The sequence below is a fragment of the Eumetopias jubatus genome, unplaced genomic scaffold (assembly GCF_037043125.1).
Source record: "Eumetopias jubatus isolate StellerSeaLion01/CBP00866 unplaced genomic scaffold, mEumJub1_p1.0 scaffold_12, whole genome shotgun sequence".
Lineage (NCBI taxonomy): Eukaryota > Metazoa > Chordata > Mammalia > Carnivora > Otariidae > Eumetopias > Eumetopias jubatus.
The window spans coordinates 38750170-38822258 of record NW_028274818.1 but is presented as its reverse complement, the minus strand read 5'-3'; positions in this window follow the sequence as shown (position 1 = coordinate 38822258).

The window sequence follows — 72089 nt, the reverse complement described above, 5'->3', positions numbered from 1 at the left end:
AAAATAGTAAATGTCATTTTTTGCTTATCACAGCAACAATGAAACAAACATTAAAATGCTCACTGCGAACAGGGTATGGTTTTTAAAACAAGGTATGGCCAGCGAGAATGGAAAACCTTCCTGGAAGATACTTCACAAAATCCTAATGAAAGTGTTCATGTATGGACGTTTAGTAACCTGGAAATAAGTTCACAACATCTCTGGTTTTTAAAGATGATCATAAAATAGCTCATACAGAATAATGCCATGTGTGGGTGTGGGTGTAGAAAAGTGTCTAAAAGGATAAATTCCCAACATTTATTTCTGATTTTCTTTGGAGCTATACCGCCCATAGGCCTGGAGTCGTGGCTGAGACAAGAAAGGAGGTGGCCAGGGCCTGCGGTCTGCTCTCCCCATGCTACCAAACTCTGGCTCAGCACTTCAAGGAGTCCCAGAATTCTGAATTTGGACCTGAACTTTCAGATTGTCACAAAAGTAAGGATAGGACATATTTCATTTAATAGTCAGGTGGATTTATAACTTCTAAATATTTAGATCACTTACACTCTTGCTGCAGACCACAAAAATGTTAGGGATGGACCTGCTTTGGATAGAATTAAGGATAATTTTATCTCTTTCTCTCCCCCCCTTTTCTGTTCCCCTTCCTCTTTCTCTCCTTCTGCACTCTCCCCCTATCACTTTTAATCTCTCCCCATGTTTTTTTTTCCTTTTACCATATACTAACAAATTGATGTTCTTTGTTTTAATAGTTCCAGGCCTCTAAATCTAATCTTAAAAAAAAGAGATTAGAAATGTTGACAAACATCTGTGCACCTAGAAATGAAGAGAACCTAAATGCTAGACAATGGGGAAACAGTCAAATGAATTATGGTATATCCATACCATGTGGATAAACATTTTAAAATTGTATTAGTGAAACCATTTTACATTAATAAAAAAATTTAATGAAAAAATGCTCAATACAGTATTAATCGAAAAGCAAGGTGCAAGATTACATAATGTAGTATAAATATACATTAAAAATATAAACATATGAGATTACATATAGTAGAAAACCATGAAGATATTAACTGTGTGTATGTTTGATGAAATTTTAAGAAATATTTTTGGCTTTTTTCCTACAATGATTAGGGATTACATTTATAATCAGGAAAAACATGTTTAAAAGTCTAAACACGTCTGTGCCTTTGTCCAGGTTTGTGTTTCCATGAGGAAGCCGTACCCTGGTGGCCTTTGACGTAATCCACACGTGGACCCTCTGTCCTGTCGCCACTGTGGAATCCTGATTTCCAACTGTTATTTCCCTTCGGGACCTTCTGACATTGGGTTCCTAGAGCAGCCGTGGAGGCCTCATGCTAATGGTGAAGCTGTCTCCTCACTGGGCCACCAGGAGGGGTTTCTACAGGGAAGCAACACAGATGCTCTTACAGAAGCCAAGGAGACCCACCTGCCTTCTCCCTGAGGGTCCCCAACCTCTGTGAGTGGTGAGGACCTCGCTGCATTCACCCAGATCCCCACCCACGGTCATCAGCGCCCCCTGGCCACGCTCCATGCTGCAGGGACTTTCATTATGTCTCACTTTCCACAAGATCTGTTCAATTACACCCCACAAACACTTAACCTTCTAACAGTCTTCATTTTTAACAGGGAGATGACAAACTCAGCCCAGGGAGCATGTCTGGCACATGACTTCCGAATGTAGAAGATATTTGGGGACAGCAGCAGGAAGCAAGCTTTCTGGGGTCCTGGTCAATTACCTTCTTTCAGGAAAGCCCACCAAGACCAGAGGATGGAAGGATTGAGAAAAACCTTCCTTAAGCAACAGAAAATGCAAACCAGAAAGAAAGCCAGATGAGTCCAGACATCTCTTAACTCACATGAGACATAAAGCATGCAGATTGAAATGGGAAACTGCCATGAACTGCCAACCCTCAACATGCAACCACCATTTCTACAAGTTGAGAGAAGAAAGCTATTTGTTATTGCTATTACATTATTCTCAAAACTCATCCAGTAGCAGACTGCCACCTTGAACGTCTTCCCCTGGTGTGGGCTCTCTCCTGCTTGTGTCCCTCCCCGCCCCGTCCCACACAGAGCTTTCGCTGAGGGTGGTGGGAGAGGGCTCCGTTGGTCCCATGTTCTCCAGTGCTAGGCAGGGAGCAGGGAGTCACACATTAGTTTGGAAGTTCATTTTACATGCTGGACTATAGACCACTAGAGACAGGTCTCTACAAAAAACTATGCGACAACCATATGACCCTTAATTTAAAAAAAGGGTGAGGAAGGAGATTATACTAAATTTCCAAATCTTTTATTCCTCTAAGACTATATAGTTCTATGCACTTATATCCCCCCTTTTTTTTCTAAAATCTGATAGATTTTTCCAATGTGTAATAATATTGCCACACCCCCAAACTTTGCTGAAATTGTACTTCTTTCCAGCTTGGCTTGCAGAGGACTGCACACCTTATTCTTCTTCACATGGCCTCTTCAATGCTGAAAACACAGCTCAGCACACAATACAGGTTTGGGAAGACTAACTGGACCAACTGGACGGTCTCTGCATCGCTTCCCAGCGAAAAGCAAGGCTCTGCAAACAAGCTGGCCTGGGGCGAAGCCCACTCTGTCTTCTCCTCTGTACTTGGAGGTCACAGCAGCCCCCTGCTCTATGGGTTCATGAGCTTTAAATGAGATTATACACAAAGTGTTTATGGCAATGCCTGGCACAGAATCAGGGCTTGGTAATGTCAGCTCTTCTGTTGTATTCTCCTTGTGAGAATTTCTTGTCTCTCCTGGAAGTACGGAGTTGAAAACCATCACCCCCACGATGAGAAAAACAGTTGGTGTCCAATACGCCTCTGATAGTTGGGGCGTCTCTGGGAGGCCCCCCTTCTTGGTCCGGATTCCACCTCAGCGCGGCAGCCGGGGCTCCTTCAGCGTTGGCGCAGCTTGGCTCATTGCCTTGAAACTTATTGGCACAATAAGAGATAATGATTTCCCTGTACACACTCCCTCAGAGCGTTATTGTTCAAGTATTTCCCTTATTCCTCCTTTGCCGGAAAACAATACCTTATAGAAATCAGCTGAGGAAGACACTATTAACAACTTCAAAAGTGCAGCTTTCTCACTGCCCTGACTTGGCAAGGAAGCCTGTTTGGAGCCGTTCACCTCAGACCCAGGAACAGAATGTGACAAAATGAGTCCCTGAGGACTGATGTGGGCACCAAACACTTGGCAGCTTTGGGGCCAGCAGGGCCAGTGATAAGAGATTGGTTTCCTCAATTGATGTCCCATTTGGACCGTTTGCCAGCCCCAGAAGGTCAGAGCCATGTTATGAAAATAAGGGTTTTTTCTTTTTTCCACTCACCCTCCATACCTTCCATGATATTTCTTCTGTGTCCCTTGGGAAATTTGTGTCTTTATGGGATCTGTCCTCTGCCCTTGTTTTGTGAGCATACCAAGGCAAAGATCCATTTAATTTTCAGAAACTGTGTCCGTCAATAAATTGCCTTTGCTCTGTCTTGGAGGGGATGCTGCCACTGTCCTCCCTGAGCGGTCATTCCTTATGTACGGGAAGCATTTCTCATTATCTGTCTTGACCCCTTGTGCAATCTTCTTTTCATCCTCTCCTTGAGCTTTTCTTATTGTGGCTCGCACTCCCTCAACCTCATTCTGTAATCAGCAGCATCCTTCTTAGCACCTGGCGCCAGATCCCTTGCATGCATCCTCCGTTATAACCTTGATTATTTCCCCTCCTCATCCACTGGAGCCTCTCCAGTTGGGAGCGCTGTCCTTGATCTCACCAAACCCAGCACCTCAGCTATGTTGCTTCCGAATCCCCCAGCCTTGCCTCATAAAGGATATCAGAGATCAGGCATGAGAAATTGGTGGACTCTCTTTCTCCATTCCAGCGTTTTATTGATTGAGTGCCTCGTATGTGCCATGCACTGTTGTCTATGAATGAGACAGATATGTTCCCGTTGTCATGGGGTTCACAATGAAGTGAACAGGAAAGAGTAAACAGACATTGCTGGGTGGGGAGCCCGAGGAAGTCCAGACCATCATGACCAACTCAAGGGGGCTCTGTGGGATGTTTGAGGTCTGAGGGTCACAGCAATTCTCAGCATCTGTCGGAAACAGCACGAACTACTGACTTGAGGTGGTATATAGGTCCACATTAGATCACAGTGCATTCATCTCCATGGTGTAGCTACCGGGCTGGATTTTCTGCAGTTGCTGTGTAAAAATCAATGCAGTGTCTTATCTGATTGTAAAGTTTAAGAAAGTAGACAGTGTCCAACAGCTCTGTGCATCCCAAGAGTAGTAACTGTGGGATTTAAGAATGAATTTTAAATACTGCATTTCCTTCCATTTTAAATACTGTATTTCCTTCAGTTATTCTTCAAATGGCTACTAAGTTCTTAGGGTATAAATACTACATTGTTCAGACCTAACTACTTAATCAAGTAGCTGTTTGGGGGTTTCTCTGGGCCCCGAAGCTCCATGAAAAGTTAGAGACACTAAGAACACCGTGTGAAAATCTGAAAATCTTGGATCTAAGCTGAGACCCAAAGGACGAGGGTTTGTTAGGCGGGCTGAAGGGAAGGGAAAGAACTCTCCAGGCCAAGTAACACAATATCCAAGGTCCAACAGGGTGAGTTGGGGAACTGTAAATTGTCTCGTATGTGCTGGCTTCCTGCCCACCCCCTGAGATGAGCTCCCCCGCCCCCCCAGCCCCTCCTCCACATACGCCTACTCCCCCACACTCTTGCACACCCCTTCCCTTCCTCAAGCCTCTGCCCCTCCTGTTCTCGGGCCTCCAAGGCCTGGGCTCACACCCGAACAGGGAAATGAAGACCTCAAGACTTGACAAGCCTGCTGGGGTGGGGCCAGGTACACGGTTGCCAGCAGTGTCCGGTAGTGGGCGATAGGGGCAGTGTCATCAGCCCGCATGGCAGGGCTGGCAGCAGGTGACAGAGAGCCAGCCAAGGAGAGACTGGATTTCAGAGACAGGACTCCAGTCCCTGGAAGGAACTGAGGCCCTAAGCAGGAAACCAAGCAGGGACACAGTTCCCAGAAATGGGGCACAGGGCGGAGGTTCAATGACAAAGAACAAAGTAGGAGCCCAGTTACAAAAACAGGCCCCAGAACTGAGAGGGACCAGTGGAGAGGAAGTGGTCTATTTATAACAGGGGAAAATTAGAAACAGCTTTAACGTCCAAAGTAGGGGATTAATAAATAAATTACAGTAAAACTACACTGTGGAATAATACTGCGTGGTATGGAAAAAAAAAAAACAAAAAACCATGTTCTATAAGGACCACAGACAACAGGGGGAATATCAGGCAGATGAAGCTGGGACATTCATTTGCCACCTAATTTGTAAAACAAAATGCCTAGGTAGTGTATACAGTTGGAAACAGTAGGGAGGAGAGAAGAAATGGAACAATGACTAGAAGGAGATATAGCCGAATGGGCAGAGTGCAGCTGATTTCAGTTTTTCTCTTTTCTACCTCTCTGTACTTTCCGAATTTTCTCAAGTGAAAAACCACACTATCATCTTGATTTCTTCTAATGAAAAAGAAACCAAAGCAAAAGCTGCTTGGAGTAATGAATGACCTTTCCATTGCAGACCAAAGCCGTTGGAGAAACCGGTGTCTCCAAATGGGTTGGTTCTCTGCACAAACAAGGAAAATCAATAATTAGAAGGTACAAGGTGGGGCTACCAGGGACTTGACACGATGCCCAGGCCAGCTTTGGAATTAGGAAGGATAAAAAGTAGAAAACCAACAAACTGGTAAGCCACCCGCTGCTACTTCTTTCCATAAGTTCCTTTTCCTTCACTTCTTCTCATGGCCAGGTATTATAACTTTTCCCAGGGGCAGCTATTGCTCAAGCTACTTCCAAAGCCCTCAGAGTCTGATGAGAGGAACCAGGAGGTGAGGTCCAAAGTTACTGGGGGAACCGTCAGGACAGCCTTGCCCGGGCAGGTGACCTAGCGTGGCATCCGGGGGAGCAGCCCTAGCTCTGAACCCTCATTATGTCTTATGTAGCTATGTGACTTGGGACAAGTCATGTCTGAGTCCATTTCTTCCTCTATCAAGTAGGGAGAAGTGATAATATTGACCCGACTGACTGGGTTCTTGAGGCTTAAATGAGATGAATCTGCTCGGCTGTGCTTTGGGAACTACAAAGTGTCCGGCACATATCAGGTTTACTGTTCCTAACTGCTAGTTGGAGGGTGTACTGACACTGCAAAGACACATTTCTGGAAAGTGGCAGAGACCTCATAAACCCAATAAAACACATCATCTTTACACACTGTGGTGAAGCCTCGGTGCTTGCAAGAAATCTCATCCAGACAGACCCTGTGGCGCTGATCTTCATGGGGAAAATGCAAATGAGTACCTCTCTGTCTCCATGAGGGAAATTCCATAAAATAAAGCCCCTAGCCTAGAAGCTACAAGGGAGCTAGAGGAAAACTAATGAGAAAAATCTTTGTCATTTTTGCTCAGCATCTAATATTTCTAGCCAGGACATCAACACGTCTCTGCTTTCCAGTGACCCTAATCTTGATCTGAGCCTCAGGTCATGACCTAGGAAGTAGAGAGCCTCAGAATATTATGGAAAAATCAAGTCTAATATAACCTCTTCTCTCAGAGATCCCAAGAAACCTCAAAGAAGGCCCTAAAATATTATTCTCTCATTGAATTCAGAGATTTTATGTTGAAAGCTGAAGGATGGATAAATGAATGATGACTAAGTGGAGACTTGAAGTTTTATTGGGAGGAATGAGACTTATTCTCCAGCTCCTCAGGAAAAAAATATATATAGCATTAAAAGGATATGGCCATTTCAACAACCAAAGAACCATAGAGAAAAGACAGAATCCAATATGGAGATGTGGAGTTCTGAGAATGCTTTCAGAGAAACCACCACGTTCTCAGAAACCATTAAGTTTCCCATCCGAGGAGCTCCACCTACAGGGAGCACCATGAGGAATGGAATAAAACTGTCACCGACCCAACAGACCAGAGACCCCCCTCTCTCGTCCCACCTCACCCTGCCCTTCCTTCCCTGAAGACCCCCAATACCAGTCGCTTTCTTCAAACTGCAACCTATCAGATTTTGGCTATCTTCTAAGCCAGCTTCTCCATTCCCACCTATACTGCACACTGAGTCACCGCCTGAGCAGGGTACCATGTGCCACCAGCCCCGAGCCCTGTCCTGACACCCCAACCCCAAGCCAGGCAAGCAGCACAATCTCAGAAAACCCTGCACCTGGAAGGAAGGGTGGCTTCCTCCTCAATGCTGGCTCCTAAGTTGCGAGGAGTCAAGGTCCTGGGACCTGTGGCTATCTCCTCAGTCCTTGACTATCAGAGACCTTTTCATGTGTCTTAAGGACTTTTTTTTTTTTTCACAAACATATTCAAGTCAAATAAAGATAAATATGAACCGCTGCCTCGAATTTAATTCATTCAGACTGAACCAGACTTTTGTTTTAGAAAAAGAAAATCAACTCATTTTATGGAATTTTTCACCTGTTTCTAAAAACCCTGAATCTGGCCGCGTGCCAGGATGCAAGGGATCAGGACACAGCCGTCTTCTTGGTTTCTTTGTTTCTGCCTCTTGATTTCCTTCCAGCTCGCAAAGCACTGCTTCCCCTCGGAGTGCCCCCCATGCAAGTCACGATGCCCCATCCACCCTCCAGCCTGGGAGGCCACGAACCTTTCTTCCACTTCCCACAAAATCAGCCAGTATTTGGGGCCACATAATGTCCTACTACTTATTCATCCATTCCTTTAACAAATACTACTGAGGGGCGCCCGGGTGACTCAGTCTTTAAGCGTCTGCCTTCGGCTCAGGTCATGATCCCAGGGTCCTGGGATCGAGCCCCGCATCGGGCTCCCTGCTCGTGGGAAGCCTGCTTCTCCCTCTCTCACTCCCCCTGCTTGTGTTCCCTCTCTCGCTGTGTCTCTCTCTGTCAAATAAATAAATAAAATCTTTAAAAAAAAAATACTACTGAGTAAGTGGTACGTACCAGCTATTATGGTTGAGATTATCTCATCAAGTAACTTGATCAAAAAGGAACCCATTATGATGGCTTATTTTTAATGTATAAACATTTCAAGACAAAGTTCTGGGGAGTCTCTTTGTTAATGGGGAGAAGTTGGGGGTGGTGGGGATTGAGGGCTGGTTCCCGATGATCTTAAGGTGCAGATGGAGAGGGAAAGTTCTTGCTTAGACATCTCCCAAAACAGACATCTCCCTCATCACTTTGGGCTCCGCAGGGAAGGAAAGGCAAAGACGAAGAGGAGAGTTCTGGGGGGAGGGGTTCAAAGAAGGGATGTGAGTGCACGCTACTTCTGCCCCCAACATTAACCATAGACCTGAATAGAAACACAAGTGATGTTCCCCAGGAGAATCACTGAAATGATAATGACACCTCATGGCTCTCTGTTCCTTTCCAAAAGTGACTATCACCAAGGTAAAGGGGGTGGAGAGGAGCCTGCTAGGTATTTCTGTGGTGTCTGGGCTGTCATGAGCCTTCTGCCCCAAACAGACAGGAGCTTCCGAGATGCACCGCCACCACTAGAGTCCCGAGCACCTGCGCCCGTGACAGGCATCCCCAGACTCTGCTGTGAAGAGGGGGCAATGAGGAGAGAAGAAGCCGAAAATTCTGATCTGTTTCCTGAGTCACGGCCACTTTCTTTACCATGCCCTTCAGATCCACGTGTGAGTCAAGAAACACCACAACTGATGCAGACGAGACATTTGAGGAAAAAAGTAATAATGCAAAACCGCCAGCTAGAACAGATTTTCCTGTGTTTGAAGATGGCAATAATAAGACAAAAGACAGATTTTTGCCTTCAAGAAACTCTCTCTTCATTGCAGCCAAAGCAATACAAAATTCAAGGCAAACATTCCATTATTTTCCCCCCACTGTTTGGAAATATGGAAAAAGAAAATCTTGCCATGATTTTTCCCCCCTAGTTCTACCAGAAGTGACACTTTGGTTTTTTGTTTTTGTTTTTTGTTTTTTTTCTAGCGTTAACAAATGGCTACGTCTGATTCTTCTGGTGCTTGGAAGGAGGACAGACCCAGCAAAGAACAGAGCCTGGATCAGAGACAGTCTGCAGGAAATCATGAAGCTGCTAAGAAAACAGAGCCCCCTCCACAGGCTGTCTTCACAACATTAGTCTTTTTGAATATTATCTGCCTTATGATGAAAATATTATCTGCCTTATTGATCACCAACTCCCTAAATAGAACAGAGTTGTTTACAATAAATGCAACCAGCAATCATAAATGTGCAAAACAATAACATGCTACCCTTATATCTTAGCTTCATACCCACTTGCCAAGCACCAAGCAGGGCGAGTGAAACTCCCATGCATTTTGTTCACATGAAATTTGGGGAACCACAAGAATCTAAAAATGTCACAAGATTAGTAAATGTAAGATAAAGTCTGCTTTGAAGGATTGCAATACTAAGTCTCAAAATTAGTTTTTTCCTGGAGAGTTCTGATTTTTCCTCATCTTTTGACTTCCCTCATTGTGGATTGCTAAAGTTGAATAGCGACAACTGGCGATCATTTCGTTCAACCTACCCATTTTATAGCTGGGAAAACTGAGGTCCCAAAGAGAGGAAGTAACTTTCCCAAGGTCACATAGTTACCCAATAGCAGAGCTGCTATTAGAATTTAGGTATACCTCTAAAAAATTCAACCCCTTGGTTAGGTGAGTTAAAAGCTATTTCAATTTTTGGATGGGCTGAATGGCTTTGCAGAGTTCTCTTTGTTAACACGAGATTGTGTGCCCTTTAAGCTAGCTGGTGACTTCCCACAATTGTGCCATTGGATTGTGTGATGTCCTCAGCACCTTCTCTCAGATTCCCGTCCATTTCTAGGGAACACAGAAGATGGGTCATAACAATATCTCCAGCTCTGAGGGCACAGATACACTTCCTCTCATGGATCTTCTCCCGGCACTGGATTTTCATAGATTGTGTTTCTAGAAGTTTTGTTTTGTTTTGTGTTGTGTTGTTATGCTTCTTGGGACAAGTTATCACTCTATGCTACTTCTGTTTTTGTTTTTTTTTAACAGCCCTAACATTGATAGGTGACTTCTTAAAGCCCAAATTCCTTTTGGAATTGGGAATTTGGGCTTTAAGAAGTCCAAAACTTCCTTTTGGAATTGGACTTATAGTCATTACATTTCCAACCATCTATGTGCTTCGCAGGGTGGGCATTAAGGAGATGCTCACTCTCAGGGTCCTGCAAGTGTCTCTTTCAATGCACCCCCACAGGCTCTCCTGACCCTTGTCCCAGCTCTGACCTTTAGTCTTTACATTGTTTATTTCCTGCATTGTTCTATTGGTGTCTTTCCTAATTAACAACAAAGTAACAGGGTCCTTCAGTCAGAGCTGCTCTGGGTTTTTCGTATTCAGGAGGTCCCAGAGAAACAGACCAGCGAGCACCTAAAGCCTTTAGAAAAAAACGTCAGAGCTGCCTCAGTCACCCACTGTCAGTCCCAGACGGCAGCTGACCCTTTGAGTAACTCACTCCTGGAGACGCTGTGACCTTCAGGTTCCCCTTCCCACATCATCCCAAGTGGATTGCCCTGCAAACTTGGTGTGGGCTTTGTCCCTCTTTTGTCAAACCCCTCACTGGGGTTTCCATGAGCTCTCTCCCTGGGTCTTCTTGCCCAGCCTGTCTCCATTTTCTTCTTTGAGCCATCTTCCTCTTGATGCCTTGAAAGATACCCTCTCTCAGCTGTGGCCTCGGCTCTGCCTCCCTCACCCCTACACTGGTTGATGGGGCCCCAACCTGAGAATCTGCACTTGCTTTGCATCTGAGCACCAACCTGCATCTCTCCTTGTCTTTGGAAGGGTCTCCCCTGGATATTCCAATATCAGTTTTACATTTTTTTTGGCTGCAAGAAAACATAGGTGAATATTTATCTGTTTTCTAACTGTATGGATGGAAAATAACTTTCTCAACCTAAAAGCAGTAGCAGAAATCACAAAGGAAAATAGACTTAATTATAAAAAATGCTTAAACATCTATATGTTAAAGAAAAAAGTATCTAACATGCTTTCTTTCCCTCGTTCAGATATACCATCCTCTTTGGCCCCCAGTGTGTGCAGCCTCTAATCAGTACCCTGGTTTTGAACTGTCTATCCTGACCCTGGCTTTGGTTCTCCTTTGAGCAATGCCCCTGCCCAGCCCCCATCCCTGCCATCTATCCATGTGGCCACCCTGGCGGCCAGGGGCAGGGTGTGGAACACAAGTGTGGAACACTTAAAGTAATCATCTTCCTTGATATTTCTCTCATTGTTTTACTCATTATGTATGTCAATATTTGATTTTGCAGGGGCAAAAGCTGTGTCTTCTGTTCTTGGCATAGAGCTAGATTTGAGAACAATTTGCCAAATAATTGCAAGAACAAGAGAATGAAAATCTTAAATCCTAGTGAGAGGAAGTTAAAGATTTGCATTCTTCAGAAGTAAGGTTTTATAATCAGCTGTCAATTTTCAATGCTAAGCAATGATCAGCCAAAATAATTTAGAAGATCAAACTGTGAATGATGGAATTCCCACCCAAAGGTCCCTCTCCTGACAAAGGGGACCCATGTTGATACATTGTGCATCATAGCCAAGCCCACATAAAACCAGTTCCTTCGGTGGTTGGCTTTACTCTGGTCCCTTCCTCAACTAGACCTCGTTTGCAAGGCTGGTGGAGAAAGCCCTTTAAAGATGGGAAGACACCACCCCTCACTGGACTACTGGAGCCAGAAACTTGTGCAGCCATAGAGCCACCAGGCAGAAAGCCACACTCACACTGAGTCCCATCAGCCCATGGGACAGCCCCCAAGGTGTTATCCCCAAGCATGACCGAAGACGAACAGAGAATTCTTTATTCCTTTTTACTAAGTGGCCCTAACCTTTTTATATTCCCTCTTCATACTTTATCTGAACTGGCAAGGCTTTCTAGTTTACTTTGTGATACTCTGCGATACTTCATCCTTAATCAAGCCAATCTTTGCCAATTCTTACCATTTTCGTAACTCAGTATTAAACTATCTGGCATTCAAAATTAATTTACCTCTTATGATTATTTTTCCATGTCCCCTTCTCTCTAACCAAAACCAAACCAAACAAAAACCCTTCAATAGGACAAAATTCTTGGGGAACTGGGCATTTTGCCATGTCATTCAGGGATCACTGCAAAACGTGGAAGTTCCCACTAGGCTAAGGCACACACAATTTCAGACATTCTTAGGTTAAAAAAAAAAAAAAATTACCATTTTGATAGATCACAAATGGTTGAATATTGAGACTGTCCCATGGTTCAACGTCATATGATAAACACTCTGTTCAACTTTGGCTTCACTATGATTCCCCAGATAAAGGCTTTGGGCACATCCAGCAAAAAGTCAGCAGACTATTCGGTGTCCTGAGCAAGGCCCACCTTGAGGGGCTAGCAGGAGAAAGCCACTGGCTTCTGAAAGCAGCTGAGGAGAACATGGAGGGTTCATGGTCTGTGTCCTGGCCATTCCTGTTCAGGAAGGGGACACCTGTGTCCCTCCCGGTCTACACCCTTCTCCTGCCTGCCCTTTGTAAAGGAAATGCAATTGTAATGTATTCTCACCACAACAAAGAGACAGAGAAAGACAAGAGGCTGTTTCATCACCTTTTCCTCTGCCCTGACGCCCCATGGGGCACTGGAGAGCAAGTATCAACTGTGTTTTGGAGGTTGCAAGAGGAAGTCACTGTCATTAACCCAAAACGGGTCACTCCATCTGGGGGACAATGGTTGGAGGTGGAAATTTTAGCAGGAAAGCAAGAGAAATTCTTTGACCCACATGCGGCGTCTGGGTCCATGTGTGAGGCCGCGTGCCACATTCGTGTCACTGTATGTGATACAGATCACAGTGGAGCTTTACCCTGAAAGTGAAGACAAAGAAGAGGAAGGGTCTGGGACCTGGTGTGGGTGGTGTCATTGCAGCCCCAGAATGCAGTCCAACTGTGTTTTCATAAACAGGAAATTTCTCTTTTCACAGCTCAATATGGGAAATAAAGAAGTATTGTTCTGGAACGCCTCTCTTCCTTCTTCTATTTGATGTTTCTAATGTATCACCCTACCCCCTCATCCTCAAGGCCAAGAGAGCCAAAAATTTTTTTCAGTAAAATCTAGCTTCAAGCCACTTTTCCAAGAGGAATGGGCTTCACTTGGACATCTTCCCTCCCCTCCACTCACTTCCTGTGCCAGCACTTCTCTCCTCCTAGCACCTTGCCCCTGGCCCAGCATGGCCCTGCCCACCAGGAGTCAGTCCTCCCATTCGACCAACCACACCAAAGGATCCGTGCCTCAGTGGGTCTCTGTGTTGTGTGTGGATTAAATGCACACATATCTCTATGTATAGATATGGAGAATACTTGGAACAGCACTATATAAGTAAGACTACATAAATGTTAACTAACAGTATTGTAGGAGGTGGTTAATTAATGGATCATTATTGTTTTAAAGATCAGGGTGGTGTAAGCAAGCAATCACTACTTGAGGACCTTGACTGAAAGTCAACTCTAAATTATCAGCTTCTGCTGAGATATCCCACTACCTCCCACCTCTACTGTAAGAGGCCAGACGAGGGCCTCCCCTCCAGTAGAAGTAGGCATTTAATATTTTCTGGATGATCTTCAGAGACATGGTTTTCTCAGGCTCCCTGGGCTCCCTTATTCCAACGTTTGAACAACTTAAAGATCAGGAATTTCTACTGTATAGCCAATCAGAGTCTAGGGTACTCTACCTTACACCCATTTTATTCATTTATTCTTTTATTTACCAAACACTCCAATGCCTACAATGGCCAAACATTAGGTTAGCCCACTTCTTTTGCAGAGTTATCAGCCGTCATGGTTGACAGCGGCTCTTTGTCTACCTCCTGAAAACCCACCATTTTCTTGAAGGCATATTTGTGCCTCTTGTCCTGCTCCATCTCTCATCTTTCATATCTTCCCAGTGTTTAGGAAGACCAACAAGAGGCCACAACACATTGGATGCTATCCTTGATATTTAGAGCAGGAACCCAGGGCTGCCTACCTTCCTCCCTACCTCCACCCTATTGTGGAATATTGACTTATTTTCCTTTGAGTACTTGCACTCAATAAATAGTGGATATAAATTAAAAACAAAAACAAAAACAAAAAGCCTGCTCCTCACACAACTTCCGTGCCTGCTTGGGGCACTGTTAATCCCTGGGAAGGTCCCAGGAAACACAAAGGCAAAAGGTGATCCTTAACATCAAACATCGCAGACAATAAATGGGAGAAAGGTGTGGGATACGTGAATTATTGCGGAAGGTTTCCAGGGATACGGAGGAGTGCCCAAGAGCTTCAGCTTGGAAGTGAGTCACCCCCAAAGGGCTTGGGGGACGGAGGGTACACGTCCAGATAGCTGAGAACAAGAAAAGCTGGCACACGCCTTCCACCCTCCGCGGTCGCAAACTGTGGGAATGTTGACTGGGTCAACAAGGCCAGTGTGGGAAACCCCCTGGGAGCTGAGAACCAGACCACGTGACCTCTCAAAGCCATCACCAGGACGCTCTCACACTGTCACTTAGCACCCAAGTCCCTGGGCTCTGTATCATCTACTTCCTTGTTTTGAGGCCCAAGGAGGCGGCAGGGAAGAAAGAGCCACAAAGCCAGAGGAGAAAGAGCCACAGCCTTAGAAGGATGGTGGCCCTTCCCCTCATCTGTCTCACTCTTTTAAGTTGGAGTCTCTTCCTTCACTTTGCTAATAATGTAAAGTATCAGCTAAAAATTGCAATGCATGCATTTCATTTGAGTTTTATTGCCCTAACAGACAGCATTAGATTACAAAAGAGGACATTTTTCTTCTCAGTTTTAGCTTATTCTGATGATTTATGATTAGATACAGCAAGAGTTCATAAACTTCCCTGACCTGCTGACAGTTTTTACAGGCTCCCAGATTTATTTCCATCTCAAACTTAACAGCTTTCATGTGACTGATATTCCCAGCGTCGCGGCGTGGCTGAGCCAGGGGCTGAGAGAGAGCCTCTAATCTCCATGTTACTAATTTAAATGAAGTCTTGGTCTGTTGTTTAAAAAAGACATCAGTCATCCCGGGGAGGTTTACAGATCCTCTTGTAATGTAATGTCAGCCCCTTCTGAGATATGAGGTTTATAAAGCCTCACGATGTTGAGTGTTGGCAGACATGCCAAGGTCACTGTGTATGGCAAAGGCGGGGGGTGGGGGCAGGGGAATGCACTTCAGAGCAGGAGCAAAGAATTCCAAAGGAAAATTGTTCTCCTGGAGAGACAGGATGGGACCGGCAAGAAAGAAACCTTAGGGTTGATGTCTGTAGGGAACAGGAGAGAGGAAGATAAGAGTCCCATTCAGATGTGAGACCCTTTGCCCTCAATTCAGCAGGCCCCAACTCCACCAGAGGTTGGGAAGCCCCAAGAAAACACAGCCACGGTCCCCTAATCTGAAGACAGTCGTGGACACACACTCTTGATTCCAGTGGACCCTCTGCAAAGGACAAGTTGAGCTGTGCCACAGGTCCGAGCGGAGAGACCCAGACAAGTGTGCTCTTGCCTCCACCTGCAGACACTCTCCCATGGCTGAGAGTCCTCCAGAGGGGAGACACATTCACCCAGCCATCGAGGTCTCCCGGGAGTGGCCAGAGAGGGGCAGGATTCCATCCAGGGAGTGCAGCCCAGGTGGGAGAAGACAGACTCCTTGCACCAGCCTGCGCTGTTCTCACACACTCCCACGCCCGCCTCGGTGTCTGAAGGTCACTTGCAATCAGACCTTCACCAAGCAGGAGTTGCCTTTGTGTTATTTGGAGATCAGATAAGAAGTGACAAGTAGCACTAAGCTCTGGCTCATTAGGGAAATGGGCTGAGGCCCTCAGGGCTGAGGGCTGGGGGGAGGGGAGACTTTTCATTCCCCTGGGAGAAGAGGAAGGTGTGGATTAAATGCATCACCCAAGCACCCCCTTGCGAAGGGGAGAAAGGCCAAGGCCGTGTGGCTCTGAAGGCTCAGGTTCTGCAGAGGGAGAGTCTATGATGAGGATTCCCTGCTTACAACCCCAGACTGGTATGGGCCAGGGGAATGAGAGCACGAGGTACTCCTGTTCCTACTGACATCCACTGAGCGCTAAGTGTATGTTAGGCTCCAAACAGGAGCTCAATTGGCCTTCATGGCCATTGAAAATAAAGGAGGGTGAATGAAGTGGTTATTATTATTGCCAATTGACAGATGAGGCACCTGAGGCTTAGGATCCCACAGATCTAGCCCAGGATCACACAGCTAGTAAGCAGTGGAGTTGAAGCTCAAGTTCAAGTCTGATTCTAAAGCCCAGTTTCTTACCCACCGCATCCTAACCCAACTAAGAAGACTACAAAATAAAATATATATATGTGTGTGTGTGTGTGTGTGTATAGGTATATATATATATATATACACCCAGCTTCTGTTCATTTGTCTATCACCCTGTGGAACCCAGACAGTTGACCATTTCTTCTTGCCCTGGAGAGAGACTCAAAAACTGGTTTATTTTAGTGTTTCTCAAAGTGAGGTTCATGGCCCACCACAATCCGCAGCTGTGACTGGGATGTTAACCAAATGCAGTTTCCTGGTGGGAGCCCTTCCAAAATCTGCATATTAGCATGAGCCCTAGGAGATTCTTATGCATATAACATTTGAGAGCCACATATCTTTACAAAGCCTGTAGTTGGTGTCCGGCAGGACTTAAGCAGCAAGGGGAATTATACGGGTTCCCAGGAATTCCTGACTGCTCTCCCCCAATTGCAGCCTCTTTGTTTGACATGAATTCCTAGAGCATAATATTAGAAAAAGTAAGCATAAGCATACATTTCAAAGTCACTTCGGAAAGACTTGGAAATTATCCACCATTCGGTGTCATTTATCTCTTTATCTAGAGCATCCATAGATAATGGTGATACAGAAACAGCTGGATGAGCCAGATGTTGGCATTTGTTAACTGCAGCCATTTCCCTCTTAGTATACCAGATGTCCCTGTTTGGGGAGATTTTTTTTTTTTTTTCCTCTGGAAAATCCAGTGAACCACCCAGCATGGTTTCTCAAAGAGTGGTCTATCGACCACCAGCGCCCAAACCTTCTGGGGTACTTGTTAAAAATGCAAATTCCCAAGCTCTACTCCAGGACTACTGAATTAGATACTCTGAGCATTTGGGTCCTGGAATCTGTATTTTTAAGAGCCCCTGCACGATTCACATGTACACTCCGGATCTGGAAATAAACATGATATATACATGACAGAGAAGACCAGAGCATCACAATCAGATGGACCTCAACTCAGAACTTGAACACACTGCCGTTTTGAATGCAAAATGGCCCAATCACCTGGAAAAGCAATTGGACAGTTTCTTATAAAATTAAACATACACTTACTATACAACCCAGCAACTCTACTCGGGGGTATTTACCCAAGAGAAATGAAAATGTGTTCACACAAATGTTCAGAGCAGCTTAATTCCCAAGTAGCCTCAAATTTGGAAATAGCCCAAAGCCCATTACCTGGTGAATGAATGAACAAATATGGAACACTCACACAACGGAATACTACTCAGCAATAAACACCAAAAAATTAGTGATACAACAGAGGTGAATCTCAAAAACAATATGCCAAGTGAAAAAAATCCAGACATGGAGGACTACATACTGTATAATCCCTTTTAAGTAAAATTCTAGAAAAAGCAAAACTAATCTATAGTGACAGAAAACAGATCACTAGATGCCTAGGCCAGGGGAGGAGGAATTGGCTACATTGGGGGCATGAGGGAAATTTTGGACCCCTATGTTTATTCCAGCATTACTTACAATAGCCAAATTATGGAAGCAGCCCAAGTGCCCATTGATAGATGAATGGATGAAGATGTGGTGTATATATATACATATATATATATACATACACACACACACACACACACACACACACACACACACACACACAATGGAATATTACTCAGCCATAAAAAAGAATGGCATCTTGCCATTTGCAACAACATGGATGGATCTAAAGAGTACTATGCTACATGAAATAAGTCAGTTGGAGAAAGACAAATACCATACAATTTCACTCATATGTGGCATTTAAGAAAAAAAATGAATAAAGGGGGAAAAAGGGACAAACCAAAAAACAGGCTCTTAACTATAGAAAACAAACTGATGGTTACCAGAGTGAAGTGGGTAAGGAGATGGGGGGAAATAGGTGATGGCGAGTAAGGAGTGCATTTGTCACAATGAGCACCGGGTGATGAATGGAAATGTTGAATCACTATATTGTACATCTGAAACTAATATTACACTGTATGTTAACTAACTGGGTTAAAAAACATCTGTTAAAAATTAAGACACTGGGGCACCTGGGTGGCTCAGTCGGTTAAGCAGCTGCCTTCAGCTCAGGTCATGATCCCAGGGTCCTGGGATTGAGCCCCACATCGGGGTCCCTGCTCCATGGGAAGCCTGCTTCTCCTTCTCCCACCCCCCCCCCCCGCTTGCATTCCCTCTCTGGCTGTGTCTCTCTCTGTCAAATAAATAAATAAAATCTTAAAATAAATACATACATACATAAATAAATAAATAAATAAATAAATAAATAAATAAATAAATGAAGATATGTTCAACAATATGTCAAAAAAACCCTCAACTAACATTTGCAAATACTTAAAATAATAAAATAATACTCCTCGTGCTATACATGAGCATAAATTTACTTCATATATTGATGTTTAAAACAGTACCAATTTACTAAGATTGCATGGAGAGCTTACAAACAATATAATCCCACTGAATTTTTAAAAATCTCATCAAACTCTACCCTTCAGATGGGTACATTTTATTATATGTAAATTATAACTCCATAAAATTGATTTTTACATATTTTATAAAGTTCAAATAATTCCCATCATTTATTAGCTATGTGACCTTGACCAAATTACTTCTTCCCTGTTTCCTTCTCCTCATGCCAATCCAAAGGAGTTTCCCATCTTCCACTGTGCCTCTCACCCCAAAACCATTCTTGCTTTAAAAATCTAGAAACCCCATTTGATCACATGAAACCGTCTTTTAAAATAAATAGGTTAAGAGTCACAGTTGAAATGTTTATATTCATTTTTAAATGCTCTTGGTGTTTCAAGGACGTCCTCCCCATCAATAACGTGATCCTGGCTGATGGAGGTTAGCAGCGACATCACATGGAGTCGGGGGGGACTTTAGGTTCTTTTGGCAAATAGAAGAGAGAGGCCGTCTTTGCTTGGGTTTTTTTGTGTGCTTGGCAGGAGGCTCCTCCCCAAGCGGCTGGAGAACAGGGTTTAGCTGGAGGGTTCCTGGGGCTCACGTGTTTACAGATCACGTGCTACACCGCAAAAGAGCTAAGCCAGTCCCCCTAAACCACTAACGCAGGCAGCTCTCCATGCCGGAAGGAAGGGTCCGCTCACCTTTCAATGGTACCTACAGGTTGCAGAACCTTCCTTCATGCATTCACCACGTTCTCATTTCGCACATATTTAGAATATTTGCCAGGCACAGAGGATAGCCATTGGGTGTTCAAAAATGAATTTTAAAAATATGTACATTTTCTATCCTCCGAGAGCCCAAAGTGTATTTGGATCACAAATACACACAAGAAAAAAATGAAAGCAACATCTTGTCATGCTGTGATATAGGCAGAGGTCAAATGCTGCATGTTGCAGAGGAAGGCAGAACCAGCTCTTGCTTGGGAAGAGTAAGGAAGGCTCCACGGAGGGTCTGACATTACCTGGGTCTGAAATGATGAGTGGGAGTGCCGCAGACAGGACAGGGGAACGGGGGCCTTCCGAGCACGGGGCACGGCACGTGGAACACCGCAGAGCCTGAGAAGGCCTGGTAAGGCCAGGGGATGCGCACAGCTGATGCTGGGAGTGGAGACTGAAGCAGACCACACGAGGCGAAAGGCTTGTGTGAGGGTGGTGGACACGCACATGGAGAGCTGCTTGGTTCCCCGCTTGCCGCGGATACTGGGGATACTGGCTTTGACGGCCTCACACCTGCACTCTTCGCTATAGGTGGCCCTTGGCTGACTGGAGCCGCCTCCCCTGTAGATGCCTGGGGATTTCTACTCCTCACATCCGCAGAAGATCGCAGTCAACAGCCGCCTACCTGCCGCTGCAGAGCCCATCTCCCTGGGCTCTGAGCAGGACAACCTCCTGCTGGTACAGTTCGTGCTCCAGAGCGCCCCCTGGGATTGGACAGGGGATGCGCGGCTCCTGAACTGTCCTCTCTGATCCGCTTCTTCGTCGGTCCTGTCCAGCTTCCCTCACCTCCTTGTCGGCCTCTCCTGAGAGCTCACCCTCGGTAAATCACTTGAGTGCTGCTTCAGGGAACCCAACCGAAGAACCCAAGCCACGAAGCCTGAGCTTCAGTCTCGGGGCCTAATACCACTGCATTTGGGAACTTTAATCCCCTTAACTTTGATTGCCCCTTGCCTTCCGACCCAGGGCAGCCTCTATTGACTGCGTTTGTGGTTTTCTTTCATTTTTCCCTCACTTGTGCCCCCTGCAGTCTCAACCATGGAGAGAACACAAGAACTTGCACGAAACGAGTCTCCTGCACTTTAGAACATGGCTTTCAGATTGCTATCTTTCCGTGAACAGATCTACTTCTGGGCCGCAGGGGACTCTTGTCACCATCCCTCCCTCCTTCTCTCCTCTGCCTCCCAACCATTCAGCTCCCGGCCTTCCCCGGATCATTGCAGCTCAGCCGTCCCCCAACCCCATCCCCCACTGCCGTGTCCCTATGCCCACCAACAGCGCCAGCTTGTGACCAGCTGGTCATTCACCTCCCCCCTACTCCCCTGACCCACTCAACTGTTTCTCACTGCCCTTTCTAAAGCACATGTCTGGGGGGCACCTAGGGGGCTCAGTCAGTTAAGCCTCCAAATCATGATTTTGGCTCAGGTCATGACTCAGGACTGTGAGACTGGGCTCTGTGTGCTCAGCGGGGAGTCTGCTTGAGATTCTCCCTTTCTCTCTGCCCATCCCCCCCAGTGCTCACTCTCTCTCTCAAATAAATAAAATCTTTAAGAAAACAATAGCCGAGACTTGGAACAATCTAAGTGTCCAGTGATGGATGAATGGAGAATATGTATATATAATGGAATATTATTCAGCCCTAAAAAAGAAGAATCTTGCCATTTGTGACAACATGGATGGAACTTGAGGATACTCTACTAAGTGATATAAGGTAGACTGAGAAAGACAAATATCCTATGATTTCATTTATATCTGAAATCTTAAAAAAAAAGTGAACTCATAGGTACAGAGAACAATTAGCAGTTGCCAAGGGTGAGGGTTGCAGGATGGGCAAAATGGGTGAAGGTAATCAAAAGGTACAAACTTCCAGTTACAAAATAACTAAGTCCTGGAGCGATAATGTACGACACAGTGACTAGAGTTAGTACTGTATTGTGTATTTGAAAGTTACTAAAAGACTAGATCTTAAAAGTTCTCAAAAAGAAAAGTACCTTTTTTCTGTTTCTCTCTTTAAATAAATGGCTCCTTTTCCTGGCTTTTCACCCCCATCAAAGGCTGTGTCTTGTGAACCAAAACAATATAGAAAAGAGCTAGTGGATAGACTCTGAATGACAACCAAGGAAAAATGCAACATTAAAATGTCACTTGAATGACAGCAGAGGTGGGGTGGGGCTGGTCGAAGCAGGAGGAAGGGTGGAGAAGCAGCAGAGAAGAGCCAAAGTGGACACTGTGAGGCCACTTCTCTTTCAGAAGGTGACAGCTGACCTCAGTCATTGGTGCCTTGGAGCTGTGAGCAAAAAGTGAAGGTTTCAGGCACAGAAACCATTCTCCGGCCCATGTTCTCACCATGCCCTCCATTGGGAAAAATGGCGCGGGCAGAGATATGAGACGATCCAGCTCACCCCACCCACCCCTTAGAAAGTCCTTGTCACACCCCTCCTGGTGGGGCTGACCATCCTTTTCCATCTTGGGAATGGAGACTCAGCAATCCCCATTTCACTCTTGGGATGCCCATCCTGCAGCCTCTTTGTGCATGTGGAGCCTCTTTCGTCTTATTTTCCCCTAATGGGAATGTGAGGCCAGACTTGAAGCTTGGCATCAGCCAACCCCCTCCCCCTCACATGTGAACACCAGCCATAAACACTAACACTGACAGGATATGCTATGTGCCAGGCACAGATCAGGTGCTCCACATGGGATAGATCTATAAATTCAATTCCTCCCTATCAGAACACCGCAAGATAGATGCTAGTATCATCCCCATCTTACAGAAGGAGACCCTGCGGCTCAGGCAAAATCATCTGCCCAGGGTCACACAGCTACAGGACGGCAGAGCTGGGATTGAAGCTGGTAGTCATGTTGTAGAGTCGTGCTCAACACCCCATCCAATTGTTTTTTGGGATCGTCTCCCTGCCTCCAGCCTCCCACTGCCTCTTCAAAGCCAGCTGTGCACCGTGGTTCTCTCCAGACAGAGATGTGGATATGTTCCTCCCATGATGGCTTGGTCCTGCCAGCCCCACCCTCCAGGCATGGGGTCCTGATGTCATCCAGCACCCTCACAGTTTGTCTGACTCTGACACCTGGTTGACCTGCTTGCCTTTTGGGGCCTCAGATTTTCTCCCATGTTACCATATCCCTAAAACTTGGATCAGAACTGCTCGCATCAGCTCCGTGGAGGTGTGACTAAGCTTGCATGGCCCCTCCTCCTCATTGACCTTCCATCATCCATTTCATAACAGGACCATGACTGATTTAACTGTAAATGTTTCAGGTAAGAATCCTGGATCTCCTGTGATGTTTTTTGTTCCCTGTTATTTTGCAGACTGACTGAGGGAAAGGACAATTTATCTCTCCTCAGCAAGGTTAAGGTATAAATCCAGGGGGAAGAAATCCTGCCCACCAATTCCTAAAAGTCCACCATCAGAGATTCATTTCTTTGACTTAACTTTGTATTCCCTTAAAACGAAAACGCTCTCAACAGGAGTTACCAACTGAGCACCTCCAGCCATTCATTCTTAGAATGGGTAAGTTGAAAAGATCCTAATCCTGTGTCAGCATTTGAGGGAAAGGAGGGAAATAAGAACAAAAGAGTAGGAGACCACCAAATGTAAAGAGTAAGAGACAAAAAAGATACTATCAAGAGAGAAAAAGGCAAAGAAAGTGGTTGTCAGTGATGCCCCAGAACAACTTATCTGCCCAATAATTTTGTTGCCCCACAGCACACCAACGTGCCCCTGTCCCTGCCACTCACATATTGAGCTCAACATTTTGGCAAAGATTTTCTGAGGCATGGGCTCATGTTCTTTTTCCTTCTGACTTTTACTCCCCACCCCCTAGCAGCTGATGCAGCAAGTCCATAGCCACAGAACCAGGACTTGCAATTGGGACCGTTGGGCATTGGGTTGCAGTCTAACAGCTTACCTGCCCACCTGCCCACCTGCCCTTCTCCAACATTCCTTGGACTTCCACCTACCTCCAACATGTCCAGGACTGGATTCTCTGAGTTGAAGGCTTTTATTGCAAGCTAGAGTTGGGGCATGAAGCCTAGCCTCTAAGGTCCTTTAGATAATCCATTGTTTAGATGCTTTCATTTCCAGGAACAAAGGCTCTCTTACCCCCACCTCTCTGTCCCTTCAAAGGGCACCACTATGTAGCAGCAGAAGCAAGCACATCATGATATCATTTCTGATATCCATAGGTTTCAGCAATCAGTAACTGGGTTTTGTTCCAGGAAAAAGCAATATTCTTTGACAAATAAGCCATTTGCTGAGCAGTTTAAATGACATTGCAAAGAGTGACACTACAAACCAATGAGCCTGTTTTCTCTGCTCCTATTCACTGCAAAACAGCTAATGCCCCAGATAAAGATTGTAGATCACATGTGACTTATAACATGAATACAGCACTGTATAAAGAGCCACACGAAAAAGCTGCCCTGATCAGTCACTCTGCTTATGAGAGAACCAACCAAGCTGAATCTCATCCTTTGAAATCTTGGAATAAGAAAATACCATCACCCCCGATCCTTGAGGGTTTTCTTAAATGGCTTCTATTCCTTAAACCTTCTTGTTACTAATGTGGCAAAGCCCAGGTCTCTCTGAGCCCTGGGACTATTGTAACCTGCTTTAATGCAGGGCGTTTCCAGGAGGCAGATGTTTTAACTAGCAGGGGAAAGAAAGGTCTGTTTCTTATTGACGGAACCCTAGCATGTGTAATAGAACTTCAAAGATGTGAGGCCAGATTGGGCAGGCAACATCAAAAGCTTTTGCCTGGTGCTGAGTAAACCTTGTATTCTGACATACAAGTTCTTATCTATTCTGCTCCAGACTTGAGAGAAGGAGGCTGCATCTAACCAAATCACATTGTTTTTCCTCACAGCTGCCAACTTGGAAAAATATCAGGGCACAAAGGGACCATTAAAAAAAAGAAAGACACACACACACACACACACACACACACACACACACAGAGACTTGTTTTGTTAGTTCCTAAGCAACACAATATTGCCAAGATGGGGGCTCTTAGGAAAATGAGAAGACGTTTGCTACACTTCCCTATTGAGGCCACTCGCTAATCCTAATTTTTATCTTTTTATAGAGAAATTAACAGAATGAACTTGGACAAAGTCGGTGTCTCCCCCACTCCATCTACACCCCTGTCACAGTGTCCCTGTCCCTTTGATAAACACTCACTTTCTAATGAGGCCAAATCAATGGTTTAATTATATCTAAACTCAAACAATGAAGCTATTTCCTGATTTAAAATAAAAAAAACTAAATTCATTTATTTTTAAAATAGTTTAAAGGAATTATATTCACTTCTTCGAATTACCTGTTTTTTCATTATTTAAAAAAACAACTTTAAAATGTGTTTCATTTCAACGTAACTGGAACATAATATTTCCCTAGTCTGGGAACCAGAGAAAATCAGGAAGGCCATCTTTCTATCAAAATGGGTATGTGCCTGCCTCGTGTGGGTTTGTTTCAAAGCACCCAGTTATTTCCTCTGAGAATGTCTGTGTGTATCAATCCTGGGGAAGGGAGGAAGTGCCCCAGAGAAGGAAATTAGTTTTAAACCTGGGGTTTTCCTCCTACACTGAGAACACATTTATTTAATCAATGGGTCCTTCTGAGGGTCTTGCGTGTGGGATCTGTCATGGATGGAGTCAGCTCCAGCCTGCCTTTCGTAGAACTTGGCCACTGGAACCTCTCTGAAGCAGACAGATCTGCCTCTCAGTCCCTCTGCCTTGAAACTCACTGCTAGTTTGGACTCCTCAGCCCAGCCCTGTCCTGACTTCCTCTTTCCTCTCAGCTCTGTGCCTCTCTGTCCCCCCTGGATGGTTGCATCCATATTTACAGAACCCTAAACAAGAGACCATGTAGATAGACCAGGGCGATGATTCTCAACCTTGGCTAAGACTCAGAAACCCAAAACCCTGCTAGTCTAAAAGTAGACCAGTCTACATGTACAAGGAGCTTCAGCCTCCTTTCATTTCCTGGTAGGAAATGCAGACTCTCAGGCCCTTCCCAGCCTGCATTCAACAAGCCCCTCGGAGGACCTGTGTGTGCATAAGCATTTTGAGAAGTACTACCCCAGAGATCTTCAATATACACATGCCTAGGCTCCAACCTGAGGTTTTCGGGATGATCTGGAGTGACATCCTGGATTGTGTGTCTCAAAAGTGCCCCGGGTGGATCTGCTCTGTCCTAAGTCTAAGAATCAATAGTGAGATGCTCAAAAGCATCAGACAGACACAAGTAGCCAATGACTATGAGCTGGTTAGAAATGAGCTAAAGGGACATAGAAATTCCTAACATTCAGGGAACTATGTGTATTACGTTCAAAGAGCCCAGGGACAGCCATCTCTGAGGGCCCTGATTTCCTTCTGTCCTTCCCTGTCCCTGCCATGTCTTTGACCCAGAAGACTTCCCCACCCCCCTTCCCTGCTTCCAAGGTCCAGCCACCTTCAAGGCATTTTGAAAATGCGGCTTTCTGCTGGAGCTACTCCTCAAGGCCCTTTCTGCCTCCTGTTGTACTCCGAGTCCTCACAACCACTCTCCTTCCCTGTCTCCGTGTCCCCTTCCGAGGCCGGCCCTATTCCCTATACTGAGAAGACACCCAATAGACATCGGTTAAGTGTAATTGAAATCATGCTCGTGAATTCCTTTAATAATCTTCAAAAAGTCCTCCATTTCACAGATCGAGACCAGGAAAAGAAAGGGGCGGGACAGTATTTCTACTGAATATTGGTTTATAAAGGTCACATCTTCACAGGCAAAAGTAAGCAGAATATTGAGGCAATTCATCTATTCAGTGAAGCAATTATTAGACCCAAAACCTATAATTGGAAGAAACATAAGCCTTTAAAGACTTCTTTAGCATATTCCACTGTCAAGGCTGATAGTATTAATTATCAGAGTATGACATTATTTTAACTTTGGTTTTTGACATGTTATTTTATAGTATCTTTCACTCATGGGTGCTTTAATAAAAGAAGTCCAATTTGCTCCACCCATTCTTGCTAGATGGATTTCACAGTGACAAGGAAGGGGGGGTGCCATCAGGGTTGAAGGTTGTTATGTCCCCTGAAGCAGTATAGGGGTGGGGTTAGATCACCCAGATTCATTACATAATTTCTCACCCCTCCACATCCTTTAATCTGGGTCAATAGATTCTTAATTCACTTGATAGAAAGTGGACAACTGCCCTGGATGACTCATAGGCCAGATGATATTGACCCAATGACCCAGAGGTCCTATTTCAATTACAGAGGCAAACGACATTTCCTTACTAGCAAAAAATGAATTCTCCTCCCAAGGAGAATCCAGTAGCAAATGGTCTTCTATCCTGGACAGAGAATGCTACAATCTCCATGACTCTCATACAAAATTGGATTCTTCTTTGGGGGCCATGAGAAAACTGGGGTCTCTTTTTCAGCTCGGACACAGGTCAGTAATCAGGGCAGGAGTAGACCCTCACAACCCTGGGCTTCTGAGCAGTGTCTGATCCATGTTGCCTACTCGTCTTCACCCTGTGCCCTCCTAGACAAAGCCGTACAGGTTACCCCTCGAGCTTCTGGTTCCATGTTCAGCTGTTTTCTAAGACAGCCCACTTTTCTCGTGCTTACGTGTATCCACCAAACAGAGCAATGACTTCCATTAACTTGCTTTGTGAAGGATTTGACTAAAGTCTTTGGTCTCCTTGAGGCTGTATGTTTTGTATTTCTTTGTAGCCATGCCCAACACTTAGATAATGTCCCAAACTCACCTTGGGTTCTCAGTACCTGTTGTTGAATGATTAAATGAGGGAACAGCTACTGAATGCTATTCAGGTAATAATCCCACACTTCTGTCCTGACCACAAATGATCTATTTAATTGATTTTAGTGACTCCACAGTAGCTGTTATATTACCTCAGGGCAAAATTACTTCTTTCTTGCTTCTAAGACCTAGCAATTTATATGCTGAACATGTAATAATCTATTATATCAAATATCCACTCCTATTTTTTCTTAATAGCTTGCTGCAGAGCATAACAGCCCTGGATACATAAAATAAGTGCAGGTGACTTATGAGTTTGCACAGAAGAGCCTTCTGTTCTCGACACAGCTGTTCAGAAAAACACAGTGAAGAGTGTAGAAGGAAGCAGGGTAGGTAAATATTAGACGAGGCCTTTAAAAGCAGCCCTGATCACTGGATCCTTAGGATGTGTTTGTTAGGAAAGGATGCCCTAATAATGGTTAATATTGATACAGCATTTTACAATGCAGCAGACAGGCAATAGGAAGGCTGTTTTTCTGAAGATAAGCAAGTGGGGGCATGATGGACCAAGCTCATGACCTCAGACCAGGCAGTAAGGCACTCAACAGCAAAGAGCAAAGACCAGGCACCAGAGGGTGGGACTGCCCACACAGCAGTCTATAAACAGCACAGCAAGCGGGGAAAGAATCTTTATCTCCAAGCCCAGCATCCCTGACCACTCCATGAATCCCAACAGTGGGTAGAAGCATGTTGGGGAGGGGAAAAGGAAGAGGTGGATGGATACAGGCAGAGAGCAACCCATGTTCTCCTGCCCACTTCCCTGGATCTCCCAGGCCTGATGGAGCAATGGTCACTGCCTGCTGCTTCCTAACAGTGGGGATTGTTTGTGAGACGATGACAATTTGCAGAGCCCACCTCTTTTTTGTCTCTCCTCCTTGACTTACAATTCCCGCAATCAGTGCTGGCATAAGGAGCACTCCTCCCCATGCCCTCACTAAGGTCAACTTGAAGGCCTGGGTTTGAATGCAGACGTCACTTTTTGCAAATATGATATTGGGCAAGGAACTCAATCTTGCAGAACCTCAGTTTCCTCCTCTTCAAAATGGGCATCATCTTGTCTGCCTCTTAGAGTTCCAGACAGGACTAAATTATATGATATAGACTAAGAATCTAACCAAATACATGGGCCAGAAAACCACACTCTGTAAACCTCAGTTCTTTTCCCTGTTGCTCCTACTTTCTGTCCCTCCTAAGTTGCTCCATCTTTTGCTGGGGTGTAACTAGAAACAGCTGGGAAATACCTGGTGAGGTTTTGCTTCATTCCACATGTCCTTGAAATGAATCTTCTGTCCCCTGTGCTCCTCTTCTCACTGTTAAACCTCCTTCCTTTCATCTCCGGGGAAATCTGGAAACCAGAAGATGCTCTGGTCTCTCATGGCTAAGAACTGGGACTGATCTGGTTAACAAATTCCCTGGAATGGTCTACAGAGTGACTAACATTTTGGTTCTCCCAGGACTCACCCAGTTTTGGAACTGAAAGTCCCACTTCCTAGGAAATACCCCATCCCAGGTAAACTAGGGCATCTGGTCACCCTCAGCATCTGCAAGACAGTTTCTCAGACAAACAGAAAGCTCGTCACTTCTCGGATTTGCAAATAAGAGCAAGTGACTCAAATAAAACTCAGTCAAAAATCTATATGAGACACAGAAGTCCCAAGCTCCTGTGGCTGAGTCTTCTTGTCAGTCAGCAGAGGGTTACTTGAGAGTGACCCCATAAAGGACCTCAAACGCTGTTCTTCCAGACAACACTCAGGCTGGACGTGACAGGTAATGGGAGAATTCCAAAAACCACATGCTTCTCATGGTACAAAGAACACTCTTGAGGCCTTGCTGCTGAATGAAAAGAAAGAAAATGCATACCCAGGAGGGGGATTTTTACAGTACTAATTGAGTAACACTGCTGGCCTGGGAAAAGCAATGTTTCCAAGACAGGAGGTAGGTTTCTCTACCCTTGCAACACAAAAGAACAAAAGACTACATATCAGAATTGTTTAGACATTGGGAGAATCCCAACTTTTCCACATCAACTAGCTTGTAAGACCTGGAGAAACTGCTTCATCCCCCTATGCCTGAATTTCCTGGACTAATAATATGTATAGGTTTGTTGGGAAGAATTAATAAAATAATCCATGTGAAATGCCTAACACAGCTTTCATTTCCGGTATTATGGAAGATCAAATTACTTGAAGACCCTCCCAATATGAAACACCTAGAAAATGCTGAATAAATTATAATGAACATCCTTTTAAAAGCAATAACTGGGTTTATAAGAAAATGAGGGAAATTTCCAGAGACCCAAAATAAAAGGAGAACTAAACTCCAGAGTGGAAAGCCTGAGCAGATGCCCCAGCTGCCTGTGGAGGGTGACCAGATTTGGTAATGCCTGGGATGAATGTCCACGTGTGCTCAAGAGATCAGGCCTTGAGTCCACATGATGAAGGAAGTGGAATTCAAACACCTCACTTTCCTTTTTCTGCACAGAAAACCAGAAACATTGAAGTGCTATATTAGTTGTAAGAGAGTAAACCAAATCTGTACTCAGACTCAGGAAGATAATCAAGAAGCTTAGTTGTCTTAAACTAGGCTCTGGATAAAGAAAAGAAATAATCTCCTCTGATAATTCATGAGCATAGGCTTGCCTTCATGTGGGTTTTGAGTTCAAATTTGCTCTAGATGAGTGATATGAATGACTAATACAAAAAGTGACTAGGGCCTATGACCCTGGTATGACTTGCACAAACAAAAAAATGTCTCTGGAGGGACAAAAACTTCCTCAAGCTGGAAGAGTCCCTCAGATAAATGTCCATTATCATAATCGCAATCCAAATATATGAAGGAGGCAGTCCACAATGAGTGGGAGTCAGCAGATAAAGCAAAGAGCAGATTTTAAACCCTGATAACACCTACTTAAAATAAACTATCAGAATTAAGCTAAAAACTAAGTATGTTTTAAAAGGCTAACTATATAAAAGAATCTTGAAAAAACACAACAAAACTGATGATTATATTGGGAAAAAATTAAATAGAATTTCTAGAAATGAAAAACATAATCATAGTTTAACCAGCAGAATAGATATAGCCAAAGAGAGAATCAGTAAACTGAAAAGTGGACGAGGATGACATACCTGAAGGTGCAAGGTGAGCGCACCCAAACGCAGCAGAGAGAGACAAAGATATGTGAAAGAGAGGCTAAGATCTGAGGATGAAAGGACAAGAAGTTTAAACACAAATCTAATGGGAATTCCAGAAAAAGAGAAAAAAAGATAATATTCAATGAAATACAGGCTGAGAAGTTTCAAGAAATGAAAAAAGATGTAAGCTCATTAGCCCTGAGTGCACTAAAAATTAATTCATATCTAAACACATTGTAGTGAAAGTGCAGAACATAAAAAAAAGATGTTGAACAAACCATAGACAAAACATGTTACTCTAAAAATAATTATTAGATGGACAGCAGCCTTTTTTCCCCAACATTTTATTATAAAACATAGAGCAAGTTGACAGCACTTTACAGCAAGCACCTATATTCTCACTATTTAGATTCTACCATTGATATCATACTCAATTTTACTGTATTTGCTTTATCACATATCTATCTTCTATCCATGCCTGTCTTCATTCATCAATCTCTCATTAGTTTTTTGTTGTTATTTTATTTGGGGATGTTTTTCCTATGTGTGCATTTCAAAGAAAATTATAGGTATTACTAGACTTCCCCCTAAGTGCTTCAGCAAGGATATTATTAAATAGAGCACAGTACTTGTTTGCAGGTGCCTCTCTTTTGATGTCAAATATACATAATGAAATGCACAAATCATAAATATGAGTTGCTGTGTGACCCAAACCTCTATCAAATATAAAACCATCAATGCCCAAATTTCCCTCTTTTTCCCTTCTAGTTGATCCCCATTCCCATTCCCTCAAAGTCAACCACTATACTAATATTTTTCTGCCATAGATTAGTTTTACCTGTGCTGAAATTGCACAAAAATGAAATCTACATTTTAGTATAAGGCTTCATTCACTTAGCATACTGATTTTCATATTCATCCATGGCGCTGCACGTATCAGTAATTTATTCCTTTTTATGATTGAGTAGCGTTCCATTGTATGAAAATAACAGTTTGTTTATCTATTCCCCTACTGATGGGCACCTGGGCTCTTTCCATTTTAGAGATTATGAGAAAAGCTATGAACATTCTTGAAAAAGTTTTTTTGTGTGAATATTGTATCTCTTGGGTAAATACCAAAGAGTGGAATAGCTGGGGTCATAGAGTAGATGTACATTGAAAAGACACCACCAGACCTTTCTCCAAATTGGTTGTATAATATCACATTCCCAACAATGTATGAGAGTTCCAGTTACACATCTTTGCCAACATTTACTGTTGTCAAACTTTTTAATTTTAGCCTTCCTATGGGTGTGTAGTGGCATCTCATTGTCATTTTTTGATGACTAATAATGGCATTTTTTGATGACTAATAATGTTGAACAGTTTTTCATAGGCTTATTGGCCAGTTTATATCTTATTTCATGAAGTGTCTATTAAAATATTTTGCCGACAACACTGTTTTGTACAGCAACAAAATAGAACAGAAATCAATAGAATATATTTTATCAGTCAGGGTCCAGTCAGGAGACTAAAACCACAACAGCAGTTTAAACAGGGAAAATTTAATGTAATGAATTATTAACTGGTAAAAGGTGGTTAATAACTAAAATGGGCAAAACAAATTCTAAGGTGTGAGAGAAACTATACAAACACACAAAAACTGCTACCCTTAGGAAAGAGAGGAAGGTGAACAAGGAAAGAACTTAAAATCTCAGAGGACGAGACCCTGTAAAGCTGAAATTCAGATCTTCGAGAAGAGGACATGGTTGCCATAGGAACATGATGCCCACTGATGTGGTGACAAAGAAATTGGTCATTGATAAGACATGAGATGTAAGAGCCACCCCCGGTTCCAGAAGAAACTGGCTGGAGGGTGCCACAGATAAACAAAGATCCTTACACTTTGATTTGCACACTCTTAAGCCAAAAAACAGAACAGCAGAAGAAAAAAAAAAGTTTCCTTTTTCCTTCTTCCTCTTCCAGCCTTGAAGTGTCCCTCTGGTGCCCTCTCTTGGCAGAGCCTAACATGAAGCTTTCTGTCTAGAGAGAAATGTAATCTAGAGAGTTCAGGCCTGATATCACAAAGTATGGCAAAGAAGGGTAGATTTGAAGCTGAGAGGCAATAAATTAATAAGAAGTACAAATATCTTCCAAGTTCTGAGGGAAAAAAAAATACCTGTGAACCTAGACTTCTATACCCAGTTAACCTATCATTCAAGAATGAAGGCACAGCAATGACTAAAAATGTGGGGTTTTGTTGTTGTTGTTGTTGTTACACTTCATATAATATATACAAGAGAAAATATGTAACATATAGGTAAACTAAGACTTTTTCAGGCAATCAAAAACTGAGAGTGTATAACTAACAAACCCTTAATGCAAGAACTTCTAAAATGCTTCCCCTGAAGGAGAAAACTGAATCCAAAAGGAAAATTAAAATGCAAGGAAAAAAATGGTGAGCAAAATAACTGGTAAAGTTATGGGTAAATATAAATAAGAAAAGACAATATCAATCAATAAATGATTAAAAAATGACTAATTTGTGATATAAAAACAAAGGATAATTAAAATGTTGGACAACAATATGGGATCCAGTAAGAAATGACCAGTTAAAATGTTTTGAGCTCCTTATATTTCTGGAAATAAGGCAGAGTTCAAGGACTTACCACTTAACAGCACAGAAAACAATATGACTGGTGCTCCCTAGAAGTGTACAACACAATCCTGGATGACATATTCTAAGTAAAATATATGTGCTATTATGTCAGCGTTGCCTTTAAGAACAAAAATAGAATGAACAATACTAAAATCAGTAAAATAGAGAATAAAGAGAGCTTTATCAACTCAAAATAAAATAGGAATAAAGAGAAAAAAGAAAAAAAGGCTTAAATCAAAACAAATGAAAACACAAAATCTTTGGGAGAAATAAATGTAAATGTATCTGTGATTCCAATAAATATGAATGAAATAAACTTCCCCAGTAAAAGACAGAGATTTTTTTATTGTCTTTTTAAAAAGGCAGCTATTTATACTGTATAAAAGACATAGCGAAAATTTAAAAGTGTATAAATATTATAAATGAAAGGATGAAAAAAACATATTAGATAATACTGTCTAATGGAAATCTGGTATCTTATTAATTCCAGATGAAACAGATTTCAAGAATTATTAGAGATAGAGAGAGGTACCTTATAATGATAAAAAGAATAATTCATCAGAAAAATGAGATAATTGCAAAGTTCTATTGACATAAGCTTTGAAATATACAAAACAAAAATTAATAGACTCTCAAGAAAAAATTGACAAATCCATCCTCACAATGAGAGATGATAATATACTTCTTTCGAATTGGTAAATCAAGCAGATAGAAAAATCAATAATGACACAGAAGATTCACACTTAACAAACTTTACCTAAAGTCATATAAAGAACTTTTCAGGCCATTTTATGGAATATATTCTTTTCAAGCACATAGGAAGCACTAACAAATCTTGTCATATGCTAGGCTGTTAATCAAGTTTCAATAAATACCAAAGAACTGGTATCATACAGACCAAATGCCCTGACCATTATACAAGTTAGAAATTAATTACAAAAAAACTTTGAAGATGTTAAAAGCTTACTTCTAAAGTAAAGTGGGTAATACATCCCCTTTTATAAATGAAATCAGTGGCCCCAGAACAAAGAAAGGACCTGATTTCCAAGCATATTGAATATGCAGTCTTGACTCCCCTAAGCCTTCCTCTCTAACAATCGACTTTCAGGAATTTAGAAGTACTCTCACCGGAAAAGTTTGGCTTATCATATTCTTCCTAGGACAGACATATTTCCCTCTCATTCTTCCAAAGGTCAAAATAACTCTCTCAAAGCTAAATTGGGCCGTCGGCTCTCCAAAAGCTTGAGAAAAAAGGGGGTGGTCACTGATGGGTGAGGGGGGCCCTAAGAACAAAAATGCTTCAGCGTTTATCCAGAGTGGTCCCCAAGGAAAGACAGTGCTTGTCTATATGCCTGGCTACTATTGAAGTTGTAGCCCCTAGGGCAGGGGTTGCAGTCTGGCAGGACAAGAGTCTAGAAAGAAGAGGTAAGTGGGGCACTTCATGCAGCAACACAGACACAGGGTGACAATGGCAAGGGAGCCCAGCTCTCTGGATCTCTAATCAGCATACCCCCAGGATCCCCATGCTCTGAGCACCTAACATCATGAGAGCATGATGTTTTTTATGCTTGATGCATATGCATGATGATTACCCTAGAGTAAGTTATTCTACCTAAATGAAATACAATGGCAACCTAGTTTATCAGTCTGCCTCTGGTGAGTTTGATAAATATAACAGTAGTCTTCTAAAAGGTATATTCTCAGCAGAGGCAATATTGTCCCCAAGAGGGCAAAATTTGAATTGGAGGAGAGTAAAAATACTTAAACATTACAATGACTTATGGTCTTCCAAAGGGCCACAGAACATAAATAGATATATAGTATACCTGTGGTATAAGAGTTCATGGGGGAGAGGGAACAATTAGGGGGAAAAAAATCTTAAAAGGCTCCATAAGGGAGCAACAATTTTAAAAATAAAAAAGAAAGTTTGAGAAATACCCAGGAGGACAGAGGATAATACCCATGAGTAGGCAGATACAAAGGAGTCTGTCAGTCAGAGCCTGCCCTTAGGTAATCCTCCACCTAGTCAATGGCCAGAATAATTAAATAACCTCTCCTTCATTAACAGCTTTTAAACTTCAGGAAAAGGCATCAGTCATACTGATAAAGGGCCACAGAGCTCAATTCTCAATTTTCCAATCAACCTCTCAACAAATATTTGGTAGTTTCTCTATCTGTGCTATACAGTATGTTGGCCACTAGCCACCCGTGGTTCCTGAGCACCTGAAATGGGGCTGGTCCAAATGGCAATGTGCCGTGAGTATAAAATGTTGAAAGACACTCCTTCATGGATCTCTCATGATTTGCTTGGTATGAATCTTAGCCCTTTAGGGCCAATATAACAAAAATATCATTGACTGGGTGGCTTAGACAACAGAAATTTACTTCTCACACTTCTGGAGGCTGGAAGTCTGAGATCAAGGTGTCAGCAGATTGGTGTCTGCTGAGGGCCTGCCTCCTGGTTTGTAGACCGCCGTCTTCTCGCTGTGTCCTCATATGGTAGAAGGGGTGAGGGAGCTCTCTGGGATCTCTTCCATAAGAATACTAATCATGAGTCTCCACCCTCATGACCTAAACACCTCCCCAAAGCCCCACCTCCAAATACTATCACACTGAGGACTTGATTTCAACATAGGAATTTGGAGGGACACAAACATTCAGTCTATAGCGGTATGCCAAGAATGGAAGACTCTGATTGCTTTTTACCTAGGGCATGTGTCAGAATTGTGTTCACAGTGAGCATCCTTGAGGGATGAGATAATTATCTGCCTTTGGGACAAAGAGCAGGCTTGCCTTCTGCTTTCTATAAAAACGTGAGTTCCCCAGGCTCAGGGTTCTTCAGCTATAACATAAACCCATTACATGTGCAACAACCACCTGGGCCCTCTATGTCACCCCCAAGGGACTTTGGAGGGGTTTTAGTTTTCTATTGCAGAGTAACAAATTACCACAAACTTGGCAGCTTAAAATACTACCAATTTATTAGCTCATAGTTTTGTAGGTCATGAGCGATACAGAGTTCTCTGCTCAGGGTCTCAGAGGCTGAAATTAAGGTATCACAAGGCTGGGGCAGCCGGGTGGCTCAGTCAGTTAAACATCTGCCTTCGGCTCAAGTCATGATCCCAGGGTCCTGGGTTTGAGCCCTGCATTGGGCTCCCTGCTCAGTGGGGAGTCTACTTCTCCCTTTGCCCCTCCCCTCACTCATGCTTGCGCTCCCTCTCTCTCTCTCAAATAAATAAATCTTTAAAAACATTGAAAAATAAGTTATCACCAAGCTAAGTTCTCATCCGGACACTCGGGGGTAAAATCCACTTCCATGCTCATTCAGGTTGTTGGCAGAATTTAATTCCTTATGATTGTATGACTGAGAGCCCCCATTTTCCTTGCTGGCTGTCAGCAGGGGCCACTGTCAGTTCATAGAGGCCTCCTGCATTCCTCTCCACATGGTGCCCTTCAAGTCAGAGCCAACAATGGAGAATTTCTTACTGTCAAATCCCTCCCATGTTTTTAATCTCTCTGACTTCTCTGTCTCTGACCTCTAGACCCAGATTTTAAAAGGTCATACGACTAGGTCAGACCCACCTGCTTAATAATTGCCCTATTAAAGGTCAACTGACTTGAGATTTTAATTATATCTGCAAAATCCCTTCATAGGAATTGAATAACTAGGAGCAGGTGTTAAGTATATAAGGGACTAGGGATCTCTGGGGCCACCTTAGACTTCTGCCTATTTCAGAGACCAGGGGAACTGAGGCAAATGTGCTGGTGCTCATGCTGTTTGCTGTGCCATGAGTAATAAAATCCTTTATCTCTGACCCAAGAATCTCATCTCTTCTGCCAGCATCTGTGAAATTGTGTAAGTAGCTTGTAAGAAAGGTAAAGTCAAATCCCAGACCTGCCATAACATACACACTGACTTTTAAAGACTTAGTATGTAAAACACCTCATTAACCATTTTTAAGTTGATTACATGTTGGAATGATAATATTTTGGATATATGTGGTTAAGCGAGGCATATTATTAAAATTAACTTTACATCTTTATTTTTAACATTTAATGTGGTTCCTAGAAATTAAAGTTATATATGGAAGAGGCTTGCATTTGCATTTCAATCAGACAGTGCTGGTGCCTATGCCTGGCTACTACCAAAGCCCTAGGCCCTTTGGCAGGGGTGGCAGTTTGGCAACACAAGAGCCAACTGTGTCCTACAGATGTTTCATTTGGCCAACACAGTATTCAAATATTTTTATTGTTTAGATGCCTTTAAAGACAGGCATGTATCTTCAGGTATGCCCCAGGCCTCACCACTCCCTATTGTGTTTCACCAGACTTATTTACACATTTGTTTTACCTAACTGGCTTCTGTAAACATTCAAATTTTGTGACTCTTGTAGTCACACTCATACTTCTGCTAGGCATATTAAAAGATACTAACACAAGAGAAATACTAAAGAATAGCTAAAGAAATACTAAAGAATAGCTAAAGAAATACTAAAGAACCAAGTATTAACCTGCGTGGCCCAAAATAGCTCCAAGAGTTTCAAAAGGAAGCCTTCTTCATGGGCAGTCTGGTGACAATGAGTCAGTGGACCTGGTTCTGTAGCACTGTAGTGCTACAGTGTTGCTTTGTGTTCTCCATGGATATAGCTCATTCCAGTTTTGGCGCCTGTACCCCAACTGGTAGATAAGTAAGAGCTGGTAGTGTCTTGATACCTACATCTGCTCCCCCCGTCCCTTTCACTCCCCACAATGGCATTTCATGAAATCCAGAAGCAGATGCTCCGTGTTGGGGCTGAGCAGATACGAGCAGGGTTTGCGGCTGGCAAGTTCCCACTCCCTCTACCCATGACATCTTTTTCATAACCTGAATTTCTTTAATTAAAAAACATCTGCCAACTCCCGTTATCTGCAAAGATGTGCCATAGCAACTCTCTTTGCAAGCCCCTTTTGTAGCCAATGCAAACAGGTGGAAGAAAAGCCTCCGTGGAGCCTCCCAAGTGTAAAGAGAGAAAGGAACGGGAAGGAAGCTCCTCAAATTGTGTGTGTGTGTGTGTGAGAGAGAGAGAGAGAGAGAGAGCGCACATGAATATGCTCACAGGCAAATCTCTCTTGCAATTCATCCTTCTTCAAACTTTTCCTTCTCTATCAGAGAGGGTCAGAGGACTTCGGGAACATGGGCAGCACACTTGTCCTGTACACACCACAACATGAGCACTGGCACCTTGTAATAAACCAAACACACAGAGAGAATTCACGGAGCTTAGCCTTCCTTGTTAGGATGCATGTTATGTTTTGTCCAGAATGAGTCTGATTCATCAGTGGGAAAGGGAGGCCAGATCTCTGCTGTCTTCATCTTCTGCCCCATGAATAGCTACTTCCAAAGGAAAATCCTTAACAATAATCTTGAAGAAGCGAGGGAACATTTGCATGCCCAGGGCAGGAATACAAATGGAGGCCACACAGGACATGTCTAATATGTATTAAGCCAACAAACTGCTAAAGAAAATATTTTCTATCTTCATACTTTACAAATACCCCTTCAGATCACCCTGGAAGGCCAGTTTCACATTTAGAATTCTCAAACTCAGACTTGCGCATGGGCCGGGGAGATGGAGAGAAAGCCAATTCCAGGATTCTGCCCTGCTGCCTTTTTTCTTTCCATCTGTGGTTCTGTCCTGCACAACACAAGACTCCCATGTATGCAGACACTCCAGTCCACACACCCAAACCCTAAATATGCCTCCTGCAAACCGCTAATCCCCACAAACCTGCAGGTGCAGGGTGTGCATGAGAGTATTTCGTTCTGTGCCCCAGGGGACTGGCCCAGGAAAGAGGCTATGCCAGCCCTGGAAGCCCAAGGGATTCCAAGTTTCTGCAGCTAGAGCATGGTTTAGAAAGTGAAGATGAAGAGGCATGAGCTCAGGGTGGGGGCACATCCTTAGTCCCATGGCTTCTTCACCTCCCATTGAGAGAAGAGTCAGAAAGAGGCAGAGCAGGGCCCCAAAAGTGCAGGACCAGGATAGGACCCCTCTTTCTGGGTCTAAGGGCAGTGCTGGTCTCAACCTCTTATTACCATCCTTGGGCCTCTTCTCAAGATGGATCCAAGTGTCTCTACCTCCTCCTCTACCAAAGCATGCTCCTCTCTTCCACTGTACAGGCCAATATAAACATGGCTACCTTCTCTAAAAAGAGTGTCCCAATTCTCAGAGAGGAAAAGTTCCCAATGGTCCCCATCTCACCCAGATTAAGCTTGTGCTCCATTGCTGGCCCCCCTGCATCTGAAATGGAGGTATTGAAAGCAATAATGAATGATATCCTCTGTCTCAGGGTTATCCTCATGACTTGAGAATTTCTAGAGGGCAAAGTCCTTTGAGTTTGGGGCATTCCCACAGCACATTCCCCAGCACAGCAAGATGTGGACAATGAAACATAACGCATTTTAAAATAATGTGATTTTTTCTGATCATAAAAATATAACAAATTGATAGATCTTTTTAGATGGTGAGATGTCTGGCATGTTTTGTTAGCAATCTTTAAGACAAACCTCTACATTTGCAGCCAGAAAGTAACTTCCTTCCCAGATGCTCCACTGGTTATCAGACAAGGCTAACTACTTAGCAATTTCTTTCTTCTTAATATTTGTCTTCTCATGAGTTCCATCCACTGACGCAGTTCATCTGCTCTCTATAAGCCTGCTTCTTCTGCATGAATTAATAGCCCTTGTTCTTAACTCCTCGGATCCTATGTGATAGCTAGCACCAAGTGCCTAATACCATGACCATTGCATAGTAGACCCTGAAATAATTTATTCTTATTATTGCTTCATTTCTTTCAACTTCCCACTAAAAGACTAAAAGAGTATAAATAAATACATATGGGTAACCCCCATCCATACATTCTTCTCCACCTTTTTTCATTCCTACTGCACTTCCCTGCCCACTCCCCTCCACGTCACGGCAAAAGAAACAGGAAAATGAAAAATCACATATGATCCTTTCTTAAAATTCCAATTCCAACCTGGCCAAAGACAAAATATTTACCTCCAAAGTAAAAACATCCAATAAATTTGTGAATTATGTATCTTTTTCTTTAACGGATCTCTTAGCTACGAGGTATCAAATATCCTCATCTGCTTCCAATAGTCTTGAATAATGTCACAAACAGTGATGATGTCATAGAATGCGAGGTGGTGTCTCAGAGTTTTGAAGGAGATTACATCGTGAGGAGTCATGCAGGACATGGAGTCTTATACCCCATTCTGGCCACAGTGATAAGGAAACCTGGAACAACCTCATGGAATGAAGGTAAAGGAGCCAGGGACATGATGAGAAGAGGAAAAACAGTTGAAGAGAAACAAATCATGGGAGAGTAAAAAGAAACTGTTGATTTTTCTTGGAAGGAGTTAAGTGGAATGAGTTTATGTAAAATCCAAAATAGCATCTCCATAGATTTCTAAACACACAGAGGAGGTACCACACCTTGCAGGACTCAGCACAGCACTAGGACTTGTTGAAAGACAAAAACAAGGAGGTATGGCTATTCACAATTAGTAATCAACTGCATGTTGGTAAATGTTCATAAGAAAGAGCAATAATGAAATATTCCAGCAATCTTCGGAGTTTCTCAGAGTTCCAAAGTGTATAAAATGGTGTGGTGTGCCCATTCTCCACAGATGGCTATCTTCGGCAGCATTTCCTAAGAGCTGTAGCATGCATAGCTCAGGCTAAGACCATCTACGGTCAAGGACCTTGCTGCCAGAGAGGAGGGTGGGCACGAGGGGAACAGGCCCTCAGTTTGTTTTGACTCTTCAATGACACTTTCAAGTTGCCACATTTTCAAATATTTTTTTTTCTTTGTGGTAGTCCTTTAGAGGATCTTACAAAGATTTTCTGGGTAAACTGTCCCTAAAATTAAACACCTGATTTTATGATGAGATTTCTTCTATGAACAGATATGCTTATGAGTAGCCATTATGGATAAAATAACACTTTTAAACCCCAAAGCTGGATACAGGGTTCCCTCAGCCTTGCTCAGGTGGGTTATTCCTATACTCTTTTTTAACCCTATCCCCATATCATACTTGCCCAGATTATCCTACAAAGATGAGTGAGGGGATATTTTAAACAAGCAGTAGGAATTCTGAGAGAAAATTTATTATGTTTGGATGAAATGCCTAATGGATCATTTGAGTATGAAAAGGCATATCCTAGAGTATGTTCTAGACAGAGAAACCAAAAACAAAGAAAGGGTTGAATGAATATTTCTGTGTCAGGAAATGAGAGGAAATTTTTTTGTACCTATAATTAGAAATGGGGGAAGACAACAGGTTCAGAGACTGGGGACAATTCAGGAGATATAAAGAAGTCAAGTGGAGAGAAAAGATGGGGGGGAAAGCAACATGCAACACACAACATGCGAGGGGAAAAGAAAAGGTGACCACTGAGATGTTGGATATGCTGAAAAACTTTGAAGAATGGCTACATATACCATTGCATTTTAAGTTGTTACACAGAGTCATGCTATAACCCCCCCTCTGATGCCCCAAACCTTCAGTGGATCCATAGTGCAAGGAGGCAGGATGGAGGGAGGGACACTGGAGATGGAAGGAATTACAAGAAAAAGAAGGCTATATTTCATATTTGCATTTATTCCACTCAAAGAGGGATCAAAAATTCTCGGGACACCAAAATCTTAGCTAGAGGTAACTAAGAAAAATATAAGCCCCTCCACTTGCAAGATTCTACAGGGACATTGATGAGAATATGGGGTTTCATATGGAGATTGAGACTCTGAATCAGTTCTGTAAAAATTAAAGACTGTTAAAGACAAGTTACAGACTAGAAAAAAATATTTGCAAAAGCCATAGCTGATAAAGGACTATTATCAAAAATATACAAGAAACATTTACAAGTCAACAATAAGAAAGCAAATAACATGACTAAAAAATGGGAAGAGACCTGAATAGACACCTCACCAAAGAAGATACAAGGATGGAAAATAAACCTAAGAAAACAGACACCTCACCAAAGAAGATACAAGGATGGAAAATAAATCTAAGAAGAGATGCTCAAAATCCTAAATCATTAGGGAATTTCAAACTAAAACAACAAGATACCACTGCATACCTATTAGAATGGCCCAAATCCAAAACACTGACAACACCAAATGCTGACAAGGATGTGGAGCAACAGGAACTTTCAGTCCTTGCTGGTGGGAATGCAAAATGGTGCAGCCATTTTAGGAAACGGTTCAGCAGTTTCTTACAGAATTAAATATACTCTTACCATACGATCTAGCAATCATGCTCCTTGGTATTTACCCAAATGAGCTGAAAATTTATGTCCACACAAAAACCTACATGCCAATGTTTATAGAAGCTTTATTCATAATTGCCAAAACTTGGAACCAATCAAGATGTCCTTCAGCAGGTGAATGGACAAATTGTGATACATCTAAACAATGGAATATTATTCAGTGCTAAAAACAACTGAGCTATCGAGCCATGAAAAGACATGGAGGATGCTGACCTGAAAGACTACATACTGTATGATTTCAACTATACAACATTCTGGAATAGGCAAAATTATGCAGGTGGTAAAAAGATCAGTTGTTGCCAAGGGTTAAAAGAGAAGGAGGAATGAATAGGCAGAGCACAGAGGATTTTCAGGGCAGGGAAACTGTACTGTATGCTACCATAATGATGGATATGTGTCATTATGCCTTTGTCCAAACCTGTACCATGTACAATGCCAAGAGTGAACCCTAATACAAACTATGGACTTTGGGTGATAATGATTTGTCAATGTAGGTTCATCAGTTATAACAAATGTACGTGGGGGGGGTGTTAATAGTTAGGGAGGCTGTGGGGTGTGGGGAGAGCAGGAGGTCTATGGGAAATTTCTGTACTTTCTGCTCAATTTGGCTGTGAACCTAAAACTGCTCATTAAAAGTCTATTTTAAAATGATAGATAATGTATATATATTTATATAAAAGAAGGGTGACTTCAAAAGTCTGTAGGACACAGGAAATCCCAGATGGCTGACCCCAGGGTTCAGTTACCACCACTTAGGGCAAATAAAGGAAAACAACTGGCAGTGGGCAAAGTTCCTGAGAAATTAGACTTTGCTCACATTCAGCGATGTGGACTGTTCATTTTCTTCCCAGTGTGCTTTCCCACCCTCTGGTGGTTGGGCTGACCATGGGACCAGTTCCAGCCAAGGAAATGGACCCAGCCTGTGTCACCTCCTGGCCAAAGTATGTGCCTAAATCAGTGCCTAAATCTCTGGGCTTCTCTTTCTCTGTTGTGGCCACAGTAGAAGAGCACGCTGGGATGGAGATGCTCAAAGGTCAAAGCCAGCTGAGATGTCAGGCTAGAGATCTGCAGAGCAATTGTTGTGACAAACCAGCAGCACCCACAGGCTTTTGCGTGAAGAAGGAGTAAACACATCTGCTGGGTTGAGCCCCTGAGGTTTAGGATGGTTTGCTGCCAGAGCCCAAGCTGGTCCGTCCAGACTGCAACCCCAAGTTGCAGGTTCCAGTTCAAGTTCACAGAGGCCTGACAGGTGCAGGAATGGAGAGCAGGAAGACTGGGACAATGGAACACTGAATATGCTGTGGACAAAACCACAGTAATTTTTAGGGGAACTCAGTTTTGAGGGTTTTTTCCAATCTAGGCAATACTTAGGTCAGGACTACAGGGTCCTTTTTGCTTCTTCCAGTTTCCTGGAGAGTATTTGTTTTGTTTTGTTTTGTTTTGTTTTGTTTTGTTTCGGGGAGAGTGAGATGGCTGCCATCCATCATTTTGGAAAGTCACAAGATTTACAGATAGATGCCTAAACAAAGGACAAGCGTATTAACAAATCTAGCTGTCCAAAAGTCAGGGCTAATGTTAACCAAGATGAGCATTACTGCGATTCCATCAAGATGTCCTGTTATTTATTTAACTTTTCCATTTTCATTTTTTATTTGGGTAAGATAATTGCTTGTGATAAGCCTCGGGTGTGGAGGTCTGGTGCATACAGAGTGGCGAGGTGAGCTTCAGTCTCTAGCTCAGGAAGCACTGGGGAAAGGAAACGATGTATTAACATATTAACATAAACTCAATTAATGTCCTTTAGTGGTCTTCGAAAAGGAGGACCTCTCCAAAGTGAATGGTCTACTATCAACAGGAAAAATTCTTATTAGGGGATAATGTGTTCCTCTGCTTGAGGAAAGAAAGACCTCATGTGAGTGGATTTTATAAGAGACAAAAAATATATATAGTATTTCTTTCCCTGGGTCTGATCCTGCAATGCTACTCATGCATTGCACTTCATAGCACCCACACCAGTGCCTCCCATTGCTTCTGGCCAAGGCCCTAAAACTGGACAACACCAGGGTTTTGGTGCCTTTAAGTCCCAAAATTGAACTTCAATACACAAGACCTGTTTGTTTAAATGATGACTCAACACACAATCCTAATCCTTTCCATGGAAAAACAACCATGGCCTCTGGCTCCTGTGGGCCACTGTGCTTCCCCTCCCCCTTGTCCCCTGCTGTCCGTTTCCCAGGACCCTCTCTGTTCAGGCCTGAACAACCCAGCAGCTGACGTAGAAGCAAATGTGGGTGTGGTTCCTGCTTCTGTGAAGCCGGGAATGGCTTGAGGCATACTCAAGTGCTCTGTTGGATAGCAATGAAAAGAGCCACTGGTGTTTGGTGGTGCTCACACCAAAAGCCCCAGCAATGCTATTGCTGTCCTTTTTTCAGACAAGAAACCTGAGGTTTGGAGAGTAGGCAACTGACCCAGGGTCGCACTTCTGCTGCTGCTGGATGGAGAACAGGTGTCGCTAGAGGCATTGCTCTTCCCTGACATCCCCTGCCTACCAGAAAGGCTTAAAAATAAAAGTTGTATCCTTGAATTCCTTTAAAAAAAAGAATATTATATAGGCCGCCAACCCTAGTAATCTGAGTTAACATTATTGCTTGTGCTGCTGTCCCAGCTCAAGTATCTCGTGGAGGCTGTCCTGTGTTCATCCCCAACCTCTCGCTGCCATCCTGGGTCCAGGCACCATCCCTGTCCTCTCTACCTCCTACAGCTGAAGGATTCCCTTCCCTTCACTCCTCTCTTGTCAGTCCACCTCCCCACCTGACCTTATGTGATGCATGTTTTCATTCCACTTCGATCCATTTCCTACTTTCTTCTGCTTCTCCTTTCTCCCTCCTTCTCCTCTTCTCATCTTTTCTTCCTTCTTTCTCCACCTCCTCCTCCTCCGAGTGTGTGTGCACTGGTGGATATGCTACAGGTGATGACCCAGCCTCGGCCAGACAAGAATGCATTCAGATGGATTGCTCAGCCATTCATTAATCATTCCAGCACTACCTGAACATTTATCAGCTAAGTGAGATCCTCTGTAAAATGTGTCCTTGGAGCTTCCTATCTTGGGCATCCCTGGGCAGAGTCTACACCCTGTATCTGCAAGGTCTAAGAGGTGAAGGAAACAGGAGCAGGAAAGACTGAGTTCTACAGTAACGCATGTAATCATCAGAAAAAATTCTAGCTGAATTAAATAGAATCAGGGATAGATCAATTCTCTATTGGAAGAATTGTTCCAAAACCAATAGCTTCCTACTCTGAAAAGATTCCCATTCTGAAAAGGGTGGTCTTCTCTATTACTCTTTGCGGATTGAATAGATCTTCATTTATCTCGGATGTCTTAAATTGACAAAGATGGCTAAAGGCAGGAAATTGGACTTTAGCCTTCCAAGAGCTCTCTGAACCCCAATTAGCAGCCATCACCTCAAACTGAATATTCTCTCCCTATCTAAATCCCATCCCAAGCTGGCAATCTGGAAGCCATCGGTGAGTTCTCCCTCCCACATAACCTCAGAACAGTTGGTCAGCAGATCCTGCCTTGCCTATTGCCTTACTGTGTTTTGAATTCCTCCTTCTCCTCCTTGATGGCTCTCCTCTATTTAGCCACCTGAGTCACTCTTTAGCTGGGTCATACTGGCCTCCTCCATGCCCCTAGCATGGATCCTCTCCAATCCCTCCCTCGCTGCTGCCTCAGGGATGCCATCCTGCCTTCCTGCTCACCATGCCTCCCCAGCCCAGCACCAGCTTTGTGGCCAAGCCCAAACCATTCAAGCGGACTTCGAGATCTTTTGTGAATCTCTCCAGCCTCATCTCCGTCACTTTCCAGTTCCCCTGGCTAGACCCATGTGAATTACTTGCAGTTCTTGAATGGGCCATTCTCTCTTTCTCCCTGGTTTTGCATTTACTGTCCCTTTCCTGGGGAATCTCATTTAAACCCTCACCAGGGTGGTTAATGCCCTAGTTCAGCTGCCCTGCTTCCCCGTTCTCCTTAAGAGACAGCATTAGCATAGCCCCATCACGCTGGTTTACTTGTCCCTGTTGCTTCTCTGATCCTTGGGGGCCCAGGCTATTCCTTACTGTTGAATTCCTGTGGAATTTAACTGCCTGCCCATGCTGGCACATATAATCATACACTGCCTAGTAAATAATATCCAAAATAATAGCTATTATGTTGTGGGATACATTATTATAGAATCTATATATGTTAACATACATTGTTAAAATAGTACAATTTCTTAACTATGTCATGAATGCTCATCCGTATTGCTCCAAATACGTAACAGGACTCTTAAGACTAAGAACCATGTCTCTTACTTCTCTTAACTTCTCTGTAGCTCCCAGTGCCTCACACAGGGAAGATGAAAAGAACTCAAAGTCAGAAACTTGGTGAGAATGGGCAGTTTACCACAGAGAGAGAAACAATGCAGCCAATGCAGGAGATGAGGAATTTTTACTTTGGGGGACACCACCTCTACTCTACCTACTCACCACAATGGGCCGTCCCATCCCTCTGAAGATGGGGACACTGGCTCTGTACTTTCTGTTTCCCTAGGTGGGAGGGGACTCGGCTACCAACAGGACCAGCGTGCCCAACGGGATCAAAGAAGATGGACTGGGCAGGAATGGCAAACAGTTGCCCCACTTGCCCACTCAGGTTGGTGGCAGCTCTCCACAGCACCGCACTGAGGAAGATTCAGAAGCCAAGTCGGGGCTCAGCAGAAAATGTGGCGATTCAATCAGCAATGGATCCAAATAGGATGGTGGCCCATGTGCTAGAAGTGTGCCATCCAGATCTAGAGAGCTCTATAAGTGGGGAAATCACTTCTCCTAGTCCTTCAACACTCTGACTGCAAATCTATCAAATTACTTCTCCCCATCCACAGGGGAGAGGGAAACAAAGTGGGAGGAGAAGACACCAAAGTCCCGAAGTCGAGAGCTAAGCAAGAACACCACCTACTCTAGACTCAGAAATGCCTCCATGAAACTTCACCCCCAGAAGCTGGGGTCCCCTGCTCCACCCAGCAAACTTCTGCTCTGTCTTCAGGACACATTCAAATGTACACCTGCTGGTAAAGTCTTCCCCAGGTCTTCCACTTTATGCCATCTGTTCATATGGCACTGGCCTAGGTCACTGCCATACTACTTGTACCATTGACACACACCATTTTTAGTGTCTACACAGCTGTCTCTCCCACTGGACACAGCACTTCTTGAACATGTGCCCTGAGCCCCATTCAAATGTGTATTCTCAATGCTTTTGCCCAGGGCTTTGAATGGATTTGGTAGTCATTACATTGTATGCTTCCTTAAAGGACAGTCTCAAGGCGTTACGGATATAAAATATCAGTTAGCATTATGCGCATTTTCTTACTGGGTAAACTAAGTCTCAGATCTCTTCATCATGTTTCCCATGATTATTTGGTCCAATAGGGCTTATGGAGCCAATGGACCAATACAGTGGCTCCAGTGCTTTACGACAGTAACGTCGCTCCCCTCTCCTGATGTCCTTCACTAGAGGTGGTTGGGCATGCTACGCAAGAACAATGCTCAGTTTCTGCTTTACCACGTCTGTTATTGCTTGCTCCAAACAGCACACTGCAACCTGTCCCAGTGTTCATCTGTTCCCATCTCACTCTGGAGATGTCACAGGCAGAACTGAGAGCCCAGTATGGAGCAGGGCCCCACAGAAAGAAGACCCTCAAAATCCCACTGACTCTCCAACTGGAATGGCTTGTGAAAAAGAAACCGCTGTGCTTTGGGTCAAACAAATGGATGGCAGCAACAGCACCAACCACAGAAAGGGACATAAATCCCTCTTATTTATGAGGAGCCTCTATCATTTCAGAAAATGGTGGTTTCTCTGCAGGGAAACCAGGCCAGTTTATTCAACCATTTACAATGCTACCATGTGTTTGTGACATGCAAGTTTCCTCTGGGCTCAATGTGACAAAATGCTGATCACCGACGTTTGGTGGCCCATCACCAGGAAGCTGGATGGATGTCAGGATCTGAGATGCGGGTTCCAAGGTTGACAGTTCCCACAGGAAGGGAACAAAGAGAAACAGGCCTGTGTTCATGCAGATTACATGCTGGAAGAGGAGGCTTCATGGGTTGTCAGGTGCTCAGTAAACATCTTCAATTACTTAACACTGCGGTAAGGCAGAAGATGTTAGAGGGGAAAGAGCCAGGGGCTGTGTCCTTTTGGTGTGTCACCTCAACTTTCAGAGTCCCCTTCTCTGCCGAATGGGGATAATAATATTTGCCCTGCCTCCATCAGAGGGTTGTGCCATGGATGAAGTAGTGGATAAGAGAACATCTTATAAACCACAATCCCATCACTCTCCATAACAGCACCCTGTTCATTTCCTTCATGGCCTTTATCATAATCTCTAAGTATGTGTTTATATTGCTGCTGTGTCTGATGTCTGTCTCCTCCAGTAGAATACAAGCTCTCTATAGGCAGGAATCCAGAGCAGCGTGTGATACACACAGTAAACTCCTACTTGATAGTAATTATTATCTTCCTGCTATCCCACCTCAAGACAAACTCATTACTACCTCTACACCTCTGCTCAAGCTGCTCTTTCACTCCAAAAACACCACCCCCTCATCTCTGTGGCAATCTAAAAGTCTTCCTTGAAAGACCACCTCAAGCCCCACTGCTTCTATGAAATTATTTTCTCAATCTTTTTTAAAATCTTCCTCTTGCCAGGCAGTTCTTCACTATGAAACAGACTGTCTGCAGCCCACAGCCACACTCCCTCATATCCTCAGTCAGCATGGGTGAGGTGGTTTGGTAGGTTTCCACTAAACCCCATGTAGTTAGTCCTTGGTCCAGTATTCTGTGAACATTCCCTAATAAGAGACTTATTCCTCATGCAAAGAACAGGAGAATATGTCCTAGAATAGAAGAGTCATAATTCTAAAATCCTAAAACACCTAAGGTTGAAGGAAATGCTGGGCCCAAGACTGACTCTGCAAGTTTGCCATTTGCTGACATTTCCTCCCTTCCTGGTTATCTCACCACACACAGACATTTATTAGCCATCAAACACGGGAAGCAAGGAATTCACCAAAGGACTAAGTCATTCACTCTAAGAACTTAGGAAGGAGTTGAGTGTCCCTTTTAACAGTCAGATGTCCTGCAGGAGAGAGGCTCCTGGGAATTAAAACTCCCCCTAATGTGATCATCCTTCCCATCTCCTTGGATTCTCTTGTCCCCAAATCAGAGCCTCAGCCATCTCAACAACCAATTCTCTGTAAACAGTAACTCTGTATCCTACAAGTCAATTCAATTCTGACACTAACGACCCAAAGTTAGCACAGACCCACAGATTAAGGACCCAGTCCCATAAAACTGCCCTCCCCTAATTTAGACAGCAATCACAAAAGTGGATCCCCATAAAGAAGATGTGATACACACACATGCGCGTGCTCACACGCATGTGCGCGCGCACACACACACACACACACAGGAATATTACTCAGTCATCAAAAAGAATGAAATCTTGTCATTTGCAATGACATGGATGGAGCTAGAGTGTATTATGCTAAGCGAAATAAGTCAGTCAGAGAAAGACAAATACCATATGATTTCACTCATATGTGGAATGTAGAAAAGAAAACAGATGAACATAGGGGAAGAGGAAAGAAAAAGAAGGAAGCAAACCATAAGAGACTCTTAATGATAGAGAACAAACTGAGGGTTGATGGAGGGAGGTAGGCAGGGGATTGGCTACATGGGTGATGGGTACTAAGGAGGGCACTTGTGATGAATCACTGAATTCTACTCCTGAAACCATTTCCACACTATATGTTAACTAACTAGATTTTAAATAAAATGTTGGAAGAAAAAAATGAAAATAAACCAACAAATATAACAAAGAAATTTTATAACATGCAAATAATAAAAAAAAAAAAGCTATTAACTTCCTACGGTGTTTTAGAAAATACAAATTTGGTTTTTTGCATTAAAAAAATGAAAAAAAAGTGTGGATCCCCAGATTACCCACACTGCTCTGCAGTTTGGTTATAAATCAAGAGTTCCCACCTCTCCTCCTCAGGTTTATAATTTCCTAGAACAGCTCACAGAACTCAGGAAGTCACTTATATTCACCAGCTTATTATAAAGGATACAACTCAGAGATGGCCCATTAGAAGAGATGCATAGGGAAGCTCTGTGCATACCACCCTCCCAGCGCCTCAGTGTGTTCACCAGCCCAGAAGCTCATCAAATCATCTTGTTCAAGAGCTTTATAGAGCTTAATCTCCAGCCTCCCCGCTTCCTGGAGGTCAGTGGGTGGGGCTGAATGTTCCAACCCTCTAGTCACTTGGTCTTTCCAGTAACCAGCCCCGCCTTAAGTCATCTCATTAGCATAAACTCAGGTCTGATCGAAGATGCTCATTACAAATAACAAAAAACACTCCTATCACTCGGAGGCTTTAGGATTCTGTGCCAGGAACCAAAAATAAAGACCAAATGTGTTTGCATTCTGCTACAATAGCCAAATGTGATAAAGGCAGCTCCCTTGACTTAGATAAGTTGGGGGGCCCTCTGAAGAGTTATCGTGCTTTCTCTGTTCCAATAATGACAGTTGCATCACTCTCCTTCCCATCTTGCCCTGGGTATTAGGACACCATATTAAAAATGTCACTTCAATTGTGTTCAACCACAATTGTGTTAACGTATATGATCGGCAACGTTTGCTCCCTCTTCCTTATCTCAATCAAGATTTTCTTTTTATTCTATTCCCGTAATCTTATTGTACATGGTCACTTTAGATTCTTCCTGAAAAGAGATGTGGTATAAATAAACTAACTGATAACTTAGCCATAAGACCACTGTCTAAAGAGGAATTAATAAAATGAACCTCCAGATGGAGCCTGCTGACCTAAGCTGATGAGCTTTCTCAAAGCAAAGTGCACAAATCCCCATGAAGTCAAGTCACTACCCAGTTTTCAGGGTCAACAGGACACTGCATAGAACTCTACTCAGTGTTGACATGGTATGCCCTCAGTGTGAACTTAATCAGAGGATTAACCATGACTGGGGGTGGGGGGCAGGGTAGCAATGATGCTGAGTATAGAAGAGGAGAAGGTGATTAGGAGACCCCAGGAATGTCAACCGGCCCAAATCAGGGTAGGCTACTTCAGGCAAAGACTTCATGAAGTGGGATTTCAGATGGGCCGGTTCTGTTTTGAGGTGTGAGCTTCTTAAGGACACTAACTGGATACGACTTATTTATTTTTGACTTCTCAACTCCTAGCACAGTGCCTGGCATACCCTAAACACTCAGTAAAGTGTTGCTCCTCTCTTAACACTATTCTTTGTTTCCCTTCCAATTCTGAGGCATAGAGCTATGAACACTGGGGAGTGTATTAGTTTGTTCCCATGGGAGGAAAGAACTCTGGGCTGGGAATCGGGAGACATGGGCTCTGGGCCCCACCACTGAGGAGCTGTGTGATGGCACCGAGGAAAGAGCAGGGCTTGGAGGAGGCAGCTTAAGTCAGACTCTGTGGATCTGAACACTGGCTCCTCTTCTTGCTGAGTATTCAGGCAGTCATTTAACCTCTCCGTGTCTCCTATTCCCTCCTCTGTAAAAGGAGGGTGTGAGGATTAAATGAGTTTCCCTATACAAAGTATTTAGAATATTCTCTAGCACATACTAAACATTCATGTCAGCTCTTATTATCTTTAATAAGTCACAATGTTTCTAGGCCTTAATTTTTCTCTCTGTCAAGAGTCAGGTTTGAACTGGATGAGAGATGTCAAATGTGCCACCCTTTCTCATTCTCTACCTGTGACAGACATCACTAATTGATCACAGCACTCTCCTACTGGGTCCAGTCAGAGCCTTAAAATCTTTCCCAGGGCAATCCTCCAGGCAGCCATCTCTAGTCTTTCAGAGTTAACACAAGAAACGAAACCTATTTGCTGTCCTAGGAAGAGGTTATCTTACAGATTCTGTGATTCTTAATGAACAGATGTGAGAAACAGGTGAGAAGGTCATGGGGGAGAAAAGGTGTCTGTCTATACGAGAACTTCAGTACCATCCCAGGTACCATTCTTGATCAACCGACCCCGCCACACACAGAGCTTTGAGACCTTCTCTTCCTCAGCTTCCCCTGGGACAATGACAACTGTTTTCTACCTTTGCAGTGTCACCACAGTGATAAAATGGTGTGTGGCTAATTGGTGGGTAGGCCACAAACAGAGCAGCCCTACATGTAATTTCAGACTGGCAGAGGCTGTAAATTATTTAACATGATAACCAAAAGATTATAGCGATGCGTAGAAGTTTAGAACATTTCAGGGAGACAAGAGGCTAGCTTTGAAGCCAGGCTACTCAGCTACTTGCACAAAAGTGGAGAACCTACTTTGGGCCAAGATACAAGCTCAGACATGGGAGAGAGGCTGTCGGTTCTCACTCACCGGGAGCCTCAATTTACCTGTGAGAATAATAACCTGTTACACAAAGTTAATTCTTAGTAAGCCAAGAAAATCCAGCATAGTACAAAATAGTATGTCCCATGTGGATTAAAATAACCCAGATGAATGGCCTTCCTGTCCAGACAGAGCCCCCCTGCTGACTTCCCCTTCTCCATTAATGGCCCCACTGTTCTGTTACTCTAGAGGCTTCTTTGGCTCTTTCCTCTCCCTCGGAGTTTTTGTCCCATTCCCGTATCCTAGTGAAGAGGCCTTCCCACCCTCCTTTTCTTTCCATCCCATTGCTACCACCTTCAGTTGGTCTTGAATCATCATGGCAGCCCTGGAGCTCTGACTTCCTGGCTCTGGCTCCTCCCCCACATGGCCACATTTTCTAGGTTTCTCAGGGAAAGCACTAATCAAAGCACTTCTCCACTCAAAACCTTCATGCCCCCCACCCCCACCTGTCAGGTGAAGCCCCAGCTCCCAGCCTGGCATTCTGGTCCTGGCATGCAGGTCCACTCACTTTCAGGCTTGAAAGCTGCTACTTTCACTCCCTCCACAGACAGCCTACACACTGTTCCCGAGACATCCTCCCTCCTCTTAGAGGCTTTGCTCGGCTGTCCCCCCACCTTGATGGCCTTCCTCCCAGACTCTGCAGGCTGGGCCTGGGTGACTCCTTTGAGACGTTTAAACATTCTGAAAATCACCCCCTTGAGATCCAAAATCATGACACCGTTCCTTAGGCAATGGGAGCTCCATGCATCCCCTCTGAAAGGCCGCAAGGAGCCTGCTCCTACCTCCTAGGAACCCCTAGCCTGTGCTACCCATCACTCATGGCAAGGGCTCCTCCAGCCCTGACCCCCAACTCTGCTCTTGGACTGGTGGCCATGGGGATTCTGTTAGCCAGTACTGTTGAGAGAACTGGGGTGGGCAGAGAAGGGACTGGCAAAGGGGTCATAGTAGGCAAAAATCTCTTTAGAATCCTCTTGTCTTTCTTTATCTCCTATCTTTAGTGTTTTCCCACATTCCACCGAAGGCCTTTAAAGTCAAAGGCACAATAGTCGGACGGGTTCCAAGTCCCTTGTTTTCTCCCTGCAGAACAAACTCCCGACAACTCGGTGTAGGCTAAACTATAGACCTCATCCCCTTTTAACTCCTGTGCTATAAATCTAAGGTAGAGAGGGTCACTCTGACACATCCTCAGTTGGAAATCCAACCCTCGCCACCTCCACGTTATGCACCTCCGGGATGGGACCACTCTGGCTGCTCCCCACCCCTTCTGCCCATCTGCTGGGGTGGCATGGTGCCCACTCGCAAGTTGGTTGGAGCCTATGGAGGTGCCAGGCAACAATGTGTTTTGATGGGCAGCCTGCAGAAGGTGGCAATTGCCATCTCTTGTGAGTGAAGGCCATAAGCCGTGCCAGCCCTGGCACGCCAGGTCTCTGTACACTTGTTCACACCTGTTGACTCGTCGGTGCCAAGAAAAGCATACTTGAGCTAGGAATGGGGGGGACGGAGAGGACGTCCTCAGAGCACCAGGCTCTTTGGGTTTCCTTGTGAAGCCAGACAGGACCTAGAGAAGTCAGAACCCCACATGTGTCTGGCGCTGGAATTTGTCCTCTGATGCTGGTTTGTGCTCACTGAAGAGAAAAGTGCCCAGCCAGGAGACAGTAGCAGAGATATAGCCAGAGCAGAGAGGTGAAAAATACGTCTCATCCACTTGGAGGTCTCCACTTCCTCGCCCCGTGCGCCCCCCCGCCCCCGCCATGGTCCTGGAGAATTGCTGTGTTCTAGCTAGGACGTGAGCCCAGCTCCAGAGTCAGACCGACCTCAGAGTCAGACAGACCTTCAGCTCCACTAACTGACCAAGTGGTCTTTAGCAAGTCACTGCCCTTGCCTGAGCCTCAGACTTCTCATCTCTGCAATGGGCATAACCACACCTACCTCCTTGGATTGATATGATAATGAAATATAGGACAATGTAAGTAAAGCACCCACTGTGGTGACTAACACACAGTAGGTACCATCAAACTGCCGTGTCCTTTTTTGCCCTGCCACTCCCGCTTCCTTCATTCTTTATTCCAAATAGGAGAGGTGTTTTCAGGAGCCAAATTATCACAGATGTCCGTCTAGGAATAAATCACTGAGACTGAGTAGCAGAAGAGATTCCAAGATAAACACAGCGGGAGGGGAAAAGGAAGGAGGAGGGATGGAGACAGGAGAGGAGGAAACTGGGTTCTCTTCCCCAAGGCCCCTTCCATTTCCGTGCTCCCATGTCAATGCCCCATTCCAATTCCAATAACCGCACCTGCTCTGGGCTCCATCCCCACCTCAGCTCGTCAATATCTCCCCACTCTTCCATTCCAACTCTTCCACAGTGCCTACTCAGACAAATAAAAATCAGGAAGGAAAGTACGTCGTGAAATCTCTCCATCTAAAGGCCCTTATACACAAGTTGTTTCTCACCAAGACCTTGAAATTCTCTCATTCCCTCTTCTGTGCTGCCTGCAATGTGCCCACGGCAGTGCTGAGCAGAGTGAGGGTGACACGGACATGAGTCCTGCACTTCTGGCTCACAGCGCAGGAGACAGAAAGAGCTCAAATAACCCTTAGACAAGCCAGACTGGACCAAAGAACCAACAAAGATGCAAGCAAACAGCTCTGGGGAAATATGGCTTTAATTTGTCTCTGTTCTCTCCACATTTGGCTGGTGGTAATGTGCCAACCACCTGCCATTAGGCCCTTGAGAGTAGGACCCACATGTACTCCAGCAGGGGGCCCTCACAGAAAGTCTTACTGACCCTTCCTTACTCTTTGCATCAGAAAATATGGGAGGCCATGAGGAGTTTATTCGGGTGGCTGGTATGACCCCATTAGTTTCATGGCTCTACTTTAATGGTGGCCCGTTGGATTTTAAGGTTGAGTGACATACTCAGGGATAGACTTAGATGCTGGAACATCATGAGGAGGAACAGGATCTGAGTCTGTAGCTGAGAGACTGTTCAGATCTGCCAGACATCCCTAAAGGATTTCTCCAAGGAACTGCCCTAAGTTCTGGATGAGGGAAGTAGAGGAGAAAAGGAAGAACTACAAATTATTGGAAGAAAATACATGGGCAAAATGCCACCTGCTTTCCAAGGCAGGGGCATTAGGTAAAAAAGGACAGATGGGATGGGCCAAAGCAGGAAATTGGAGGAGTACGTCTTTGAAGTGGAAGAAAATTTCTATAGGAGTTGTTCTGGGATGCCTCAGGACTTTCAGTGGAGTGTAGGCACCTGAAGTTCCAAGGAGTACCAAAGGGTACTTCAACAAAGTGGACCAGATGGATTGCCCTGTCCCAGCAAAATCTAGCTTCCATGTCCCCAGGAGACACCCCCCCAGGAGAATTGACCCACCAGAAACCAACCAATTCAATTTATCAACTTAATATACTCCTCCTGTGAGTCTCTTTCCAGGGATCAGTGGAGCTAAAACACAGTCCCCACCCTCATAAAGCTTAAAGCAAGCCCTGGAGTCAAGAAGCCTGCATTCAGGCTAGTATCCACAAGATAAGAAATAACAAGTAAAGGATGCAGAGGAAAGGGAACCCTCATGCTCTGTTGGTGGGAATATAAACTGGTGTAGCCACTGTGGAAAACAATATGGAGGTTCCTCAAAAAATTAGAAATGGAAATACCATGTGACCCAGTAATTTCATTCATGGGTATTTATCTGAAGAAAATGAAAACACTAATTCAAAAGGATATATGCACCCCTATGCTTACTGCAGCATTATTTACAATGACCAGGGTATGGAAGTAACCCAAGTGTCCATCCATAGATGAATGGATAAAGAAGATGTGGTATATATATAAGCAATGGAATATTACTCAGCCATAAAAAAGGATGAAATCCTTGCCATTTGCAACAACATGGGTGGACCTAGAGGGTATTATGCTAAGTAAAACAAGTCAGACAGAGAAAGACAAATACCATACGATTTTGCTTCTATGTGGAATCTAAAAAACAAAACAAAATACAACAAAACAGAAAAGATTCAAAAATACAGAGAACAAACTGGTTGCCAGAGGGGAGGAAGACGGGAGGGGAGGGGGAATGGGCAAAATAGGTGAAGGGGATTAAGAGGTACAAATTTCCAGTTATAAAATAAGTCACAGGGATATAAAATATAGCATAGGGAATATAGTCAATGATATTGTAGTTACTTGGTATGGTGAGAGATGGTAACTACACTTATTTTGATAAGCATTTCATAATGTATATAATTGTCAAATCATTATGTTGTACATCTGAAACCAATATAATATTCTATATCAACCGTACTTTAATTTTAAAAAAAGAGAGAGAGAGAGCGAGACCTGCATTTAGAGCCTAACAACTCCACCGAGGAGCTGGGTGAACCTGAGCATGTTACATCAGTTCAGTTTTTCCATCTGTAAAATGGGAGTAAAAAGTAATGCATAATTCAAAGTGGTGTTGTGAGAATTAAATCAGGTCACCCGTGAAAAACTCAGCGGTATGCCTGGAACACATGATCTTTATTATCATTAGTTTCAAAGTTTAGCTGGGGAGGGAGAGATTAATCAAATGTAAGCACAGAAAATGTCATTTCAAACTGTGATAAGTGGTAAGTACAGAAATCACTTAGGGTTCCTTGGGACTGAAGGGACTGAACCCCGGGGCCCTGAACTAGCCATTTGGATCAGCAAGGGCTTTCCTGAGGAATGGCCTCGAGGCTGAGAATGGAGAGAGGTGTTAAGTGTGGCAAAAGGAGCAAGGAGATGGGCATGGGGCTGAGACAAGGGGTCCAGGCAGCAGAGACAGCTTGTGTCAAGTCCCTGCAATAAGTCCAAAGTCGGGGCTAGGGGCATCTGGGCAGCTCAGTTGGTGAAGTGTCTGTCTTGGGCTCAGGTCATGATCCCAGGGTCCTGGGATCCAGTCCCATGTCTGGGGCTCCTTGCTCAGCGGGGAGTCTGCTTCTCCCTCTGCCCCTTCCCCTACTCATTCTCTCTCTCTCCCCCTCCCCCAAATAAAAATAAATAAAATCTTTAAAAAAATATATGTGCTTCTAAAAAAAAAAAAAAGTCACAGCTAGATGCTGATCCCCCACAGAATTGTAGTTCCCAAAGAGCATAAGATGAAAACAAGAAGGAGGTAAGAAAAGGCTGAACGGCAGTCCCTATTACGTCAGGGTGAGGTTGAGAAAAGACTGGGGAGAGCGGGCTTCTCTGCCCGCGGCAGGTTGATGGCCCCGGAGACCCCCAGCACAGCGCTGCCCCAGTCTGCAGTGCTCCAGCCACCTCTGTGCCAGTGGAGCCCAGGCACACAGCCAGGCCTGGGAGCAAACGGAACTGTCCATGTCCCTCCCTGCTCCTCCTCATCACCCAGGGAGCAGAGTCCCCGTCCTGCCCCAGACCCATCAGCTCCGCGATGCTCTTCCGTCTGCGAGAGTCACACAGCTCTCATCTGCCTGGTCTACCACTTGCTTCCCTAAAAGGAACAGCCAGTTCCAGCCCCACCCCAAAGGTACCGGTCTGACTCAGCAGATCCACTAACTTCCCTTCTGAGAGTATATACACTCATTGTATCCATCAGTCCAGTGGGAAAGTCTGGGCTCAGAAGTCTCAAAGACCAAAGTATAAATGCCATCTCTACCACCTTCTGTGAGGCAGCCCCCGGTCTCCTCATCTGTAAAATGGGACTAATGTCACCAACACGCAGGACTATCCCAAGAGGATGAAGGAGATGATGTGTGTAAAGCACTTCGTGCACTGCATAGCACACACACTCAATAAAGCGTCAATAGCATGACTATTACTATGAAACTGATCTGCACTGGGCAAGGAAAACCTATCACTTTGGGCAGGGCAGCTAGCCATGCCCACTGATCCTCTCACAATGACCACCTGCCGAATTTGCTCCTACATTGCTTGCTGGGTGGCCTTGGGCAGGTTACTTAGCCATTTTCTGCCTTAGTTTCTTCATCTACAAAACATGTATAATAATAAGTCTTACCTTGTAGGATTATGAGGATTAAATAGATTAATATATATAAAATGCCTGGCACCTGGTAAATATTTCGCAGGATAATAATGATTATTATTGTAACTTGGGCTATAGAAAGGTCACTCTGGTTGTATGGGGGCAAAGTAAAAACAGAGAGACCAGTTAGAAGTGAATTGGGATAAGCCAGGCAAGAGGTAGTGGCTTGGACCAAAGCGGCAATGGGGTTGGAGAGAGGTGCTTGGATTCTGGACATAGTCTGAAGGTAGAGAGATAGTATTTGCTGGAAGATTGCTGTGGGGGTGTGAGAGAAAGAGAGGAGTTAGGGATGAGCCCAAAGTGCAAGGTTTAGCAACTGGAAGAATGGAGTTGTCATTTTTTAAAAGTAAAGAAGGTACCGGGAGGAACTTAGGAGTCCCTGACTACCAGGTGCCACTAGTCATCCAGCTGGAAATGTCAAATAGGCAGTTCTCTGCGGAAGTCGAGAGTTCAGAGAGGGTACCAGCTGGGGATATAAACTTGTATTTAAAGCTAGGAGACTTTCGTGAAGTTATTAGAGACTAGATAAAGAGAAAAGATCAAAGACTGAGCCCTGGGAGTCTCCCATGCTTAGAGGTTAGAGGTGAAGGGGAACTCGTCAAGAAAACCAAAAAGGAACAGCCTGGATGGCAGGAGGAGAAAGAGAGAAAATATCTCAGGCTACGAGGGGAGCGAGGATTTCATTGCAGAGGGAGCAACTGATCCGCTGTGCTAAATACAGGGCTGGTGATGGGGTAAGACAGAGCTGGGGACAGACGTTGCATTTGGTAATGTGGGGCCCTTGGTTACTTGAAAAGGGTCTTCTTTGGTGGAGGGGTGGGGGCAAGCCTGAATAGAAAAAGTAAGCCAAGAAAAAAACAAGAGCATATAAAATGGCAACAGTGAGTGTGGAGGCCTTTTTTTTTTTTAAATTGAAGTATAGCTGACATGTTGTTACATTAGTTTCCGGTGTACAACATAGTGTTTGGACAACTATACGCTCACCGCAGATGCAGCTACCATCTGTCACCATGCAGCGCTATTACAATACCATTGACTGTATTCCCCACACTGTGCCTTCTAGTCCCATGACTTACTCATTCCATAACTGGAAGCCTGTACCTCCTCCTTCCCTTCACCCATTTTTCTCCAACCCCCGCTCCCCTCCCCTTTGGCAATCCCCAGCTCGTTCACTGTTTTTATGGGTCTGTTTCTACTTTTGCTTCTCTGTTTATTTGGTTTTTCAGATTCCACATATAAGTGAAGTCATATGGTATTAGTCTTTCTCTCTCTGATTTATTTCACTTAGCATAATACCCTCTAGGTCCATCCATGTCATAAATGGCAAGATTTTATTCTCTTTTATGGCTGAATAATATTCCATTGCATATGGAGTATGAGTGACTTCTTTAGGGAATGGTGCTGGTAATGGAGAGGACAGAGATGGGGTCACCCTGGAGGGAGATGTGGGGTCCAGGAAAAATTTTAGTGTGTTGGGTTTCTTTTTTCTTTTTAAATGGAAGATATTATGGCATGTTTGTTGGCAAAAGGAGTCTAGTTGAGAGGGAAAATTTTAGGAAGAAGAAAGAATGTCTCTAGGAGTAATGGCCTAAAGCCACCAAGAGAGGAGGGTACAGATTACCTGGGGCAAAAGCCGAGGAATTGAAAGGTGTGATAGCCCAAGTGCTTACACTCTTCTGCTTGCATTATTTTCTCAGTGACATATGAAGTAAGCTCATCACCAGAGTGTCGAGAGAGAATGTTGGAAGGTGGAAAGATAAGAGCATGTGTGACCTTGTCAACGAGGAGACAGGAAAGGTCAGGGATGAGGGAAAGAGAGTACTGTAGGACTGCTGGGAGCACTGAGAGCCCACTGGAGTTTAGTCAGTCATGAACTTAAAGTAAGGCAGTCATCACTGTTGGTAAGAATGCAAGCTGGAACAGCCACTCTGGAAAACAGTATGGAGGTTCCTCAAGACGTCAAAAATAGAGCGACCCTATGACCCAGCAATTGCACTACTAGGTATTTATCCCAAAGATACAGATGTAGTGAAAAGAAGGGGCACATGCACCCCAATGTTCATAGCAGCAATGTCCACAATAACCAAACTGTGGAAGGAATCGAGATGCCCTTCAACAGACGAATGAATAAAGAAGATGTGGTTCATATATACAATGGAATATTACTCAGCCATCAGAAAGGATGAATACCCACCATTTGCATCAACACGGATGGAACTGGAGGGGATTATGCTAAGTGAAATAAGTCAAGCAGAGAAAGTCAATTATCATATGGTTTCACTCATATGTGGAACATAAGGAATAGAGCAGACAACCACAGGGGAAGGGAAGGAAAATTGAATGGGAAGAAATCAGAGAGGGAGACAAACCATGAGAGACTCTGGACTCTGGGAAACAAACTGAGGGTTACAGAAGGGAGGGGGTGGGAGGATGGGGTAACCCGATGATAGGTATTAAGGAGGGCACATGTTGTGATGAGCACTGGGTGTCATATGCAAATAATGAATTGTTGAACACTACATCAAAAACTAATGATGTACTATATGTTGGCTAACTGAACATAATAAAATATATATATAACAAAAACAAAAAAACCCACAAAAATTAAAAAATAAAATAAAAAATAAAGTAAGGCAGTCAGTATGGTCCGTGTCTCCCTCCAGCGAGGTTCAGCTGTCTAGGTGAAGCATGGGAGGACAGCTGAATTAACTCAGGCTGGGATTTTGCCAGGCAAGCATGATGGGGGCTGGGAAGAGACAGGGATGAGGAAGATGTGTGTCCAAGAATGAAATCTATTAGAAAGAAGGGAAGTGGGGCACCTGGGTGGCTCAGTCGGTTAAGCGACTGCCTTCGGCTCAGGTCATGATCCCAGGGTCCTGGGATGAAGCCCCGCATCAGGCTCTCCCTGTTCGGGAGGGAGCCTGCTTCTCCCTCTCCCTCTGCCACTCCCCCTGCTTATGCTCTCCTGCTCTCTCTCTGTCAAATAAAAAAATCTTAAAAAAAAAAAGAAAGAAAGAAGGAAAGCTTATGAATAGTCTTGACACCACAGTCCAAAATCCTAATTCCAACACTAACTATGAGAACCCAACCTAAGTCACCTCTGCTCCCCGAGCCTACACTTCTCACCCATAAAATGGGGATTATAACCCACTTCATAGGACAGTTATGACAGTGCTAGGATGGGTGTGAAGGTAATTTATGAAACTGAAGTGAGGCATCATTTATAAGCCAAAACTCTCCTCCAAACAAAGCCCAGTTTGAGTTACTAATGGTTCCTGAAAATAACAAAAATTCCATTTCCTTAAAACTGTACTTTAGAATTAAAAATATTTTTTTAATGTAGAACAGCAGTCCTTCTGAATGACACAGTAAAGTTTTCTAGTACCTACCTAAGTCACGGACTGGTTTAACTGACACCCACTCACCAAAAAGAAATGCCTTGGGCAAGCCATCGGGGAGGGTGGAGGGTGCTGTAAAGATGAATAAGACTTGGTCCCAAAATCTAAGAAGCTCAAAATCTACGGAATATTTTGGAAGTCTGCATTTGTGAAGCTCCTAGACGTCTGGAGCTATGTCTCTTTAACTTGCTTTGCCTCGCGACTACCACCGCACAGTGCAGAAGAGATAAGTACCTAATAGGTCAGGCATGGCTCCTGCTCATCCCTCCCAAACTGCAATGTTTTACAACTTATGAATCACGTCGAATTGTGGTCTTGTTTATTTTGCAATAGCTACAAGAGCACAGAGTGAAGATGCTTATCCTACTTTACAGAACAGGGAGACTGAGGCTTGCCCAGGGACCCAGAGCCAGTAAGGGACAAAGCCTTCTTCCCAGACCTACTGATTTTCCATTACCTCGTGAGACTTGTGGCCACATGGGCCCAGAACCCAGACATCAGGCGCACAAGCAGTGGGTGGAAATTACACACTGGAAGAGCGGATAGCACAGTACTAAGGGAGCTACACTCTATTGGAGAGGGTGCAGAGTGCTTGTTAGAAACAGAGCACAATTCTCAGAACACTCCCATTCTGCAAAGCTTGGCTTATGGCTTATCCTCACACCCCTCTGGTGTCCTCTTGACATCTGGGGGAAAGAATTGTAAAAGCATTGTCCCCAGGTGGAGAAACTTGGTGTTTCCCTCTTTCCATGCCTCAGGAGCCTCACTTGAGGTATGAGGAGGTTGGCTTGACGCCACCCCACACTCCCTCCAGCCTTGAATATGGGTCATCTGTGCCTGCTCTCCCAAGGTCCCACAGCCTTCTCCCCTGGGTGCTCTCAACGGCCTCATGACTGAGAAGCATGAACAACGGAGAAACTACAGTAGCTCTGGTTTACTGAAGTGATGAAGGAAATAACTTTGGGTACAAATTACCCATTAGTCCTTCAGAAGATCTCTGGAAAAGACACTAGTGTTAGGGATGTAATTAAAGTAGAACATTCATTCATTCACTCACTCATTATGTTATGTACAGAAACGCTTGACTATGGGACCAGGCACTGGAAGTAGGCATTAGAACCATATCAGTGAGTGAAACCAGGCAGTTTTTGCTTTCCTGGAACTTACGATCTACGAAAAGAGACAGGCATCAATCAATCAATCAATTGCAGAAATATGTATAAAGTTACAACTGTGGTAAGTATAATAAAAGGGAAGCACACGGTATTTGAGAGTGTTTAGTGGGGGGTTTAATCTATTTGGGGACATCAGGACAGACTTTTCTAAGGAAGTGACCCCTGGTCTGCCATGCAAAGGAGCTAACAAGGCAAAGAAAGGAAGAGTGTTTTAAATGAGAAGAATGGAGTGTGCAGTCTCCATAATGGGGGGAAGCATGGCAAGTTCATGGTCTAAGAGAGGCCAGAGGAAAGGAATTACTGACAGCAAGGGAGAGCATGATGCAGGGTGGGCCTGGAATGTGGGAGCCAGACCAAGAGTACCTCTAAAAAATGTTTAATGTGTGTCTTTTTTGACCTAGCAATTGCAGCTCTAAGAATTGATCCTACAAATACTTGCACAAACCTACAAAGATGTTATACACACACACACACACACACACACACATACATATATATAATTAATCTTGGTACATAATTAATCTTGGTACAGTAATGAATACCATTGAGCTGTTAAAGGAGGAGATAGATTTACATGTACTAATATGGGAAGATAAGGTATTAAATGAAAACAGTAAACTGCAGAATATATAAAGATAATTTACTTCTTAAAATGCATATTCATATTACATAATGGGTATATTATACACAATTCACTAAGCAAGAAATGAACCCAAGACAATATACATCAAATCGTTAACAATGATTACCTCTAAAGAGTAGGAATGGAGACGGACTTTATTTTGTCTTGTTATCTGTCTTGATTTTTTTAATAATCAGTATATTTTATAATCAGTAACTATTTCTTTGATAATAAAAAAATGCTATATTGTTTTTTAAGAGAGAGCATACTCACCCATCTCCTTGAAAATCCCCCCAGTGAACCCATGGCCTAAGTTAATCCTAGGTTTATGTGTCCCTGGAGCAACTAGACAACCATTCTAAATCATCCCTTGCCTCCCACCTGTCTTCCCTCTTGCTTTATCTTCTCTTGGATTTAGTGGAGAAGAAAAGTGAGTATGGGTCACGTTTGATTAAAAAGAAGGAAGAAACAAAAGAAAGGAAAGGAAAGTGGAGAAGGAAGAAAGGAAAGAGAAAAGGAGCTCTTCTGTCTCTCTCCTCTCCATATGTCTCCCCAAGAGTCACAGAGCAAGAGGCATTAGGAGCAAGAAAGAAGAAATGCCACCAGGTGTAACGGTGCGTGTGCCAATGAGGCTGGCAAAACAGCACAGGGTTGGGACACGGTAAGAACCACAAAAATGATCATCCCCACCATCAGGTGCAGACTCTTGGGTTGGACGCTCCACACCCTTATCTCAAGGTAAGGATGTTACATACATTCGTGCCTTAATTCTGCATTTAAAAACCTGTAACTTCTCTCAGTGTCTGTTTTCTCATCTGTATCATGGGGAAAACTTGCTAGCTTGCCGGGCTTTTTGAGGATCAAATGAGATCCCACATAAATAAAAGTATTATTCATTCTATAATTGATATTATTGTCACTCCAGCTACTGAGCCAGAACAGAGAACACTCACTAGCATGAAGTGCAGTAATCCCGGTATCCAGTGGTTACCATGTGGTTGCTCTTTAGATCTGCTGAAAAATGGTGAATGTGGAAATAATTTTAGTCCCATTCACAGATTTTAAATGACTGTATGCTGGGGAGAGGATTTGGCCATGGGGAGGGGTGGTCGCTAATACCACGCAGCTGCTATGGCTGTGAAAATTTAACCTCAAGCAGCCTAAACATTCATTTTACAATGTACACTGCTGATTACTTAATTATGTCTAAAATATAAGTCAGACACACTACAAACCCCAGGGAGTAAATTACACAGCTCTATGAAGCAACATCTATGCACTCATTCTGGTCTCACATTTCTGAATTATCTTTCCCCCCCAGTGAATTTGAAAAATTTCTTCCTTCTCTGCAAAACATATGGCTATTGCAAACAAATGATCATTTTCTCAGTATTATAAGCTTGGTGTAGGAGAGCCCATCTTCAACCTAACATTTCGGACTCTTACCAACAGGTTCTTATCTTTATGTATATTTGAACTAGGAGATCTACATATGCTTGATCTCAGCATGAACCTCCGTATGACCTGATTTTGTTACCATGGTCACCAATTAGATGAGTCTTGTTGACTGCAGAACAACAGTCAAAGGATTTCTATTAAGTTCCAGGGCGGAATAACAGTCATATTTTGTGAACACACTTTATAGATTATTTTTCCCATTTGCTTGCCCCAAGGTCTGCCTCCCTCTATCTGCTGAGAATGCAGTTGTTACGTAAAATTCAAGTAAAATGCTTCCTGGGGCCGGTAATTAAATTTTCTTATAAAAGGGTTGGATCAGCTGGGACTCCCAGTCCCCTCTTCTCTCTCTGGGATATAGCAATGTAGATCCTACTCAGAACGTACCTATAACCATCCTTCCCTAAAATAACTTCACCCCCTCTTCATGGCCTCACATGGAAACATGTGTATGAAAATATACTGTACCCTTTACTGATATCAGCTATCCTATAGATGCAAAACACTTAAGGGTATTTTTCAAAGGTTCTGTTGGGTGACATTTTTCATATAATCATTCCAGCCAATGAGTGTGGTCCAGTGATTCAATGACCTCATGAAAACCATACCTGATCATCTATAAATGTTGACATTAACAGGTAACATGTAGGTACTCAATGTTTTATGAGTGTATTAGTTTCCAGTGGCTGCCATAACAAATTAACACAAACTTGGTGACTTAAAACAACAGAAATTAATTCTCTTATAGTGTGGAGGTCCAAAGTCTGAAAGCAAGCAGCCGGCAGGTCCGTGCTCCCTCCAAAGGCTCTAGGTGTGACTCCTTCCCTGCATCTTCCAGCTTCTGGTGGCTCAGACATACCTTGGTTTGTAGTTCTGTGACCCCCAACAGAAATCTTAACACAGTCTTCTGGTCTCTGTCTGTCTCTTTTCCTCCTTGGTCTCTTATGAAGATACTCGTTACTAGGTATAGAGCTCACTGGATAAGCCAGGATAATTTCATCTTTAGAACCTTAATTATATCTACAAAGACTCTTTTTCCAAATAAGGTCATATTCACAGGTTCTGGGAATTAAGCTGTGGACATATCTTTTTTTTTTGGGGGGGCATCATTCAACCCAGGATAATGACATGCTTTTCTGAAGGTTTTATGAAATTAAGCTTAGAATTTTTGTGTGTGTAATGTCAGATACTTATCACCAATTTGGCACCTGATACAATGCCAAAGACTACTTACAAGAATATATACCTCCCTCAATATTTATTAATCAAGGGTTAAAATTTTGAGTTTAAATTGGTGACTCAGGTATAAGAACACTGAGAAGTCATAGAAAATCCTAATGAAATACCTTGGGATTTTTCAAAATGGCTCTAATACCAAAATAGACTCCGAACACCCAAGGCATTCTGAGGATGGTGAAAAGACAAAAGGACTGGAGTGGAGAAGACCATCGAAACAGGTCAGAAATAACAAGATAGAGGAGAACAAATAAAATGGGTGAGACCAATCAACCATGAGCAACATGGAAGACAAGGCACTGTCCACATATGTGAGCGCTGCAGTGCAGGATATCAGAGGCAGGGGCCATCACAGAGCCTGTGTGGTTGGTAGCCATGAGGACGGCTGGACTGCGTGTTCTATTCATGAAGCTACTCATCAGTATTACTTTGTGTCATTGGGCCTTCGCCATGCACTTCGTATATTATTTCGTTCTCGGGATGGTTGCTCTTGACTGTGTAGCTTCACGTTTCAAGCTACTGCAGGTATAAATGCATTTATCTTCCCCTTTGCATGCCACAGAGTCTGGGGTAGAAAGTTTGGGGGTTTCTTATTTGTGTTTGTTTTGTTTTTTTTTTAAGTTCCTGCTAAAGCAATATCTTAAAAATGGGGTGAAAATTAAAGTTTGTACGCTTCACATATTGTGGTAGAAAACCTGCTTTTTGTGCCCATTTTCTGTCACCCCAATACCTTCAGAAAAGGGATTATGTTCTCTGTCTCTTCAATTGCCCTGTCACTAAATCCACGGACCACCTTGGGTAATGCATTAGTTTCGTATGGCTGCTGTGACAAGTTTCCATAAATATGATGACTTAAAACAACAGAAATTATTGTCTTATAGTTCTAAAGTCAGAATTTAGAAATGTGTCTCACTGGGCCAAGGTCAGGCTGTCAGTATGCCTGTGTTTCTTTCTGGAGGCTCTCTAAGGAGAATCCATTTCTTTTTCCTTTCCAGCTTTTAAAGGCTGCCCACATTCCATGGCTCACGGCCCTCCTTCTGCACCTTGGAGCAGTGACACAGGGAGATCTTAACACACAATATCACCCCAACCTCCTCTTCTGCCTCCCTCTTCCACATTTAAGGACCCTTGTAATTACATTAGGCCCACCTGGATAATGCAGGCTACTCTCCCATCTCAAGGTCCTTAACTTAATCACACCCACAAATTCCCTTTGGCCATGCAAAGTAACATGGTTCCAGGGATTCAGACATGGTCATCCTTGCAGGGGGCAGCGGGGGGGTGGCATTAGTCTGCCTACTACAGCAAATCACAGATCAGGAATCAAGGCAGGCTACCCCTCTAGGTTTGGGCACATCTCTCATTACCAGGGATACTCATTAACTCCCGTGTGGGTGGAAGTAGATATAGGTGGCTAATGGTCAAGTCATAAGCAGCTGAGCGTCTGCAGTTCACAAGTACAAAACTACCCCTTTCCAAATGATTGCCCTAAAAATTCCACCCCAGATGGGAAACGAATTACAGGTGCATCTCATTATACGTAAATGCCACATAAGGAAACCCACTTGTTCAAGCAAGGAATCAAGGCGCTCATGTCAACCACCTCTCACTCTGCTGGAACTCCCAGCAGTCTGTACCACTTAAATGTCTGCTAACGCGCCAAAGCAGTTGCTACTGGGCTAATAAGTTGGCCATTAGCAGCTTCGTAAGTAGCAGGCTGAGCGAGCCATGTGACCATAGCTATGGCCACTGAGAGTGAGCCATCTTCTCAATTTATAAATAAAGCCTAAATTGTGGTAAGAATTGTTTTGCCTAAAGGTTGACTTATTTGGCTCCAAATATGGAGACAGCAATTGTTCAAGTTACCAAAAACTGTCTCCCTTAATAAAGATATTCACTCTGAAGTCCCCTGCCAGGCTCTTCCTTTGGGCATTTAAATGTTGGTTTACAGACTATGAATTACTTCCAGAGACATCAAGGAATAAACAAAATTTTAAATGGAGCCTTAAGACATACTATTCAGTCAATCAGAAATGAAGGTAGAGCATCATAGCAATTGTACTATGAATATCTACAGCTAAGAGTGCAAATGAAGTCAGGGTCACATTAAAGCTGGCTCTCACCATCACTAATCAAGACCCTCCTGCTCATTCACTCATGCAGTAAAGACTTACTGAGCCATAGTGGGTAGTGATCTAGGCTGAGGAGAACCTCAGAGAACAAACAGGCAAAACCCTGTGCCCTTACAGAGTTTACAGTCTAGAAATGCAAAGACTGAAAATAAACAAAAAGTGAGTGAATAATAAAATATATTGGAAGGTAAGAAGACATCCAAATGGCCAACAGACACATGAAAAAGTGCTCAACATCACTCAGCATCAGGGAAATCCAAATCAAAACCTCAATGAGATACCATCTCACACCAGTCAGAATGGCTAAAATTAACAAGTCAGGAAACGACAGATGTTGGTGGGGATGTGAAGAAAGGGGAACCCTCCTACACTGTTGGTGGGAATGCAAGCTGGTGCAACCACTCTGGAAAACAGTATGGAGGTTCCTCAAACAGTTGAAAATAGAGCTACCATACGATCCAGCAATTGCACTACTGGGTATTTACCACAAAGATACAAATGTAGGGATCCGAAGGGGTATGTGCATCCCAATGTTTATAGCAGCAATGTCCACAATAGCCAAACTGTGGAAAGAGCCAAGATGTCCATCGACAGATGAATGGATAAAGAAGAGGTGGTATATATACACAATGGAATATTATGCAGCCATAAAAAGGAATGAGATCTTGCCATTTGCAACGACGTGGATGGAACTGGAGGGTGTTATGCTGAGTGAAATAAGTCAATCAGAGAAAGACATGTATCATATGACCTCACTCATATGAGGAATTCTTAATCTCAGGAAACAAACTGAGGGTTGCTGGAATGGTGGGGGGTGGGAGGGATGGGGTGGCTGGGTGATAGACATTGGGTAGGGTATGTGCTATGGTGAGCGCTGTGAATTGTGCAAGACTGTTGAATCACAGATCTGTACTTCTGAAACAAATAATGCAACATATGTTAAGAAAAAAGAAAAAGAAGAAGATAGCAGGAGGGGAAGAATGAAGGGGAGTAAGTCGGAGGGGGAGACAAACCATGAGAGACGATGGACTCTGAAAAACAAACTGAGGGTTCTAGAGGGGAGGGGGATGGGGGATGGGTTAGCCTGGTGATGGGTATTAAAGAGGGCACATTCTGCGTGGAGTACTGGGTGTTATGCACAAACAATGAATCATGGGACACTATATCAAAAACTAATGATGTAATGTATGGTGATTAACATAACAATAAAAAATTTAAAAAATATATTGGAAGGTAACAAGTGCAGAGAAAAAGAGCAAGGGAGGGGAATCAGGAGTGCTGGGGCAGGGGGCAGACCGTAGTGAAGAGGCATGTCTTTGAACAGGTGACATTTACAGGAAGGCTTGAAGGAGGTGAGAGCGGTAAGCCAGGAGGAAATCCTGGCACGGGCACCAGCGGGTGCACAGTCCTTGCGGCAGGACAGGATCTAGCTTATTTGAGGACAAGTAAGGATGTTGGTGTAGCTGGCGAAGGGAGAGCAGATGAAGCCTTGGAAAAACAGGGCCTGGGCCTTATGGGCTGTTTTAAGGACTTTGGCATTTCTTCCAAGAGAAATGAAGAGCTTCCAGGCAATTTGGAGGAGAGGGAGGAGTGAAGGAATCCCATTCCTCTATCAAGTCTTCCTGGTTGCTTCTGGGGAACCCCAAAATAATGCCTACGAGTCAGCCTGTTCTCCCATGGTACCCTACTCACCAAAATACCTCCCCTCACCTCCTCCAGCAATGCCCTCTGCAAAATGCCAGTGTCTGGCCAGACTGTTGCTCCCTGATGCTCCTGAGCAGCCAGGCCTGGCATGCCCGAGCAGCGCCATGCACGCGTGACCTTCCCAGCCCCATCCTGCCCTCAGAGAGTCAATTCCCAAAGCCACACACCTTTGACATAGATGCTCAGAACCTTTCAGGAGAACAGCTCCTCTAGGGTTTGGCCTTTATGCCCGGCTAGTAAGTCATTTCTAGTTCTTTAAAAAAGAAAAAAAAAAAAAAAAAGACATTTCTGAACACTTTTCAATTCCTAACAGATATACTTATCTTTTAATTGAAGATTGGTCTTGAATTATGTTATCTCATAGCTCCATTTTCTTGAGTATATTTTTCCTTTGAAGACTAGCTATATGAGTCTAAAATTCAGTGTCTTTTCTCCTCTCTTCTTTGGATTTATCCTATCTAGAAAACCCCTCTGATGGCAGGGAATGCTTTTTATTGTACTTTCCCCCAATACTGAGCACCTAGCTTTGCAAACAGTAAGTACTCAATCAATACCGGCTAAATTAGTGTTTATTAGTTCCCTAGGACCTCGGCCCTGTGCTAGACACTAAAGCAATCACAGAAGTGAAAGGCACCCTCCCCCCCTCCTCCTCAGACAAGCTTATAATGTGTGTCATAGAAGAAAAGTCTGGGAAATAACATCAAATAATGGTAGAATGCCGTTACTTACAAGTACAAGAACTGGACATTACAAACTCTGGCTCTATGAATTCAGGAAGGAACTGGGTGGGATCAGAAGAGTGGAGAATGGTTTCCCAGAGAAAACAGGACTCGAACTGAAACCGTCGAAGGATGAACAGAATCAAACAAAACTCACAGAGCCACCACTCTCCACTAAAGAGGGAGATAGAGAATAATTGGAAGCCCCATTTGTGTGGCTTAGGCTATTTTTACAACCAGCCTTGTTAATGCCCATGATTTGGCCAGTAAACCCTGCCTGGAGTTTTACCACATGAAGTTAGGGAATGTAGACTAGACCTCAGCAGAAATCCTGTTAATGTTCCATCAACAACAAAAACAAACTACACTGTACTTACCTCCATCAAATGAGCTTAAACAACAAAGATAAAAGCGTGTCTAGCTTTGGGATAAAAGAAGTCCGGCAGTTGGGGACACTGAAGAATTTGCTGTAGGTACTCAGGATCTGGGGATTGGCACCAGGAATTAGCACAAGTACATAATGGAGAAGACTTGTTTAGGGACATGTGACATGTGCAAGTAATGTATGGGGCTTAGGAGAGACAGAGCACGTAATTGAAGGGGGTACTCCCATGGCTGCTGAGCATTACACCAAGAGGCATAATAATGCT